At 42.0% G+C, this 72,089-nt stretch overlaps 1 protein-coding gene across 1 annotated transcript; it reads left to right on the top strand.

The window, feature by feature from the left end:
• The first annotated feature begins 31,490 nt into the window (after nt 1–31,490).
• Nucleotides 31,491–67,508, top strand: LOC142194617 (interleukin-5 receptor subunit alpha-like). The gene is made up of 11 exons (XM_075263867.1): nt 31,491–31,581; nt 40,596–40,704; nt 46,162–46,319; nt 50,730–50,871; nt 55,489–55,597; nt 55,684–55,862; nt 58,580–58,773; nt 60,753–60,891; nt 63,658–63,739; nt 64,670–64,766; nt 66,927–67,508. Exons 2-11 carry the CDS (start codon nt 40,611–40,613, stop codon nt 67,014–67,016), a joined length of 1,284 nt encoding a protein of 427 aa, XP_075119968.1. The 5' UTR covers nt 31,491–31,581; nt 40,596–40,610; the 3' UTR covers nt 67,017–67,508.
• The last annotated feature ends 4,581 nt before the right edge of the window (nt 67,509–72,089 follow it).

Here is a 72,089-nt window from a genome sequence, read left to right as displayed (position 1 = left end):
CCTGCCTTCCGGCGTGGGCACCTCTTCATACTCCAACACACGCAAGTTCAGGGGAGTTTACTTCTATGCTTAGAAAAATGCTTGAGGTAGCGGAAGGAAGAACCCAAGATTCTACGGCCTCACCCAGGGCGGCGACCCCCTCGCCGGCCAGGGACCTCGCAGCTAGTTGTTTAGTGAGGGATTCCATGTACTGTGGGGTAGCTCATGTTCCCACGGAGATCAGGGATAAGATCATGCGCGGGGACTATATAGACATTTGGTCCCTGCTTTCAGCTGAACAACTGACTGTGGATAAGGAGCGTTCCTTTGAGAGGGGCGCTGAGCGTAAATCTAAGGTGGCCAAGTCCTTCGGCAATTGGCTGCAGGCCTTCGCCATCTTTGCCCATATTATCTGTCAATCGTGTCCGGCTAAGGGCCCCGAGATCTTTGTTTATATGGACACCATTTTCAATGCTTACAAATTGCATGGGGGCTCGGCCTGGTGGAGGTACGATGAAGAATTTCGTTGCCGCCTGGCTCTTGACCCCTCTGTCGGTTGGGCAACTAAGGCCGCCGACGTATGGATTCAGTTGATTTTAGCTCAGCGCCCTTCTCTTCCTCGCCCCTTTCAAGCCAGCGCCGCTGGGTCGGGTGGCCAACCCGGCTCTGCGGCCCAGAAGCCTAGCGGTGCCTGCTGGCTTTATAATGAGGGGCATTGCCGATTCCATGCCACGTGTCGATTTCGACACAAGTGTTCCATATGTGGGGGAACGCACTCGGCCTTCCGGTGCTTCCGCCGTAATCGGTCTGGAGGCAAGCTGGGTGCGTCCGGCGCAGCGGAGAACGTCGGTGAACGGGCAGGTGCTGGGACAGTGGCTCGCACTGTACCCCAGGAGGCAGGAGGCAAGCCTTCTGCTTGATGGCTTCCTTCACTGATTCTACATCCCTCACGACCCCTCCTCTGTTTTGGTCCTCTCTCAGAATCTGAAGTCGGTAAGGGAGGATGAGGATTTGGCTTGGGAGAAGGTACTTAGGGAGGTCGTGTTGGGTCGCATGGCTGGGCCGTTTCCTGAGCCCCCTTTGTCTAACTTGCGGGTTTCCCCCTTGGGTCTTGTGCCCAAGAAGGAGGCCGGCAAATTCCGGCTCATCCACCACCTTTCTAACCCTCCCGGGTCATCCGTCAATGATGGTATTTCAAAGGAGGATGCGGCTGTGTCGTACACCTCCTTTGATCGTGCCGTCCTCCTAGTCCGTAGCGCGGGTCCAGGTGCACTGTTAGCTAAGTCTGATATAGAGTCTGCTTTTCGCTTGTTGCCTGTGCACCCGGATTGTTTTCATCTTCTGGGTTGTATGGTAAAGGAGCAGTATTTTGTAGACATGTGCCTGCCCATGGGATGTTCCATCTCTTGTTATTATTTCGAGCTCTTCAGCTCCTTTCTGGAGTGGTGTTTGCGATTTGAGACGGGCATCCCATCGGCGCTGCACTATTTGGACGACTTTCTTTTTGTCGGTCCTAGTGGTACTCACATTTGTGCATACCTGCTCTTTACCTTCCAATCGCTGATGAAACAGCTTGGGGTTCCCCTCTCCCAAGAGAAGACAGAGGGCCCGACGACTCGTCTGTCTTTCTTGGGTATCGAAATTGACTCTGTTGATTGTAGTCATTTGGTTTCCCTGGTTGATGAGTTTGTCGCGGCTAAAAAGGTTACACTTCATCAGATGCAGAGCCTCTTGGGTTTGTTGAATTTCGCTTGCAGGGTGTTGCCGATGGGCCGCGCCTTCTGTCGCCGTTTATCGCTGGCGACAAAGGGTGTTCAGAAGGCTCATCATTTCATACGCGTTACTCGCTCCCTTAAGGAGGATTTGCGTGTATGGAAGATTTTCCTATCTAGTTTTAATGGTAGGGCCGTCTGTCAACAGGAAGAGGTCTGCAATGCTGAATTGTCGCTGTTCACTGACGCGGCGGGGGGTGATGGGTTCGCAGCCATTTTTGCCAATGACTGGGTCAGGGGATCTTGGCCGAGGCATTGGTTTGATTCAGGTTTAGTCAGAAATATGGCTCTCTTGGAGCTATTCCCGATCGTGGCTGCGATCGAGCTATGGGGTAATAGGATGGCTAACAGTAGGATCTGTTTCTGGTGTGACAACATCGCGGTAGTGCAGGTTATTAACAGTCAATCTTCTTCCTCTCCTCCGGTCCTGGCGTTGCTGAGACGCTTAGTTCTGATGTGTTTAGTCCATAACATTTGGTTTCGGGCGCGCCATGTCCCTGGGGTGGAGAACAAGATTGCTGATGCCCTTTCTCGCTCGCATTTTCAGGTGTTCCACTCCCTCCATCCGTCCGCGCACCCGGTGGGCTGGAGCTGCCCGGATATATTGTGGAGCCTGGCAGAGAGCAATTGTTAGAGTTGATTCGGGCATCGGTGTCTGCTGCTACGTGGAAGAGTCATTCTGCTGCATGGGTCCTCTGGTTGTCTTCGTCGGGCGGTTTGGTACCCGCAGATAAAGACGGATTATTAGCTGTTTCTTTAGATTTTTTGGCGGCTATGCGCCGACAGGGTTTTTCTTATAGCATGGTAGTCAAAAGGTTAGCCGGGGTTGCTTTCATGCTGAAGCTATTCGGGAGGGTGGACATAACGAAACATTTTGCCGTCAGTCAGGTTCTGAAAGGTTGGAAGAAGGAGAAGGGTGGTGGTGATCATAGACGTCCAGTTTCAGTTAGTTTGTTGGGGCGCTTATTGGGGGTCTTGGCTATCGTTTGTGGGGATGATTATGAGGTGTTACTTTTCAGGGCCGCTTTTTCCTTAGCTTTCTTTGCGGCCCTGCGTATCGGGGAACTTGTTAGTCCTAGCAAATCTAAGCCGGGGGGTTTGTCGGCGGGCGACGTAGTTGTCTCCGATTCTGACGTTAAGCTGTGTGTGCGTCGGTCCAAAACCGATTGTTATGGTAGGGGTTTTTGGATTACGGTTGGGAGATCCGGTACTTCGCCTTGCCCTGTTGTACTTTTGCAGGAGTATGTGGCCAGGCGCCCGCAGGCGCCGGCCTTTTTGGTTCATGAGACAGGTTCCCCCCTTACCCATTTCCAGTTTTCTTCTGTTTTCAAAGCCTGTTTAGTGGAGTTGGGTCTGGAGCCTCGGGATTTCGGGACCCATTCTTTTCGGATTGGTGCAGCTACCACCGCAGATGCTTGCGGTCTGGGTGAGGAAGCTGTGAAACGTCTGGGTCGTTGGAAGTCCGACTGCTACAGATCCTACATAAGGCCAGACCTGATGACTCCCTGATGTCCGGCGTCCGTTGGGCATTTTGGGTATGCTGATTCGGCCTTGATTAACTGTTTTGTTGCTTTTCACCGTTTGTGTCTCATGTTTGTTTTTTTCTGTCTTTCCAGATGTCCGTCCTACGGTCTGGTTGATTGGTCACTCTTACCTGTACTGGGCCGAACGGAGAGCTGGGACTCGTCCTGGTGGCGTTACCTTTGGTGTCCCTGATGTTGATTTTTTCTGGCGTGGTTTCAGAGGACTTCGCTGGCGTCAGGTACTTCCGGAGATTGTTTCGGCTAGCAGGTCGACTAGTGGTCCAGCGGTGGTGTTGATTCATGCCGGAGGTAATGACATCGGTCAGGTTAAGCTGGCGGAACTCATTACGATGATCAAACAGGACTTGAGACGAGTCTATGACTTTTTTGATTCTGTAGTCTTAGTATGGTCCGAGGTTGTTCCCCGTAAAGCGTGGAGGGGTGCTAGGGACCTTGCTGCCCTGGAGCGGGCCAGGAAGGTCCTTAATATACGAGTGTCCAAATTTGTGCGCTCCATCGGGGGGCTGTCAATACGGCATTTGGATCTTGAGGGTGATAATGGTGGTCTTTTGCAAGGTGATGGGGTACACTTGAACCCCATTGGTAATGACATATTCTTGTGGGGCCTGCGTGATGGTGTTGAGAGGGCGTTAGTGCTTTTGCGTGGGGGGGCCAGCAGCCAGGTGTAGGGGGTACACTGTCTGCTGGGTGGCGGGTTACCATGCCCAGGAAGCTGACAGAAAGTACTACATGCCTGCTGTTAGAGCAGGGCATTCAGGTTAAAGTGATCCGGATTTGAAGATTGGGCATGGTTGGTCTAATTTTGGTTTATTTTGATTTGCAATGTTTACTAAACAAATAAAGCTGTGGCCTTCCCACACATACCACGTACTTGATGGTTTAGTGTATTTCTTTGAAAGGGTTAATATTATAGTCACCTAATTTATACGGGGTATATATATATACATGCGTCCAGCAAGTCTGGTATGCCCTGAACCGTATAGGGAAAGGGCTCTGGACTTGCTGGCTGGGTTTAGAAGCTGTTTATAAATATTTTGAAAAGTTGACGAATGAATGAAAGGTAGAGGAGGAGTTGTTTTAAGGGTCTATTTAAGAAGGGGCACGTAGGTGGGTGCTAACCTTCTGCTTAGCCTAGGCTGGTGAGAGGAACACCCACCCACCCACCCACCCTGCCCTTCTGGTTTGGTTTTTGACCCGTTTTTTGTTTGTCTTGGTTATTTTCCTTTCTAGGATTTTGTTGTCACAGCATGGCGGGTTATCATGCCCAGGAAGCTGACAGAAAGTACTACATGCCTGCTGTTAGAGCAGGGCATTCAGGTTAAAGTGATCCAGATTTGAAGATTGGGCATGGTTGGTCTAATTTTGGTTTATTTTGATTTGCAATGTTTACTAAACAAATAAAGCTGTGGCCTTCCCACACATACCACGTACTTGATGGTTTAGTGTATTTCTTTGAAAGGGTTAATATTATAGTCACCTAATTTATACGTCCAGCAAGTCTGAATAGTATAATGAACTGCAAGGTATTGCAACCTTTTATACTAGTATTTGGGCCTCTTTGTGTTCATGAGCCATACTGGAACTCCAAAGAAAAAAATGGAAATAAAATATCTAAAAACATTTTACAAAGTAAATTCTAAACCACAAAAATTCCAGTTTTGTATTAGTCCAGAAAAATAAACCTGAAAAGGTAATGATACAGGGTAAGGAGATGTGAGTCACCCCAAAAGTAAATGCCTATGAATACTGCCCAAAATGAATAGACAGTCCCAAAACAACATTTCATTATACATTAGGAATGGACAATAATATAGATAATAATAATAATATAGATGGATAGATAGTAAAGTATCAAAATGTCAATCTACAGACAACGTGCCCAAGTAATATACAGTAAAATTAGAAACTGCACGACCAAAATACAAAAGTTAATTCCTCTTTAAAGTCATAAATACGTAACAGAGCAAAGTATTGAACATGAAAACATACACATAATGTAATAAATATGTCCGCACCTCAATCAGTAAACCTGCCCAACGTGTGTTTCGGCCTCAGTGCCTTTGTCTAGTGCCTTTGTCTATGAAGCTATTAGAGTAGTATAATGTTGTTAAGAACCAAATACAGTATAGAACGGACGGATAGTTAGCAACCAGACTCCCTTGCACACTGAGGCAAAACAGCACTGAGCATCCAATGCCCTCAAACCGGAGCAGAACCAGGCCCCAGAGGTCTTTGCCAGAGCTTCTGATGCTGGAGATGGACTGCTAAATTCTGGGACCCAGAACCGCAGCCGTAAAGAGGGCGTCACACGCTCAGCACACCCCAAGTCACAGCAGGAACCAGAAACCCTGGAAACCCTGTTTTTTTTTCCTAATTACATCCTGGAAAACAGATTTGCATATTCCTCATAATCCCCCAGTGGAGAGAAAAGGGCTTAAGGAGTGTTATTATCCCCTGATCCTGTTCTATAGTCTCTCAACTCAGCCAAAACAGTTTTCCCTACGCTGTGCTGATGAGATCCAACCAGATTGAAACAGCGCTGTCCACAGCTGGGATTCTGTTCCTTTTGGAATGGACTTACAGGTTTGGCAATAACCCTGCATCATGGGGAGGCTTTTTTACTACGTGGATTCGTGCCAGAATCAGCGCCATTTTCCTCTGAGTGAATGAATCCTTAGATGTTTCCTTGTAAAATTCACTCCTGACTCTTGTTTCAAGAAATGCAGTAAAATCTGCAACAAAAAAATTTGCGTTTCCTCAACATTGCTGCATTTTTTGTGCCGTGTTTTTTGGCTGTGTTCCACAATGTGGGACCCTAGCCTAAAACTGGAAAATACAGACAAATTTTCCAGACAGACAGATGCTGATGTACACCAACAAATGTATTTCTGCTTTGTGACTAGAAGCATGCATTGTTATGTGGCTTTTAACGCATTGAGACATTCTTACTACTATTTTGCAATTACTTCTGAGAATAAATATGGAAGTTAAGAATATCAGGAAGTTCATTTCCCCTTTCACAAAACCCACAACAACTTGTACAGAAAACAGAAGGCTATAATAGTATAATAAATAGTCATTACCAATCACTTGCCACAGACCACTAATTCAAATGATGATTTTAGTTATTTATGAGTTTTTTTGGTCTTCTATTCTAAGGAATCTAACAATGAATTCTCGAATTCTACATTACAGTATATAACAATGAGAAGTACCATATATGTACTGTACTTTGCATTGTCAAACATGGGGCTTTTTAAGTTGTGCAGCATGCTGCATTGTGGAATTTGTTTGATGCCACTTGGTAGGTTTTGTACAGCAATGTGGTACAGTGGCTTGCAACAGTATTCATACCCCTTGAACTTTTTCACATTTTGTTACCTTACAGCCACAAATGTCAACGTGTTTTATTGAGCTTTTAAGTGATCGACCAACAAAAAGTAGCAGATAATTGTGAAGTGGAATGAAAGTGATACATGGTTTTCAAAATTTTCATCAAATAAAAATCTGAAAAATGTCCAGCTCTGTGTAATTTAGTCTCAGTATAAATACACATGTTCTGTGAAGGCCTCAATGGTTTGTTAGAGAACACTAGTGAACAACCAACATCATGAAGACCAAGGATCTCTCCAGACAGGTCAGAGATAAAGTTGTGGAGTAATTTAAAGCATAAAACATAGCCCTAGCTTTGAGTATCCTAAGGAACACTGTTCAATCCATCATCCAAAAATAGAAAAAGTATTCTACAGCTGCAAACCTACCAAGACATGGCCGTCCACCTAAACTGATAGGTCAAGCAATGAGAGCACTGGTCAGAGAAGCAGCCAAGAAGCCCATGGTCACTCTGGAGGAGTCGCAGACATCCACGGCTCAGGTGGGAGAATCTGTCCACAGGACAACTATAAGTTGTACACTCCATAAATCTGGCCTTTATGGAAGAGTAGTAAGAAGAAAACCATTGTTAAAAGAAAGGCATAAGAAGCGCCATTTGTAATTTGCCACAAGACATACAGATGGCATGGCAAACATGTGGAAGAAGCTGTTCTGGTTAGATAAGACCAAAACTTTTTGGCGTAAATGCAAAATGCTATGTGTGACATAAAGGTAACACTGCTCATCACCCTGAACACACCATCCCCACATGGTGGCGGCAACATCATGCTGGGGGGAGGCTTTTCTTCAGCAGGGACAGGGAAGCTATTCATCAGTTGATGGGAAGATAGATGGAGCTAAATACAGGGCAATCCTGGAAGAAAACCTGTTGGAAGCTGCAAAAGACTTGAGACTTGGAAGGAGATTCACCTCCAAGCAAGACAATGTCCCTAAACATACAGCCAGAGCTACAGTGGAATGGTTTATATCAAAGAATATTCATGTGTTAGAATGGCCCATTCAAAGTCCAGATTTAAATCCCATTGAGCATCTGAGGCAAGACGTGAAAATTGTTGTTCACAGATGTCTCCATCCAATCTGGCTGAACTTGAGCTATTTTGCAGAGAAGAATGGGCAAAAATCTCAGTCTGTACATGCCAAAGCTGGTAGAGACATATCCCAAAAGACTTGCAACTGTAATTACAGTAAGAGGTGACTCTACAAAGTATTGATATGGGGGGGAGGGGGGCTGAAGACTTTTGCACGTCACTCTTTTCAGATTTTTATTTGATTACAGTTTTGAAACCCATGGATTGTTCTCCTTCTACTTCAAAATTATCGGCTACTTTGTGTTGGTCTATCACTTAAAATCTCAATAAAATACATTTAAGTTTGTGGTTGTAAGGTGACAAAATGTGAAAAAGTTAAACTTTTGCAAGCCACTGTACATGTTTGAGTTTGCAGGGGAAGTATTTTGTACTATAATGTGATATCTTTTTCAGCTCTGATGGGTATTTTAAGTTACATCGGGTTATTTATTTGTCACCTTTAGAGATATATTTTACGTAGCATTCTAGTGTTCGGCGCCACAGAGGAGGTATTTGGCACCACGTTATAAATCAGTATTAATTTAACAGCCTGGTGCGGTGTATTTCATGGGCTAGTGTGGCATTAGCAGAAGGAGTAATATTTCACATGTTTGGCACCACATAGAAGGTTTCTTTGTGATGTTCTGTGGTATTTGGTACTGCTGGGGTGCAGCAGTTTTCTACTGCATTTTGGTACTTGTTGGTAGGGATTTTGGTTTGTAGTGTGGTATTTGTTGACGCCACTGGGAAAGCATTTTGTGCTACATTGTAGTAAATGTTTGTTGGTGCATGTCAGGGGCATACCTAGTGGAGGGGCACGTGGGCAGTGGCCCTCAGCCCATAACTGTGGGGCAACACAAGTTAAATATCAACTGCATCAGCGTTTGTATAAAATTAGTAGGTTTTTTTTTTTCAAAGTTTTTGATTTTTGCTAAGGTGCATATTGTTAGGCTATGTCATCAGTTCCTAATCAGATTGCCATCGATCCTCATAATTCAGTGCTGCTTAACCCTTTAAGGTTGCTGTGTCGTTTAGGCGTTAATGTTCAACAACTTTTTATATATGTTGCATCTCTGCTTTCCAAATTTCATAACTTCTTTATTTTTCTATCAACATAGCTGAGCACATACATGAGGGCTTATTCTTTGTGCAATGAGTTGTTCTTTCATTTGCCACCATTGTTCGGTACATAAAAAATTTTTATTAGGTTTTATTAACATTTTTTGGGGTATTAATTTGAAGAAAACCTACAATTCTATCGTTATTTTGCACATTTTGTTTTGACAGCGTTCACTCTGTATTAAAATTGACACAACTTTGTCCAGCGAGTTATTAGAATTATGGCAATACCATATTCATAATGGTTTTACTGCATTTACATAATAAAACACCATTTTATAAATAGAAAAATTTGCCTGGTTGTAACATCTTTGCCCGTTTGGGCTTTGGCGTCATCATCCGGCGCAGGAGATTTGTTCGGTTGTGATTTATTCCTTTGGGTTCTTCTTGCACTGTCTGATAACTGCCCTATTCTTTCACCTTGATAATTGATTTTCCACCACACACATCTCCTTCACCTTCAGTTTTCTCTGCTCCTCTAATGGTTAATCTGTCCTTGCCCTGTGATTGACAGCCTGCCTTCCTGTCAATTCCATTGGTGGGTTCTTCCTCCCTATTTAGCCTTGGATCTCATTCACACCAGTGCTTGCTATTGCCTTGTGCGTACTTGCTCCTTACTGTCACTATTTTTGCTTGTATTCTAATCCTTGACCTCTGGCTTTCCCTACTGACTATTCTTTGGACTCCGATTTGGCACTGCATCGCTCGACTGTTTACTGACCCTTGGCTAGCTGACCTCCCTTTGTTGTTGTCCGTCTTGTCTGCGTTTTGTGTCTCACATATCCAGGAAGGGACTGTCTTCGTGGTTGCCGCCTATTACGTAGGATAGGACCTGGCAATAGGAAGGGTCAGTTGGGGGCTTCAGCTTAGGGCTCACTGTCTCTTGTGTCCCATCCCAGAGTTCAACAGCTACCGGGGAATTGCTGTCCTAGCAATTCCCTAACACTGGTGTCGCCATATTCTGAGACCTGTAACATTTTTACTGTTTTTGCTGATGGAGATATGTGAGGGCTCTTTTTTTCAGGACAAGTTGTGTTTATTGGCACAATTTTTGGTATATACAATTTTTTGATCCCCACTTATTGCTATTTTTGGGGGAGGCAAGGTGACCAAAACACATTGATTTGCACATTGCTGTATTTTTATTTATTTTTTTACATTGAGGACTAGTAGACACAGGAAAACCTAATGTATACACCTAATTAACTCTCTATGTGCATTAGGGAAAGGCAGCCAAAAAGACATTGATTGGTCTCCTGAATGTCATGACAACCCGTAATCTTGGGGGATCCAAGGAACTGAAAAGAAATGTGATCTCGTCCTCTAACCACCAAGATGCTGTGATCACTATTGATTATGGCATCTGAGATATTAAACTGCTAGAGTCAGAGTAGTTTCCATCTTTGGCAGCCATTTTCTGAGACTCGGCTATGTCTGCTACATGACAGTGTCACACTAGTATAGGTTAACTATATGCTCATGTATATGCTGACGTAATAGTACAGACTGGACAGAAAGGGGTTAATCAGAGCGTTTCAAAATTCACAATGGTACATGTTGTTTTTTTGTTTGTTTGTTTTTAAGTACAGGGCCTTATTCCTCAAATTAGGGGACTTTTTCTTATGTGCACATTATTCTTGTTGGCTCTTGCTGTATAGATGATGAGTTATTATCTCATGTGTTTTTCTTGCTTCACATTGTTGACTACGTGATGTGGAAATTGTTAAACAGTTTTAATAAAAACGTGAATTGAAACGAAAAGAAAACAAATTTTCTAGGATTCTTCTGTGTTATCCTGAATGTGATTTAGAAAAACTTATACAAAACTATTTTTAGATAGTATCTTGGGTGAACTCTGATTGATTCCCTTTCTTCCTATTTTCTATTATTGATTCATATAATTGTGCATCGCAAGAGTCATGCTGCCACAGAATCACTGAAACATCTGAATGGGACACATTTGTTTGCTACTAACTAATAATTGTGAACATCTAGCTTGTGAACATCTAGCGTGGGTTCACACTACCATTGGATGTCCCTTTTGATAGTGGATGTTAACCCCCCCCCCCCCCCCCCCCAAAAAAAAAGGACACCTATCTTAATTGACTGATGCTAAAGTGTCCATTTTTTTTAACTGATCCATTTAATGGACACATTTGCATCAGAGTCAATTTTTAAATGTTCAAAAATAACGGATGCTTTACATAAACAGACACTAAAAGTCACAGACACAAGATAAATTCCCATTGAAATCAATGGAATTTTTAACGGATTTGTAACAGTTAAGCTAGTGTCCGTTTCTAAAATATTGGAACAAGCACTACAAATGGACACTACTGATGGCCACAAGTGGTAGTGTGACTCCTAAGACAATGCTGAATACATTTTGGACATTTTTGCATTAATAACTATTTGGGGGAGTGTGGCTTTATTCTATATGCTATATTCATTGAATAGTTCACTGTTACTGCAAGTGGAGCTACTACGTACTTGAATTCAATCCTACAATGTCCTCAGAGCTCATCAACTTGCCGCTAGCACATGTTTCCCTATAACTCCCCTTCAGAATAATATATTTTGTCTCCCTTCACTTTCTTTACTGTTGAAATAGGTAAAAAGAAAATTTACAAAAAAAAACCCACTGCATCTCCTTTTCTGATTTTTTTTTTCTGCATAGCCATGCTTCTGGATGCTCGCTATGCAGAATCTTATAGCAGATTATCATTAAACAGTGGAGCTCTGTTTAGTTTCCTAAACAATTGATGAACAGGAAAATTCTCTTAAAGATATTTGACTCTCTGTTTTATAGATCTACCTAAAGATGGTCAAAATCTACACATCGGAATAGTATCACATGTATCTGTTATACGCGACTGTATTAATACGTGTTTTTTAATCCCTAAACTTTTATACACATGGGAGGGAACTTATTGTGTGTGTATTTTTTGCCCTTTTCTTGTTAGTGTACCATGTGCCTAATTTACTAAATCTTCTGCATTTTCACTTGCTTGCAATCATATATATATATATAGTATATATATTGTTGGGGAGGTAGTCCGGTAGCAGCAGTGGTGTGGACCTAAAGTCAAAGACAGAAAATAGACAAAATATGCTGCAAACAAATTTATTTTGAAAAAAACAGGAAAATAAATAAACCTAAGAATAAAATATAAAATTATCACCCTCATCCACAAGGCTCTCCATAATGCCGCACCTCCCTACATTTCCTCCCTCATCTCTGTCTACTGCCCAACCCGTGCTCTGTGTTCACTCAATGACCTAACACTTACATCCTCTATTATCAGAACTTCCCACGCTCGTATACAAGACTTCTCCCGAGCTGCACCACTTCTCTGGAATGCTCTACCCCGGACAATCAGATTAATTCTACAGCTTCAAGCACAAACTAAAGACAATTCTTTTCAGACAGGCCAATCACAATTCCTAATGTAAACCCTTCCGTACCATAATTAGAATCCCTAAAATTAACCCTTCTCTGTTCCAGCTCCCACATTACCCCACATAATATGATGCCATTTCAGGATAACTTTATATGTCCAAGCACCATCCACATGTTAAAGGACACGACTGGTGACAACTCATAAAGTTTTATGTTTGTGTAATGACAGTAACCTCTCTTAACTGTCTGACCACTGTATAAGCAATGCCGCCCCGGCTACCTCTTATGTCACTCCTCTACCTCATAGATTGTAAGCTCTGGTGAGCAGGGCCCTCAGTCCCATTGTGTGAAGTCACTATTTCTTTGTAATGTATCTTTCTGTCTGTATTTGTACAGTGCTACGGAATATGTTGGCGCTATATAAATATTTTTTTTAATTATTATTATTATTAATAATTAGAGATGAGCGAACAGTGTTCTATCGAACACATGTTCGATCGGATATCAGGGTGTTCGCCATGTTCGAATCGAATCGAACACCACGTGGTAAAGTGCGCCAAAATTCGATTCCCCTCCCACCTTCCCTGGCGCCTTTTTTGCACCAATAACAGCGCAGGGGAGGTGGGACAGGAACTACGACACCGGGGGCATTGAAAAAAATTGGAAAAAGTCATTGGCTGCCGAAATCAGGTGACCTCCATTTTAGACGAATAGTGGATTTCAAATCCGGGTCATATGAGAATGTGAACTTTGTGACTATGAGACAGGGATAGCTGTACAGGCAGGGATAGCTAGGGATAACCTTTATTTAGGGGGGAATGTTATTAAAAATAACTTTTTGGGGCTCTATCGGGTGTGTAATTGTGATTTTTGTGAGATAAACTTTTTCCCATAGGGATGCATTGGCCAGCGCTGATTGGCCGAATTCCGTACTCTGGCCAATCAGTGCTGGCCAATGCATTCTATTAGCTTGATGAAGCAGAGTGTGCACAAGGGTTCAAGCGCACCCTCGGCTCTGATGTAGCAGAGCCGAGGCTGCACAAGGGTTCAAGCGCACCCTCGGCTCTGATGTAGGAGAGCCGAGGGTGCACTTGAACCCTTGTGCACCCTCAGCTCTGCTACATCAGAGCCGAGGGTGCGCTTGAACCCTTGTGCACACTCTGCTTCATCAAGCTAATAGAATGCATTGGCCAGCGCTGATTGGCCAGAGTACGGAACTCGACCAATCAGCGCTGGCTCTGCTGGAGGAGGCGGAGTCTAAGATCGCTCCACACCAGTCTCCATTCAGGTCCGACCTTAGACTCCGCCTCCTCCGGCAGAGCCAGCGCTGATTGGCCGAAGGCTGGCCAATGCATTCCTATGCGAATGCAGACTTAGCAGTGCTGAGTCAGTTTTGCTCAACTACACATCTGATGCACACTCGGCACTGCTACATCAGATGTAGCAATCTGATGTAGCAGAGCCGAGGGTGCACTAGAACCCCTGTGCAAACTCAGTTCACGCTAATAGAATGCATTGGCCAGCGCTGATTGGCCAATGCATTCTATTAGCCCGATGAAGTAGAGCTGAATGTGTGTGCTAAGCACACACATTCAGCACTGCTTCATCACGCCAATACAATGCATTAGCCAGTGCTGATTGGCCAGAGTACGGAATTCGGCCAATCAGTGCTGGCTCTGCTGGAGGAGGCGGAGTCTAATGTCGGACCTGAATGGAGACTGGTGTGGAGCGATCTTAGACTCCGCCTCCTCCAGCAGAGCCAGCGCTGATTGGTCGAGTTCCGTACTCTGGCCAATCAGCGCTGGCCAATGCATTCTATTAGCCCGATGAAGTAGAGCTGAATGTGTGTGCTTAGCACACACATTCAGCTCTACTTCATCAGACTAATAGAATACATTGGCCAATCAGCGCTGGCCAATGCATTCTATTAGCTTGATGAAGCAGAGTGTGCACAAGGGTTCAAGCGCACCCTCGGCTCTGATGTAGCAGAGCTGAGGGTGCACAAGGGTTCAAGTGCACCCTCGGCTCTCCTACATCAGAGCCGAGGGTGCGCTTGAACCCTTGTGCAGCCTCAGCTCTGCTACATCAGAGCCGAGGGTGCGCTTGAACCCTTGTGCACACTCTGCTTCATCAAGCTAATAGAATGCATTGGCCAGCGCTGATTGGCCAGAGTACGGAATTCGGCCAATCAGCGCTGGCTCTGCTGGAGGAGGCGGAGTCTAAGATCGCTCCACACCAGTCTCCATTCAGGTCCGACCTTAGACTCCGCCTCCTCCAGCAGAGCCAGCGCTGATTGGCCGAATTCCGTACTCTGGCCAATCAGCACTGGCTAATGCATTGTATTGGCGTGATGAAGCAGTGCTGAATGTGTGTGCTTAGCACACACATTCAGCTCTACTTCATCGGGCTAATAGAATGCATTGGCCAATCAGCGCTGGCCAATGCATTCTATTAGCGTGAACTGAGTTTGCACAGGGGTTCTAGTGCACCCTCGGCTCTGCTACATCAGATTGCTACATCTGATGTAGCAGTGCCGAGTGTGCATCAGATGTGTAGTTGAGCAAAACTGACTCAGCACTGCTAAGTCTGCATTCGCATAGGAATGCATTGGCCAGCCTTCGGCCAATCAGCGCTGGCTCTGCCGGAGGAGGCGGAGTCTAAGGTCGGACCTGAATGGAGACTGGTGTGGAGCGATCTTAGACTCCGCCTCCTCCAGCAGAGCCAGCGCTGATTGGCCGAATTCCGTACTCTGGCCAATCAGCACTGGCTAATGCATTGTATTGGCGTGATGAAGCAGTGCTGAATGAGTGTGCTTAGCACACACATTCAGCTCTACTTCATCGGGCTAATAGAATGCATTGGCCAATCAGCGCTGGCCATTGCATTCTATTAGCGTGAACTGAGTTTGCACAGGGGTTCTAGTGCACCCTCGGCTCTGCTACATCAGATTGCTACATCTGATGTAGCAGTGCCGAGTGTGCATCAGATGTGTAGTTGAGCAAAACTGACTCAGCACTGCTAAGTCTGCATTCGCATAGGAATGCATTGGCCAGCCTTCGGCCAATCAGCGCTGGCTCTGCCGGAGGAGGCGGAGTCTAAGGTCGGACCTGAATGGAGACTGGTGTGGAGCTATCTTAGACTCCGCCTCCTCCAGCAGAGCCAGCGCTGATTGGTCGAGTTCCGTACTCTGGCCAATCAGCACTGGCCAATGCATTTCTATGGGGAAAAGTTAGCTTGCGAAAATCGCAAACTGACAGGGATTTCCATGAAATAAAGTGACTTTTATGCCCCCAGACATGCTTCCCCTGCTGTCCCAGTGTCATTCCAGGGTGTTGGTATCATTTCCTGGGGTGTCATAGTGGACTTGGTGACCCTCCAGACACGAATTTGGGTTTCCCCCTTAACGAGTTTATGTTCCCCATAGACTATAATGGGGTTCGAAACCCATTCGAACACTCGAACAGTGAGCGGCTGTTCGAATCGAATTTCGAACCTCGAACATTTTAGTGTTCGCTCATCTCTATTAATAATACCAGCCACATGAACAAAACAAGCACAATATTGTCTCACCGGACTCAGGGTTACAGGACAGACCCAGCCACCTCCTCTCACTCCCTAGATCTGCATTGGAGTACTGGATCTGCAGCCTTTTCCAGCCCAGTAATGAGCCAAGGATCTACACCTGGAGATGAGGCCTACTCCAGATCCGCCCTGGACCACACATATACGTTAAATACCTTTATATACACCTATATATACCTTATATTTATGTTGCCCTTGGAGAGCAGTGGCCCCTTTTTTTGTGCCGTTTTAACAACAAATGTTATTACATAATAACAATATCATAAATGCAATATCAAATGGCGAACAGCATCGGTGACATTGACATATCTATCTTGTATCAATCATAGGGCATATTGAAATGGTGCTGACTGAAAAGGACAAGTCTAGAGAATACACATTTACCATTTTATGGCGAGAATCTCACAACAAAACAAGATGAAAAACAAGAAATGAGAAATGTGACATGGCTGTGAAATCACAACATTTCTTCCCATTTAGTAGTGGAAAGGTTGAGACATCAACAACACTGATGTTTCTATCCTCAACTTCTACCTTTTGTTCTAGATAAGATGCTAATGCCACAATTATCTATAGAATCAAGTCACTTCCATTAATGTGTTTGAAAAGTAAAGTGAGGTGAATGTGAACCCAATGTGGTATCATGCAACTGAATAAAGTGTTAGGTTCAACCAAGGGATGGGAATGTCCTGGAAAGACGGAGCCTTTGCCTTCTCTTGAGATTAAACCTTTTAAACCCAGAACTGAACTAGATAATCCAAATGGGGCCGCACCAAAGATTCATAAAGTGGTAATATTACATCCCTGTCCTGCAAATCCATACCCCTATTTACTGTATGTATGAGAATATCCTACCTTTCGATGACCTACAAGTATATCCAGGTCTTTCTCCACCAATTCTACTCTACTGATTGGGCTGGATCAAACTCTCCTAAAACTAGTGGTGTATAATCTCCATAGTGGAATGCTTTCTACAAGGGAGAATATATACTGCAGAGCTCTATACATATACAGTGCACAAACACAATATAAATGCAAACAGTGCAAAATATTATAAGCTGTGTCCCCTGGGTTGCTTTCAGAAGCCATGAATCCCCTGCTCCACCCCAGAACCACAGCAGAAAGGGAATCCAGTAGTGCAACAACCTCCCACCCTCCAGGTATGTTTAGGTATGGCCTTTTGGTGGCATACCTAAGCACAAGGAGGTTAAGGATGTTGAGTAGATTATGTAGTGCAAGGAATGGTTTGTGGGCATCACAGGGGGCTTACAATCAAATCAGCAGGCTCCTCCTAACGTTCCTCACGTTCGGTATGTAATCTGTACTAGATAAGATGCTGATGTATATTTCTGCAGCAGCTCTAGAGCTTCAGCATACAAATTACAGACTGCCCAAGTGGAAATGGGTTGCCTTTGCCATCCAACTCCAACTTCTGCTGTACAAGCCTATCTGGATTCTTTATGACCAAATACTCTAGATGGCCAGTCTGGATCTGGCACATTACACATAGGTGCTGTAAATAGATGTAAGATAAAGGGTATGACTATCAGAAATCACAGGCAGCTAGTATTATATATTAACCCTATCTAAAGTTGTATGATTGTTACAGTATATATTTCATTTTCTTGCTGTTTAATACTAACGTTGACACCTTGAGCTATTCATAGTTATGCATCTGTATGCATCATAAAATGTTGGCACCTGTTTAATGTAATAGGTATTACAGGGAGTCTGTCACCAGGGTGAAGCATATTAAACCAACAACCCAGTTAGATAGGCCAGGGTCAATTGAATTTAACACCTTTCCCCATGATATGTTGTGCCTTATTTTCCAAGGTAATCCTTTATTTCAGTGGATGCAAATTATAAGTCTGGAACCCTGATGGTGGCTTCCGTGCTCCAAACTGTTATGCCATTACTGCTCTGATATGCTGGCATGACCAGGGCCAAGCGAGACTTCAGCATAGCTCCCTAGCCCTGTCATTTAAAGAAGGGAACGATGGAGTATTAGAGAAAAAGTCACATATAGTAGTTTGAAGCAGTGCCGCCAACTTCGTTGCTCCAGACGGCTCATTTACCTAATATGAAATAAATGAATATCTAAGCAATGGGGGCATGCATTTTCATGGGGAAAAGGGCATTACATTCCTGTCATCCCAGCCTATCCAATTGTGTTGCTGATTTAATAATCTTCACTCTGATGACATCTCAAAAACAAAATAGAACAGCGGACACCGAGCAAACCATAGTGCAGTATTTTCAATAGGACAAAATATTTAACAAAGGAGTGACGCTCACCTTGGAGAGTTGTGAACCTAAGTCGCAACTCTGTAATTGCGATGACTATATAGTCGGATGGAGCAGCAATGTTCTTAACACCTCGCAGGCGTACATATATGAAGTGGAAGGACCAGCTACCCAGATTCGGTGATAAATCTGGTAATAAGGAATTGCGCTCCCCTCAAAGATTGGTACACACGAATTTATTGGTAAAGACAAACTCACACAACGCGTTTCGGGCGCCAGACCACGCCCTTCCTCAGGTGCAATAGTTTCTGTACCGTTGAGCTGATTGTTTCCAATCATATACTGTACCTGGACTAGAATCTGAGCTAGCACTTTTGAAATAGAATCATGATGTTAAATCCCTATTAAAAGGTCTACAACCAATTGTTCTATTTGGTGGTCATGAGGACTACTGCCTGAGTGATGAAATGATATTGTGAAATGTAGCGATTAAGACACACAAAGTCACAGCATAATACTGCCTTCCCAAATAACTATTAAGGCATCAATGGAAGATTTGTTAATATAAAAAAATATGTATAGCACAATAATATCAGAGCATTAGGTTGGGAGGAAAGGAGAACAAACTGAACTAAACATGAAGCAACATAAAAAGGAGAACATTAAAATATAGTCATGTTATAGGGAGACTAGTTATGTAGCATTTACATACACAGCTAATGAATAGGAAGAACCTAATTCAGAATGAAAAAGGAGGCAAGGGCCTGGTCCATAAGGGTGCATATTTTGCGGCCATAGCAATCCCTTACATTTTCTAAAATTGCATTGTAAATGCAGAATAAGGTGAGGATCATTGAAAGGAAAACAATTTTGTGCTTTCTGAATTTGGTGCACATTTATAACAGAGAACACAACCACAAACTAAGAACAGATGAGATTCACTACATACTCTTGAACTATTGCTGTCAGGGTATGTTCATATGGACAGTGGCGGATCCAGGGTTTGCGGGGCCCTGGGCAATTGACTTTGGCGGGGCCCTACTTACTGGGAGTCTCGCACTTCTAACCTGTACTTCCCAACTGTTGAAGACTAGAAAGAGGGAACAAAACGACCGGCGCGCGCAGCGCGCCACAGCAAATTAGGCCCCGCCCACTTTTATGTTGACTCCACCCATTCTCATTCAATTTTCATGTGATTCCACACAGTATAATCCTCCTACAGTCACCCGTAAATTATATCTCCCCCCCATTTTCATATACACCCTTCATCTACCCCTAGTTTCATGTCCCCCCCCTCTATCTCTGTCCCCAGTTTCATGCCATTCTCCCCCATTATCTGCCCACAGTTTCATTTCCCCCCGTCTCTGCCCCAGTGTCATGCCGTTCTCCCCCCTTCATCTGCCCCAGTGTCATGCCGTTCTCCCCCCTTCATCTGCCCCAATGTCATGCCATTCCCCCCTTCATCTGCCCCAGTGTCATGCCGTTCTCCCCTTCCATCTGCCCCAGTGTCATGCCGTTCTCTCCCCCTCCATCTGCCCCAGTGTCATGCCGTTCTCCCCCCTCCATCTGCCCCAGTGTCATGCCGTTCTCCCCCTCCATCTGCCCCAGTGTCATGCTGTTCTCCCCCCCTTCATCTGCCCCAGTGTCATGCTGTTCTCCCCCCTCCATCTACCCCAGTGTCATGCCATTCTCCCCCTCCATCTGCCCCAGTGTCATGCTGTTCTCTCCCCCTCTATCTGCCCCAGTGTCATGCCATTCTCCCCCCTCCATCTGCCCCAGTGTCATGCCATTCTCCCCCCTCCATCTGCCCCAGTGTCATGCCATTCTCCCCAGGGCCGGCTCCAGGTTTTTATGGGCCCTTGGGCGACAGAGCCTCAGTGGGCCCCCTTGTAAAGGAGGCGGGGGAGTCGAGACACTGTGCATTGCAGATGAAGCGAGTGACGTCATGCAGGAGTGTGGCGTCACCAACGCCATACCTCCCAATTTTTAAAGAGAAGAAAGAGGAGCAAAATGTGCGGCGCGCTCTGCGCGCCGTGGCAAATTTGGCTCCAACCACTTTTGTTGATTCCACCCATTCTCATTCATTTATCATGTGCTCCCACACAGTATAATCCTCCTACAGTCAACTGTAAATTATATCTCCCCCCCATTTTCATATACACCCTTCATCTACCCCCAGTTTCATGTCCCCCCCCTCTATCTCTGTCCCCAGTTTCATGCCATTCTCCCCCATTATCTGCCCACAGTTTCATTTCCCCCCGTCTCTGCCCCAGTGTCATGCCGTTCTCCCCCCTTCATCTGCCCCAGTGTCATGCCATTCTCCCCCCTTCATCTGCCCCAATGTCATGCCATTCCCCCCTTCATCTGCCCCAGTGTCATGCCGTTCTCCCCCTCCATCTGCCCCAGTGTCATGCTGTTCTCTCCCCCTCCATCTGCCCCAGTGTCATGCGTTCTCCCCCCTCCATCTGCCCCAGTGTCATGCCGTTCTCCCCCTCCATCTGCCCCAGTGTCATGCTGTTCTCCCCCCCTTCATCTGCCCCAGTGTCATGCTGTTCTCCCCCCCCTCCATCTACCCCAGTGTCATGTCATTCTCCCCCTCCATCTGCCCCAGTGTCATGCTGTTCTCTCCCCCTCTATCTGCCCCAGTGTCATGCCATTCTCCCCCCTCCATCTGCCCCAGTGTCATGCCATTCTCCCCCCTCCATCTGCCCCAGTGTCATGTCATTCTCCCCAGGGCCGGCTCCAGGTTTTTATGGGCCCTTGGGCGACAGAGCCTCAGTGGGCCCCCTTGTAAAGGAGGCGGGGGAGTCGAGACACTGTGCATCGCAGATGAAGCGAGTGACGTCATGCAGGAGTGTGGCGTCACCAACGCCATACCTCCCAATTTTTAAAGAGAAGAAAGAGGAGCAAAATGTGCGGCGCGCTCTGCGCGCCGTGGCAAATTTGCCTCCAACCACTTTTGTTGATTCCACCCATTCTCATTCATTTATCATGTGCTCCCACACAGTATAATCCTCCTACAGTCACCTGTAAATTATATGCCCCCCCTCCATCTCTCCCCCAGTTTCATATACACCCTTCCTTTGCCCCCAGTTTCATGTCCCCCCTCCATCTCTGTCCCCAGTTTCATCACGTTCTCCCCCTTCATCTGCCCCAGTGTCATGCTGTTCCCCCCTCCCCTTCATTTGCCCCCCAGTTTCATTGGGCCCCCTCCATCTTTGTCCCCAGTTTCATGCCGTTCTCTCCCCACAACCTTCATGTTCTCCAGTGTCATGCCGTCCCCCCCCCTCCCCTTCATTTGCCCCCCAGTTTCATGGGCCCCCTTCATTATGTTCCACCTTTATATTTAATACAAAACAAACAAACTCACCTTCTATCACTCACCTTCCATCGATCCCCCGACGCTCCTCTCTCCAGTCACATACGCGATTAAAGCAGGAGCTGTGAGTTCAGCTCCTGCTTAGCTACGGCCCGGCTTGCGTGTGTAGGCGTGATGACGTCATCGCGGGCGGACGGACGCCGATGAGCTGAAATCGTGACAGGCAAGTGCCGGGGGGCCCCCAGAGGCTCTGTGGGCCCCGGCACTTGCCCGACTATACCGTGCGCTGACGCCGGCCCTGATTCTCCCCCTCCATCTGCCCCAGTGTCATGCTGTTCTTCCCCCTTCATCTGCCCCAGTGCCATGCCATTCTCCCCCCTCCATCTGCCCTAGTGTCATGCCATTCTCCCCCTCTTCATCTGCCCCAGGGTCATGCCATTCTCCCCCCTCCATCTGCCCTAGTGTCATGCTGTTCTCCCCCTCTTCATCTGCCCCAGTGTCATGCCATTCTCCCCCCTCCATCTGCCCTAGTGTCATGCCGTTCTCCCCCTCCATCTGCCCCAGTGTCATGCTGTTTTCCCCCCCTTCATCTGCCCCAGTGTCATGCTGTTCCCCCCTCCATCTGCCCCAGTGTCATGCTGTTCTCCCCCCCTCCATCTGCCCCAGTGTCATGCCGTTCTCCCCCTCCATCTACCCCAGTGTCATGCCGTTCTCCCCCCTCCATCTGCCCCAGTGTCATGCCGTTCTCCCCCCTCCATCTGCCCCAGTGTCATGCTGTTCTCTCCCCCTCTATCTGCCCCAGTGTCATGCCATTCTCCCCCCTCCATCTGCCCCAGTGTCATGCCATTCTCCCCCCTCCATCTGCCCCAGTGTCATGCCATTCTCCCCCCTCCATCTGCCCCAGTGTCATGCTGTTCTTCCCCCCTTCATCTGCCCCAGTGCCATGCCATTCTCCCCCCTCCATCTGCCCTAGTGTCATGCCATTCTCCCCCCTCCATCTGCCCTAGTGTCTGTTCTCCCCCTCTTCATCTGCCCCAGTGTCATGCCATTCTCCCCCCTCCATCTGCCCCAGTGTCATGCTGTTCTTCCCCCCTTCATCTGCCCCAGTGCCATGCCATTCTCCCCCCTCCATCTGCCCTAGTGTCATGCCATTCTCCCCCCTCCATCTGCCCTAGTGTCTGTTCTCCCCCTCTTCATCTGACCCAGTGTCATGCCGTTCTCCCCCCTCCATCTGCCCTAGTGTTATGCCATTCTCCCCCCTCCATCTGCCCTAGTGTCATGCCGTTCTCCCCCTCTTCATCTGCCCCAGTGTCATGCCATTCTCCCCCCTCCATCTGCCCTAGTGTCATGCTGTTCTCCCCCTTCATCTGCCCCAGTGTCATGCCGTTCTCCCCCTCCATCTGCCCCAGTGCCATGCCGTTCTCCCTCCTCCATCTGCCCCAGTGCCATGCCATTCTCCCCCTTCATCTGCCCCAGTGTCATGCCGTTCTCCCTCCTCCATCTGCCCCAGTGCCATGCCGTTCTCCCCCTTCATCTGCCCCAGTGTCATGCCGTTCTCCCTCCTCCATCTGCCCCAGTGCCATGCCGTTCTCCCTCCTCCATCTGCCCCAGTGTCATGCCGTCCTCACTCACACACACTCACACACACACTCACCATTCCTCGTTCCCCCGCAGCTCTCTCCCTCATACACATATTGTAGCCGCGATGTGATGACGTCATCACATCGCGGCTACAAATGCCGGAGGCCCGGAGCTCAGCGTTAAAGCAGGAGCTGAGCTGTGACAGCTCCGGCTTTAAACGCCTATGCATTCAGCTTATCGGCGTCCTACCGCCGATGAGCTGATATACATAGGCGTTTAAAGCAGGAGCTGTCAGCTCCTGCTTTAACGCTGAGCTCAGTTGGAGTCGGGACATGCCGACCGGGACCATTTTGTTAGGTCCCGGCCGCGCCGTGGGGCCCCGCCAAGCGCGGGGCACCGGGCGGTTGCCCGGCTCGCCCGGCCCTGGATCCGCCCCTGCATATGGAGTTTCTTGCAGACTGAAATCATCTGCTTCAGGAATTAGGAAACATTTCTTTCTGCTTTTTTTTTTTACATGATTCAGTTCTTAAAGGGGTATTCCCACGTCTTCGCTGCTGTAAATTCTTCTGTCTTCCGGCTTTGTTGCGTCATTGGTGGGCGGGGTTACACATGCAAAGCCAGCGGCGAGAAGTCGTTGCTTCTATGCCGCTGGCCCTGCATGTGCGCTCCCGATGCAGCTAGGCATCGGACGTACAGCCTTCACAATGTCATACAAACCGCTGTAATAGAGAGGCGGATGCCGGGGAGTGTAGACGCCGACACAGGTGCCTGCAACATTGCTAAGCAGGAACGATGCTGCTATTCTGCTCCTCCACCCCTCCTTCCCTCCGGAATATCAGCATCGCTCCTGCTGCTGCTGGCTTCATGCAGGGAGGAGCGTAGCGATGTTGCAGGCACCTGTGCCGGCGTCTACGCTCCCCGGCATCCGCCTCTCTATTACAACGGATGCCCCCCCCCTCCAGGCTCGATCCCGTGCACTTAGCCCCTCCCCCCCTGAGAGCAGCAGATACATCACTTGACTTATGACCAGATAAGTCAAGGGATGTGTCAACAGAGAAATGAATAAAGTAAGATAGTGGACAAACAAAGTAGTTTTGCTGAAGCAATGTATTTAGGAAAAGTCTTACATCCACATTAACAAGCAGTATAGATAGGATCCTTGTGATGGGACAACCCCTTTAACTTGTTTTGTCGCATTTTTTTTACACTTTTTTAGCTCCAGCACACTGTATGGACCTGCGAATTTCACTTAGAAAAAACACTAGCAGTTTTTGGAATCTGCCTGAGGAGAGGTCGTCTCTCGATGTCAGAATCCTGGGGCTGATATATCTGGAATCCAGCACTCTGCCTGTCACCTTCTCACACTGAAAAAAACTACTAGTGAAAAAGTCTTCTACTGACTACAATTGAAATGAATGGGAGATGTTTTTTTGCGGCAGATTTTGAGGCAGATTCCGCCTCAAAATCCTACTGCAAATATATTTGAGTGAACTTTATTTAAGCAGGTTAAAGGGTTATCCACCTTAGACTGTCCACGATTGGTTGCTGTCTCATTAAGGATAGTGTGTCTATAGTTTTTTGAACATTCTACTGTTGTTTTCCCCAAAAGGACTATCCATTTACTGTGTTGTGTCTTCTTGCAAGTTTCTTGTGTGAATGCGGAACTTTGTGCCAAGGTCTTGTGCCTCAGGAGGAGTCCTAGAGGAACATCCTGGGGCACAACCCACACCACACCACAAAACTGCCAGTACTGATTAGAAAGGATTGGCTAAGGCATGGTGGTTGGGATATCCATGCTCTACAGGGATAACCCCACATTGCCTCAAGGTAGTAAAGATGGACAGAGGTCACTTTTTACATACTCAGTGGTTGATTTATAGCAACTACTGGCATATCATTGATCCTAAACCATACCTTCATTTCGTAGCATATCACATGAAATGTTAAATGTCTGAAAAAAACTTTTATTAGATTTAGGACATCCTTTACATAACAGACACATATACGGGCAGTGGTGTAACTACCGCCATAGCAGCAGAGGCAGCTGCCACAGGGCCCGGAACATTAGGGGCCCGGTGACAGCTGCTACCATTATACTCAGGGGTCTTTTCGGACCCCCGAGTATAATGATTGGCGGACCGGGAGAGGTAAGAAACATAAAAAACACTGTTACTTACCTCTCCACGATCCTGCCAGGCCTCCTTCCTAGTTGACTGACGTCTCTGACGGCACATGAACCCGGCCTGCGTCCCGGGTCATGTGACATCCGACGTCATTGACGAGGGATGGCAGCAGAGAAGACAGCGTAGGAGCCAGGGACAGGTAAGAAACAGTAGTTTTTTTATGTTTTTATTCCCCAGGGTCTCCGATTATTATACTCTGGGGTCTGATAAGACCCCAGAGTATAATAATTGTTTATGGGTGTCCACAGTGGGACATAATACTGTGTTCAGGGGCCACTATGGGGGATAATACTGTGTGCAGGGGCCATTATTAGGGATAATACTATGTGCAGGGGCCACTATTGGGGATAATACTGTGTGCAGGGGCCACTATTGGGGATAATACTGTGTGCAGGGGCCACTATTGGGGATCATACTGTGTGCAGGGGCCACTATTGGGGATAATACTGTGTGCAGGGGCCACTATTGGGGATAATACTGTGTGAAGGGGCCACTATTGGGGATAATACTGTGTGCAGGGGCCATTATGGGGGATAACACTGTGTGCAGGGGTCACTATGGGGGATAATACTGTGTTAAGGGGCCACTATGGGGCATAATAGAACGTGCAGGAATGCGTAGGAGGGGGTCGGTCGAGGTCTTCGGCGTCGGTGTCGGTCGGGGGGGGGGTCCATGTCAAAAGTTTGCCACGGGGCCCCGCCATTCCTAGTTACACCACTGTATACGGGTTGTGTTCCCATTGAATATTCCTAGATCTCTTTGGCATAAAAGCCTTCAGACAGTCAATTGTAATGCATCAGTCTACAATCCTAGCCTTGTCACATAATATATGCATTAACTTAAGAATATTCCCAGTCACCTTGATACATTTGACCTCTAATATTGTTCGATAATACAGTATTCTTAATAGGTCTGTTCATTTAGTGCTACAATGTGGATATTAGCAAATTAAATATGGCAGCATTGTAAAACTGACACTGTTCAAGGCTCTTACCTATCCTTGAAAGTCTGATTTACAGTTCTTGTTTTAATAGACTGACTAAAACCCATAAAAGATAATACAATAGGAGCTTTTAGGAGCTTTTACAACATGAACAATATGGATTTATTTACATGTGGAATCTTTATTAGAACAAATAATTAGAAGAGAAATAATATTTCCATTTATTCCTTCAGATGTCCTGACCTTCATTACAAGAACCGTTCTTTTATCCAGTAAAATGTCGGATTAATATTGGCTCAGTAATACTAATTCAGGTTTTTATTTTATCCTCCAAGTTCACAAGTATCGCATACATTAACCTTCTTTATCCATTAGGAAAGAATAAAATAGCTGTGACGATGGTGTTACTAGAGCAGCGTTCACAATGTCTGACATACCTTATAGGTAGAACATGATGTTCCTATGGGGGCCTTGGAGAGGGAGGAGGACAATTGGCAACCTTCAATGGATGAAGACCAAACAGTTACTTATGGAACCTAGAATCAAAATACTATTGTAAAGTCACACTATAACAATCACTATATAAAAATTGCATAGGAAATTTTAAAATTTTTTAATCATATAAAATAATATAGATAAACGTTGTTACATCTTACGTTAAAAAAATGCATTATTGGGCATTAAAAAATTAAACAAAAATGCATATGGCGTATTAAAATTTATGATGGTCAGATTACCAGCTATCAAAGGACATCAGGAAGGAGATCAAAAAAGTTTATCTATCCCTAGTGTGGTGAAGGTAACCTTTGGGCCCCCTTGGTTTCTGAGGCCAGTTGCACCTGTGACCCATATAGTTACATCAGTGATCTAAATGCAGTTTAGGCCAACACATGGATTTCTGAAAACTGCATTCAGACAAATGGAAATAATTTTTTTAACATAATGTTGCAGAACATTGGCATTCCATCTTGGTTTTCCACCACTGACTAGGCCCAGATGAATGGACCAGCGGTAGGACATCTACTCATCACATTACCCCCTGACATATAATATATGCACCACTCTATTTTTGCAGCTATTTCAGTCCTACAGACACTCTAACACAAAACCCTTATATGCTGCTAAGGGAGTTTTAAACAGGTGCATATAGCACACATAATCGGGAGCCTATGATCCCTTGAGGCTGCTGATGTTGAGGCTAGGTAGGCTAGGAGTATGGACATATTATAAACCCCTAGACACATTCCCATATAGGGATATTAGTGTAGATAATTCCTGCCCCACAGACTAACATTCTCTTCTACGCATTTCCCTAGTCCTGTATCGGATTCGTTCATCAGGAGGAGTTACTGAACTCATGATAGTAGCATATACCAATAAAGTATCCTGTCCTACCATTTGGGGCAGGGGAACTGCGGTTTTGACTGCAAATTTCTTGCTACTATCATGAGTTTAGTAACTCCTCGTTATGAACGAATCCGATGCAGGACTAGGGAAACGCGTAGAGGAGAATGTTAGTCTGTGGGGCAGAAATTATCTACACTAATATCCCTATATGGGAATGTGTCTAGGGGTTTATAATATGTCCATACTCCTAGCCTACCTAGCCTCAACATCGGCAGCCTGAAGGGATCATATTCTCCCGAACCGTGATCATAGGCTCCCGATTAGGTGTGCTATATACAACTGTTTAAAACTCCCTTAGCAGCACATAAGGGTTTTGTGTTAGAGTGTCTGTAGGACTGAAATAACTGCAAAAATAGAATGGTGAATATATTATACCACAGGCATATCAGTAATTGTTCTGTCCTCTTACACCTTGTTTTTTTTTTTGGACTACTCATTTTTATGAATCAATTTTAAACGGACTTAATAAAATATATTAATGGGATCATAATTGGGACTAGTCAGTAAAGTTATGGCCATTTCTGACTCCAAAAAGAAACTATGAAGCAAGTATTGGAAATTCCAGAGTCACTGCATGTCTAGCACTAGACTAGTACTGTCAGACAGGAGAAGATCACATCCCTTTATGTAGGGACTTCCCTGAAATCACAAGACACAGATTTAGGAAATAAACATTTAACTGTCTTGGCTGACCCAAAACTCACCGTCTCTTCAAGGTGAAGGGTAAGGAAACTAAATTTTTATATAGAACCACTGAATAACCTAACCAGAGTCCAGTAAATGATTATAAAATATTGCATAAGGATTGATCTATATAGTGTATTATAAATAAATAGTACATTAAGTCTGTCCATAATAATTGGTATAACCATACAGTAGTGCAAACAGTGATTCTGCACTGGGCCCTTTGGTAATGGCCCTTTGGTAATGACCCAGGTTGTACAGTCCCACACTTTGGGTGCTATCCCACCATTCCCGATGGCATGTAGCAATTTCAACTCTGTCCTTTAGGGTGCAGATAAACGTGAATACAATAGTGAAGCATGGAGCTCTCAGTTCTGTGCTCCACTATTCAGGCTTCTGCTAACAATGTCAAGGAGGGTCATTGAGGTGGTAGGACACTATTTGAGGGGACACCACATTGTGTGGAACACGTAATGGGACATTCAATTATGTGGGGAGACCACTTACAGTATGGAACCTTTAAATGGAATCCACAAATGTTTTAAAACAGCCTTGAATATACGGACAGTTTTGCTACGTTTAGTACAGACATAAGTTTCTTTAAGTGAACCATATTATTAGAAAATAATAGCCTATTAGAATTTTGTTTAAACTTTTGGTATTGTTTTATTTTTTATGTGGTTATCCAAATAAAATAGAATCTTGAAATCTTATCTTAAAAAAACGTCTGTACTACATTACATCCCTAATACACTAAAATGGTCAATGATCAATACAGTGTCATATATATATATACAGTATATATAAATATACATATATATATATATATATATATATATATATATATATATATATACACACACACATACATACATACATTTGTGCCACTGGAGGTACAGAAAAAATGTATATTTCAACCTTGGAAAGCCGGCTGGAAGAGAAACATTTCTAGACAGTTGGGTGATTCATGTGGTTTGCAGACGAGTGGTTTGTTAATAAAGTTAATTAGCGGCAGATGGAAGGCCCTAAAAGTAAAGTGCCAACCCTTCCCATAATGCTCCAGTCTTGGGAAGACGGGCTATGCCAAGGCCTGTGGGAGACAGTGCCATGAGACTAAAATGAAATTTTTATTTATTGTTAACCCCTTCCAACATGAGGACTTATAGGTGTGGATGTTAAGTATTTGAATATGGTGGCTGCCATTGTGTGCTATTTTGCCTGGGATTACCAGCAGCCGGAGCAAGCTCTGAGGCCAGCGTACCGTTACTTAGACAGCTGGAGCCTTTTGAAGGCTCCCAGGCCTGTCATTATTTTGCAATACATTGCATTAGTGATTAGACCCCTGGGGTTTAAGATCAGGCCATCTAATAAATGCAAAAAAAAAGTAAAAAAAGAAAGAAAAATATTAAAAATTCAAATCACCTCCCCTTTCCCTAGAACACATATAAAAGTACTTAAAAACCATGAAACACATACACATTAGATATACCTGTGTCTGAAAATGCCTGGTCTACAAATATATCAAAATATTTATTTCCGTACAGTAAATACCGTAGCGGGAAAATAAAAATTAAAGTGCCAAACTACAGTTTTTTCACTGTTTCACCTCTGATAAAAATCTGAATAAAAAGTGATTAAAGCAATAAACATTCCCCAAAATAGTATACCGGTAACTAAAAAGTACACCAGTCTCCGCAAAAAAAGATGCCTTAGGGGCCACATGGTGGCTCAGTGGTTAGCACTGCAGCCTTGCAGCGCTGGAGTCCTGGTGTTCAAATCCCGCCAAGGGCAAAAAACCATCTGCAAGGAGTTTGTATGTTCTCCCCGTGTTTGCATGGATTTCCATCCCATATTCCAAAGACATACTGATAGGGAAAAAATGTACATTGTGAGCTCTATATGGGGCTCACAATCTACATTAAAAAAAAAAAAAAAAAAAGATGCCTTGTGCATCACTATGCACAAAAGTATAAAAAAAAAGTAACAGGTGTCAGAATATGGTGACTTTTGGCAAACATTTTTTTCAATTTTAGATCTTTGTTAAGGTATTAAAATGTAAATAAAACCACATAAATTTGGTATCCCCAGAATTTTACCGAAACATAGAATACAAATGACATGTAATTTTGGCTGAAGAGTGAACGTCGTAAAAACGAAGCCCGTAAGAAAGTCGCACAAATAAATTTTTTCTTCAATTCCACCCCATACTAAATTTTTTTTACAGATTCCCAGTACATTGTACAGAATAATGGATGGTCCAGTTATGAACAACAATTTGTCCCACAAACATTAAGACCTCATATGGCTCTGAGAGTGGAAAAATAAAAAAAAGTTATGGGGTTTAAAAAGGGGGGGGGGGAGTCAAAAACGAAAATCAAAAAAATGACTCTAGTGTTAAGGGGTTAAACTTATATCTAATTAATAAAACTAAAGTAAACTGCACAATCCCTTTAATGAAGATGCCATTTTAATTTCATGTGAAAATTTCCTGCTTAGAGATGCAATGAATATTCTATTCCTTAAGACTTACGTTTCCTTACTAAACAATATGGCTTCACAGAGCTGTATAGATTTCCATGTCTATGAGGTAAAACATTGATCGCAGTTCTCCAAAATAATATTCATCGAAGAGCTTGGTAAAAGCTATCAACGTGCCAGGATTAGACATCATGAGCTTTCAGTGAGCATTGAACAGAACGCACGTATTTAATGGCCTCCACAGACTCCATTCTGTAATATCTGTAACAAAGAAAAAAATAAAAAAAATGGTGACAATGAAGGTTTCAAGGCGACTCACCAGCCTACAACAAATGTGGGTAGCTGAGGTAAATTACAGGAAATATTGAATGATTCAAGTGCAAACTCCAAGTACAAGGCTTCTATCCATCGACTCTGCAAACATGACTTTTTTTGTTTTATTAAAATTATATATAAAAAAAAATTTTTTGTACTTTTTGTGACTTTTACTCTTCTTAAACATCGTTTATCTACACGCAATTGTAAACGCATTAAAGAAAAAAACCTCAATATATAAGACATCAGATAAATCTATATGTGTACTCTGACCGCCACATAACAATCTCATCCTAGTGTGTACGTTCCTATGTGACACATTTCCTTTCTGCTTACTTCCTCGTCTGTGTGGGATTTCAGTTCGGGTTGCACAAGTCTCTGTTAAGGAACTAGTCCTTTGTATGTAACCATTATACATAGCATAAAGCTTTGGATAGTCCATATACACTACGTCAACCAAGCCCATCCTCATAACACAACGGAATATGCCGGAGGTTCGGTGCGGCTGGTTGGAGTTAACTCAACTTTTCGAGATGGGATGTTTGGCAGACTATGAATGAAACAGATGGTAAGCACAGCTTGTATATGTCTCATACAGTATAGAGAAGTAATATGCTACTGTGATACTTAAAAAGTTCTCAATATTTCACAATACATAAGAAATGAGATTTCTCCATTTTGTAAATGTAAAGATTTTTGCAAGAAGATTGGATTTGATCGACGATGGGATCTGATAGATATGAATAAATGGAATATTTCATCTGCGATTTAGTTAATCATTTTAGGCAGAAAGCTTACAAAATAGTTGCTACAAACTGTTGTTTTGGCTGAATTTGTAGAAAATACACAGATGTAACCAAGTTTGAAATGAATTCTAACACATTAAGCCAATGCTTTCGCTCGGTTTTGTTGTGAGTTATCATAGTGCAGCAAGACATCACATTCAAGTTGAACATATCTGTGTGTGTATATATACTCATCAATTTGCATTGTAACTACCAGGGTAGCAGTGGTAGCGGCTGCCACAGTGCCCAGGACATTATTGGGCCCGGTGGGACTCTGATGATTTTTTTTTTATAAGCCGTTTCCTGCTGGAGTAACCCCAGCAAGTAACAGGTCCTATTTACTTATCATTCCCCCTCCTGATCACAGCTGCCTGTAAAGCAGAGTCAGCCGTGAGCAGGAGCGAGGATCGGTAAGTGATGATGTGGGCCTGTGATCCCCAACAAACACTGCTATTATTTACTCCAGGCTCTTTTCAGACCCGGGAGTATAATGATTGGAGACCCAGGGAATGTGACAAACATAAAAAACAGTGTTATTCACCTCTCCTGTGCTCTGACAGTCTACAGGGCTATTTGGTGATGTCCCAGATGTCATGTGAGCAGGGCCAGTGTCATTATGTGTAGCATCATTGGCCTGGCTTATGTGATGTCTGTACCAACATCCAAGAGGGCCGAAAGCAGTAGGGAATGCAAAGGAACCAGTGTGAGGTAAGTAACAGTGTTTTTTATGTTTGTCACCTCCCCTGGGTCTCCGATCATTATACTCTGGGGTCCAACAAGACCCCAGAGTATAATAATTGTTCATGGGTGGTCCACTATGGGGCATAATACTGTGTGCAGGCAAGTGTGTGTAAATGTGGTTCTATACTGTGTGAGGAACAGGAAACCGGGGTAGCAGTGGTAGCGACTGCCACAGTGCTATGCCGTGGGGGCTCCCAAGTGAAAAATTTGATGGTATAATTGACATGCTGCAATGTTTTGAAATTGCAGCATGTCAGCTGCGAATACTGTAATACGCCAAGGTTTTTGATGTGGCAAAAATGCAATGTTTACAGTACGTGGGGCTCTGGCCTATATAGGTTTTCAGCAAAGGGTCAAGATAGCTGTTGACTGAACAATTCTTTGGCTATTAGTTATTTTTTATTAAGTGTATGGCTGGTTTTATAATGCTGCCACCTGATTGACCAAATTATAGCTGTGGGTCCAGTTGCTCTAGGCCCTGGAGATCATCAACTGGAGGAAAGCTTTGTGCAATGCTCATTTTATGCTATGTATGGGCAACCATGTAATGTATTATACAGTCCTATGAAAAAGTTTGGGCACCCCTATTAATCTTAATCATTTTTAGTTCTAAATATTTTGGTGTTTGCAACAGCCATTTCAGTTTGATCTATCTAATAACTGATGGACACAGTAATATTTCAGGATTGAAATGAGGTTTATTGTACTAACAGAAAATGTGCAATATGCATTAAACCAAAATTTGACCGGTGCAAAAATATGGGCACCTCAACAGAAAAGTGACATTAATATTTAGTACATCCTCCTTTTGCAAAGATAACAGCCTCTAGTCGCTTCCTGTAGCTTTTAATCAGTTCCTGGATCCTGGATGAAGGTATTTTGGACCATTTCTTTCTACAAAACAATTCAAGTTCAGTTAAGTTTGATGGTCGCCGAACATGGACAGCCCGCTCTCAAATGATCTGAAAACAAAGATTGTTCAACATAGTTGTTCAGGGGAAGGATACAAAACGTTGTCTCAGAGATTTAACCTGTCAGTTTCCAGTGTGAGGAACATAGTAAGGAAATGGAAGACCACAGGGACAGTTCTTGTTAAGCCCAGAAGTGGCAGGCCAAGAAAAATATCAGAAAGGCAGAGAAGAAGAATGGTGAGAACAGTCAAGGACAATCCACAGACCACCTCCAAAGAGCTGCAGCATCATCTTGCTGCAGATGGTGTCACTGTGCATCGGTCAACTATACAGCGCACTTTGCACAAGGAGAAGCTGTATGGGAGAGTGATGAGAAAGAAGCCGTTTCTGCACGTACGCCACAAATAGAGTTGCCTGAGGTATGAAAAAGCACATTTGGACAAGGCAGCTTCATTTTGGAAACAAAAATTGAGTTGTTTGGTTATAAAAAAAGGCGTTATGCATGGCGTCCAAAAAGAAACAGCATTCCAAGAAAAACACATGCTACCCACTGTAAAATTTGGTGGAGGTTCCATCATGCTTTGGGGCTGTGTGGCCAATGCCGGCATCGGGAATCTTGTTAAAGTTGAGAGTCGCATGGATTCCACTCAGTATCAGCAGATTCTTGAGAATAATGTTCAAGAATCAGTGACGAAGTTGAAGTTACGCCGGGGATGGATATTTCAGCAAGACAATGATCCAAAACACCGCTCCAAATCCTCAGGCATTCATGCAGAGGAACAATTACAATGTTCTGGAATGGCCATCTCAGTCCCCAGACCTGAATATCATTGAACATCTGTGGGATGATTTGAAGCGGGCTGTCCATGCTCGGCGACCATCTAACTTAACTGAACTTGAATTGTTTGTCCAAAATACCTTTATCCAGGATCCAGGAACTGATTAAAAGCTACAGGAAGCGACTAGAGGCTGTTATCTTTGCAAAAGGAGGATCTACTAAATATTAATGTCACTTTTCTGTTGAGGTGCCCATACTTTTGCACCGGTCAAATTTTGGTTTAATGCATATTGCACATTTTCTGTTAGTACAATAAACCTCATTTCAATCCTGAAATATTACTGTGTCCATCAGTTATTAGATGTATCAAACTGAATTGGCTGTTGCAAATACCAAAATATTTAGAACTAAAAATGATTAAGATTAATAGGGGTGCCCAAACTTTTTCATAGGACTGTAGATAAATAACAGTCCAAAACAGGGGAATCGCCTTTATGATAGCCATGTGTCCTAATGGTTCCATTAGGATATCCTTCCATATGACCTATCACTTTAAATAGAGTCAAATAGCAAGAAAGTTTAGTAAGTAAATAAATAAGAAAGTTTATTACACATCAGTATGTAATAATATTGCATAACAAGATATGTTTGCAGTTGCAATTTTTTTTAATATAAGATACAGGTACAGATGTAGCCTTAGATTTAAAACTAACACATTTTTAATTAAGTGATCAACTCATTATACGTTCTCAAGAATGGTATAAATAAAAACTGCAACTTGTCCTGCAAAAAAGGAGTCAGTTCATGGCTACATACACGGAAATTAGTTACGGATGCCTCAATATGTGGACAAAACAAAATATCTATGCTTTTCAGAGATTTTCCCTTTTTTTTCCCTAAAGGTACTAAGCCATTAAAAAATGTATATAAATTTTCTGTGACTTTGCTCATACTAATCTGAGAATGTAGTGACTTTCGCAAAAATTAAACCCTTAAGAAGATGGCACAATTGTACTTTTTTTTTCTAATTTCACCCCTATTCTTATTTTTATATATTGCATGATTGCATTGTATCATTAGGATTAATAATTTATCCTGCAAAAAAATAAGTCCTCATACAGCTCTGTGAACTTAAAAAAAAAAACAAAAAAAAACCCTTTTGGTATTGCTGATAATAAAAAACTGGAAACGCAACACTGAAAAAATGGCTGTGATGGGAATTGGCAAAAAAAAAAATAAATCAGATTTTGGATTCACTTATCACTTAGACGATTTTATTTTATTAACTTTGAGACTACAAGAAAAATCATACTAAAATAAGAAGATGACCAAAATGGAAAGAAGTTGACTTGTGTCAACTATAGTGTACTGAACTAAAGGTTTACATTAAGTACAGTGAATTCTCTCCAAACGAGACTCCCTAAAGACAGTTTTTTTTTTTTTTTGCCTGATTTTTCTCCCATTATACTGTATGGAGGTGGCTCTCTATAAGGAGACCACCACCTTAACAAACCAAGGACCACTTTTCTGAGGAAATTTTTCAATGGGAACCCCTTTTAAGATTACAGATTGGACTTAAATACACTGTGAGACTAATATGAACCCAGTTCTGTAATGCGCTGGACAACTGGAGAGCAAACAAGCAAGAAAAGTGGCCAGCACCACACAGGAGTAGATAACTCATGTAATTAGGGATAAATGAACCAATTCTGGTCAAAATGGATTTGACCTGGTGTTTACTAAAAGTTTCGAGTTGACCCGAACCTGAAATCTTTGGAATTCACCACCTATGATACTTTACTTTACTCTGAGGTCTCCTCCGACTCCACATTGTAGTAAGTGACGGCCCTGGCGAGATGAGTAAAAATAACAAACAGCTATACTCACTTTGCCTCACCTGCCTTGTGCATCTGGCGATCCCCAGGCATCTTCTTCAGGCCTCTTCTAGCCTCTGGCTGATTCCATGCTCCACAGGGTCACCATTGAGGCCTGTAATTGGGCCTCAGTGGTCATGTGGAATTGCCATAATAAGTGCTGTGATAGAGCATCGGGAAAGAATTGTACAAAACCAATCTCTACTTACCATACAAACTCAATTGTACATAGTCAATGCGATCTGCCACTGAATTGGAAAGCATGCATACCAACAGTCTCAGTTTTGCCAGGACAATCTCAGGAAATGGGCCACAAAGGGTGCAGGTTTATATAAACACTACAACAAAATTGGCATTCTTGGGGTATTTGGAATTCAGGTTTGGGGTCTAGGAATGAGAGGGAAGCCAAATTAGGAACCATTAATGAGAAGAATATGCTGAGGCTCAGGAGGGTCCCTATACTGAGGACCAAGATTGAAATGGGGAGTGAAGAAATAATATGATAAATAAATACTGCCACATGTACTATTGAAGACGCTCCAACACAATAGCCTGGTCCAACACAATGACTTCTCTCATGAAGTTTCATCCTACAAACGGTAATGGATGTGTTTTGGCCTTGCATGTGATAATTGTTTTAGAAAAATTTGCATAAAAGTCACACATCACATTACTTACTATACATGTCATAGCTAATAGACGGTTGTATAACAAGTGTTTGTCCAGATTAACATATAGTATTTAATCTGTTCAGTTGGCATACTAAAACCATAACTTTCCACAAAGAATAGAAAGGATTGATTGTCATGGAAACAGCCTTAATGTCATTACAATTCATATGGTAATGTTATACTTCAAACACAGTAACATGAGGACAATACACTCTAAGATATTCTTACTTTAGTTCTATAATGTGCAGTATCGAAGTTATTTGATACTACACTATCAATGGGGTATCTATGGTATAAGCCATATGTAATAGATTGGTTGTGTTTCCTCTCCCGGTGATCAGATTATCTTATTTTACATTGTTTACCAGGCACAGCTCTGTAAAAAAAAGTCTGATTCTACTAATCTATTTTTTTTGCAAAACTTTTGTATGGAGACTAAGCTACTTTAGGCCATGTTCACACAGTGATATTTGCTGCTGATTTTGGGAAAGATTCTTTCCAAAATAAGTGGCAGACTCCAATGATTCTGTTTCCAAATGTTTTTTAGGCTAAGGACCCACGTTGCGGAAATGCAGCTTTTTTTTGTTGCAGATTTTGTTGCGTTTTTTTTGAGGCAAAGTCAAGAATGGCTACAAAGGGAATGGGTACTCTAAAACTCAACAAAATCTGCAACAAAAAAGCTGTGTTTCTGCAATGTGAGGCCCCAGCCTTAATATGGGGCAGAAATCACAGCAGGATGCTAAAAAAAACCAAACAAGCACCCTGCTTGGTTATGCAGCTGGTCATGGCTGAGGCTAGGTTCACACCTGTGCTGGGTTCTCAGTCGTTCAGGTCCGCTGTGCAAAGCCTGTATGGTGAAATGCACATTGGGCAGCGTTCATCCTGCTTGGTCAGTAGTATGCTTTATTTACTTATATTTTCATGCACTAATTACTGGATTAGTTGCTCTGATATGCTTTGACTGTTCTGTTATATATGTATAGATATACCGTATTTTTTGGACTCACCTAAGTTTCAGACTCACCTAAGACTCACCTAAATTATGGAAGAGGAAAATAGGGAAAAAAAATTTAAAGCAAAAAATGTGGTAAAATATTTAATATGTGGGATTTGTAGTTTTGCAACAGCTGTAGGGCCACATCGACAGGTGACCCTGCAGGTATACGGGGATGCATAGGGAATCTTTTTGTGCAGGGTGAGATGTACTTTTTAGTTATACGATTTTGGGGAATGTCTATTGCTTTGATTACTTTTCATTAAATCAGAGGCATAACAGTGAAAAAAAATGGCAGTTTGGCTCTTTTGATTCTTTTTCCTGCTACAGCGTTTACACTAAGGCTCAGTTCACACAGAGTTTTTTGGTCAGGAATCCGCCTCAAAATCAGCATCCCAATAGAACTCTATTGGGAGGCTTTTTTTGGAGGCTGATTTTGAGGGTAAGTTCAGACTGAGTTTTTTGGTCCAGAACCTGAGGCTGCCTCAGGTTCCAAACCAAAAGCCGGGTAGCCGCGACTGAAAGCTGGTGCACTGCACTGGCATTCAGCCGCACACTCCACTCTGGATTAGGCCCAATGAATCGGCCTAGTGCGGAGGAGGGTGTGTCTTCAGACCGAATTACGAGGCGAAACAGCCTGAAAAATGAGCATCTCGCTTCTTTTTTCCGTTTCTTCCGGCTCCCATTGATTTCAATGGGATCCATCTTTTTGGTCAGGATTTTGAAGCGGATACGACTTCAAAATCCTGACCAAAAATCTCTGTGTGAACTTACCCTAAGGCAGATTCCTGATCAAATTCCTGATCAAAAAACGCTATGTGAACTCAGCCTTAGGGCCCCTTCACACGGCGTAAGCACTCGGCTCATTCTGAGCCGTACACGCGAGCACTTCTAAACACTTCCCATTCACTTCAATGGGAGCGCTTGTAAGGCCTCATTCCGAGCCGTACACGCAAGCGCTTCTAAACACTTCCCATTCACTTCAAATGGGGGCGCTCGTAAAGTTGGCTTTACGAGCGCTCCCATTGAAGTGAATGGGAAGTGTTTAGAAGCGCTCACGTGTACGGCTCGGAATGAGACGAGCGCTTACGCCATTTGAAGGGGCCCTTAGGGTGAAATATTTGTAGACTGGGCATTTTTTGACGCAGGAATACCTAATGTGTATGTGTTTCACATAAATTTTCTACTTTTATATGCATTCTAGGGAAAGGGGGTGATTTAGAACATATGGTTTATTTCTATTCAATTAAAAAAACAAACATTTTTGAACAATTTTAGTAGCTTGGACTTGCAGTCATTTGATTGCAAGTCCCATAGGCTGCAATACAACTGTTTTGCAGCCCATGGGATAGTCTGTAAATTATTATTGAGGCTTACTATGACAGGCCTGGGAGCCTTCATTAGGCTTCATTAGGTTGTAATGCCCGCTATCAAAGTGGACTCTGATCACAAACATTGCAGTGGAGACCCAGAAACTATGACGACCACTCTGTAGCAGAGCGGGCACCATCATCTTTACAGATCCGGCATCCACTGTTATAGCACGGTGCATGCCGGGAAGGGTTTGTGCTGCTGGGTCATGCCAAGGGCCCGCAGCATCACCCCACTCCTGCCACTGCTGGAAGCCCCGCTGCTGCTTATAGTCACCATACTCTGACACATGAACCCACATTTTTATATTTCTGGGTATGGAGATGCATAGGGCATCTTTTTTGTGGGGCAGATCTATTTTTCAGTTATACCATTTTGGGAAATGTCTATTGCTTTGATCACTTTTAATTACATTTTGTAAAAGAGCGAAAAAATGTTGGTTCAGCACTTTTGATATTTTTTTCCCCGCTATGCTGCTCACTGTATAGTGTTATAAGTTTGTAGACCAGGTGTTTTTGAACACAGGGTTATCTAATGGGCATGTTTCATATTTCATATTTTTTAAACTTTTTATTTTCTTTCATATTGTATTGATTAAACTTCCTAGGGGTGTTGACCCCCAGGGGGTCTGATCACTAATTGCAATGCTTTGCAAAACTAATGAATTGTAATGCATTGAAAAAAACAGACTCTTCTATTATAGGCTGTATTGAGCCCATAAAAGTATATGGCAGACAAGCCTGGGAGCCTTCAATAGCCCCCCTGGCTGTCATGGCAAGGGATCATTGGCCCCTGGATCTCATTCTGGGCACCAGTGATCCTGCCCAAAATGGTGGCTTTGACCAAGGCGCCGAGGGCCTTAATGCCCACGATCAGTGGCCCCATTAGCGCCGGCCTTTGCTGTATAATACTTGTAGTACGTAATACGTACGGTGGATGTCAGTATGGGGTTAAAGTGAGTTCAAGCATACTACTGTGGCCACAAACCAATGCAATGTTTCATCTTTTTATGAGTATACAATTCAGCGGCCTTAAAGTGCATGAAGGAGGGGCCTGATTGTTTTAAGTTTACCTACAGGAAGCTGCAAGTGCTGCTGCTCTCCCCTGAAATAGCCACCCAGTAATGTCCCTTTAACCATAATTAAAATCTGATTTTCATATTTATAAAAGGATGATTATCTCTTTATTATGTCATTGATTTGCGGCCACAGTGGTATGTTTCTACTCCTATGAAAGACCCCTACACTGTACTATTGGTTTGGGAAGCATTTTCGACCTAGCAGACTCCCTTTAAGATCTTAAAACCTTGGTAATGTTTATCATTGATTGCAAAAAATAAATTAAGCTTAAATTTTATCATTGTTTCAGTAATAGCCAGGGGCAAAAATGCTATGTGTAAATGACTATACTTCATAATACGTCAATGCTAAAGATGACTTCAATCTCCATATTTTAAGGGATTGCACTGAATCATGGATTTTCAAGGAAATGAATATGTTTGGATACTACTCCTGGACTTTATATTAGTTTGCAACCAAATGTACTTAACAGATGGCAGCATACATTGTAAGTATATGACATGAATGTTTTTAATAGCTTTCGTATTTTTCAAGCAGGACTTCTGTCTCCGCATTTTTCTGACCTTTTGCGGAGGAAACCCGGTGGACCAAATTATAGTCTATGGGGGTCCGTGGGTTTCTGAGGGTAACCGCTTTTTTCAGCAGTTAGATTTCCATTCGGGGCTCCCCAAGTGGATCCCCAAACGGAAACCTGAATGTAGGTGGGAAGCAAGCGTAAGCTTACATCCACAGAAGATCATCATTAACATTTCTATTTTTGAAAGCATGATATTTAAACAGTACTGTGTGTGTGTGGGGGGGTCTATCTATCTATCTATCTATCTATCTATCTATCTATCTATCTATATCTTCTGTAGTGTTAAATATGTTATATTTTGTCTTTTGAGTTTTCTCTGTAGCAAAAAGATCATTGCAACTGTAAAAGATTTATGCCACAGATTAAGGAACGGATGAAATGTACAGTACATGAGGCACATGGTAATACACAAAAGCCTTGGTATTGGTTGAAATCAGCAAATTAGAAGTTGCTTAATAACAATGATACATTTACTATACTGTCAACCCGATGGATCAGTACTATGTATCCCAAGTATCGTAATGTGAATAGGCCACAGTCAGAAGACATTGTTTACTATGTCTGCAGCAAACTTTTCAGATGTTAGGATCATAGAGTCTCATCACTATGCTCCACTAAAATTTGCGCTTCGAGACATTTTCAATAGATCAGAAACAAAAAGGCATCTATCAGGTGTATATCTTCCTTTGTTTGAAATAAAGTAGTTCTTGCTGCAGCATTTGTAAGGCTTGTTCCTTTGCAATTGTTCTAGAATTGTTCAGTATGTGAGTCTTCTTATAGGGTGCCAATAAAACCCTAATCTGTATGGCACTGTACACAACGGGGCAGATATTGTGACTGTTCAGACAAAATTACAGACAAATTTAGCCTTAATCTTAGTTATTGTAGAAAAAATCATCAGGGTGGAGCAAAATACGAAATTAACTCTTAGAATTCTTTATAAAATGTATTATTTTATCATTTTAAATTTTTTTTTATTTTAATTCTATTTTAAAATGTTATATTTATTATGAGACAATTTGTGATTAAAAGATATGCAAACCTTGGAAAACAATTCCAATTTATGTGACTTTGCGATTGAATTTGATTTTAAATTACCCATCAATTTTTATTTTTTTTTGGCAGACTTGCTGCAACCTCTTATCTGTCCCCTAAATCCCCTGATGAATGTAATAGTTTTATTGTCAGATCAGACTACATAAAGTGTTCTTTTTTTATTTGCAAAGACATATATAGCCTTTACACTCTCAAACAAACCCCACATAAAATCATAGACCAATGCCATAGTCCCTATTCCAGAAACCCTATTATGTACGGTATGTGCTGCCTTGTTCCTGCCATCACTGAGCAGTTGTTCTGGCAGATCGATCCCATACAGTGATAGGGAACTGAGATAATTGTTCCCAATCCCTACCATTAGAAGTCAATGTCAATAGTGCTGAAATTGAGCTGCTGCCTAAATTCTATTGCTTCTGCCTTGCAAATGAACCCCATAATTTTTGTCACACACAAAGAAGATGTGATCTGAGTCTTTTTTGCATTCCTGATCACTGATAACGGTGATCTAATGGGCTGTTACCATTTGAGCTCTGTCTTCATCTATAAATAGGACAGTCATAGATAAAAAAAAATCCCCAAAAATAAAATATGAAAATAAAACTGAAAAAACATATAACCCGTATTCCCCTTGCAAGAAGTGAAAAGGTCTTCAAACCCACATCCAGTAATACTAAGCATGATGCAAACACAATTTCCTTGGACATCCAGTACCCTAGCCCTATCTGATTTTTCTGTACTTTGGTGATTATCAGCCTTCAGAGGCTTCATAAAAACTCAAAGGAGTGAGATGTGTAGAAATTTAAGATAGAATTTTTGCTTTTGCATAGTGATGTTATATGATGTACATTACACACCTTTGACATTGCTATTAACAGGGGAATTAGAGAGTTAATTTTTTGGTGTTATTTAATAATCAAACTACTTTTGTAAGGGAAGTGCCAGACAGCAGTTCCCCGATGCTGTAGATGAACCCTGGAGGAAGGGGCAGAAGAGGCAGTGAGCCCTGGTCTGAAACCCCCCCACTGTCCCTTCCTGCTTGTTGGTCCTATCCTAGGTAATAGGCGACAACTGGAAAACAAAACCCTTCCTAAATACGTGACACACAAAATGCAGACAAGACAAATAACAACATGGGAGGTCAGCTAGCCAGGGGTCAGTAACAGTCGAGCAATGCAGTGTCAAAATCGATATCCAAAAGAGTAGTCAATAGGGAAAGCCAGAGGTCAAGAATCAGAATACAAGAATAAACAGCGAGAGAAAGGCCAACACGCACAAGGCAATAGCAAGCACCAATGTGAATGAGAGCCAAGAATAAATAGGGAGGAAGAACCCACCCTGGAGTTGATAGGCGGAAAGGCTGTCAATCACAGGGCAAAGCTAAAATTAACCACTTCATGAACAGAGGCAACAAGGGTAGAAGACGGGTGTGGTGGAAATTCAATTACAAAACTTAGAGCTGTGTTCACACAGTGCAACCAAAAACTCTAAGCAAGGAATTAAACTGCACATGCCCCCTGCACCGCAGCATGCGAGCAGAGGGTGGTACACTGACCCGAACAGGCAGAGACATTACAACTTTGAAGAAGAATATTTCTGAAATTGAGATCCAGTCAAATTCAAAGGGGTACTTGAGTGCTCATAAAAAGTTTAACTATATGCAAGGTTTGCTGGACAATCTGTTCTATGACTGTATAAGCCTTCATACATGGTCTTATCAGTTTTTCTGCTGATAATGTCCACATTTTGGCTGAACACATTTTGAATTTTGCATTTAGTTGTGGGTTTGTACAATAAGGAGCAGTTCCCCTCTCCATTATACCTAGTTTCTTTTGTTTACCTGTAATTTTGCCAGAAGTGACTGTACAAGAACACAAAAATGATGGAGAAAAGGCCAAGTGACATATAGGAAATACAGGAACACTGAACTAAAAATATAGAGAAGATATATGCAGATATGCACTATCATGTAGACATGACACAGGAAAAGAGCACTCTATGAGCACAGCCAGTAAAGCTGCTTGCTGTCTGAACTATATCCCATCTGTAACTACACGAGCAGCCAGAAGTGCATGCTAGTACATAGAAGACTTTTTTTTAATACATTGTAAACTGTAAGATTTGCAAAATCTTCACTCTTTGTAGTTTGCACTTGTGTGACTGAGTACAATCCTTCCCATCTGCATTCACTGAGTGAGAACCCTCCTTCCTCATCTCACTGTCTTTCCCTCTTGCAGCTAGGGACATACTTCATTGGTAACAAAGAACTCAACTGTAAATTAGCTAGAAGGAAAACACATAGTACCAAGAACATTAGAGAGGTTTTTCAGGCATAAAACAGCAACATTTATAATTAAAGTAAATTACATGTCGGTCCAGAATTATAACCTCTATGAAATGAGACTAAAGTTGTCTGAAACAATAATAACTCCCTAGGTGTCCTGCAGTAAAAGAAACAAAAATCGAGGTTGTGCAAGATCTAAAAAGATTACATTTGCAATGCAGCGCTTGAAATAATAAAGTTTTTATCTGGGAGTTAAAGAGATGTTTTCTAGCCTTATGATATCTAAAAGCTATACCTAGAATAGATTATCAATATCAGACTAATGAGGGCCTGACACTCAGTAACCCCACCAAATATTTGTACCGTAAGCACTACATAGTACACAGAGTCAGAAGCAGATGGTTCTATACACTGTGTTTTGCCTTAGGCTGCATTCACACTGAGTAACGCTGGTGTTTTTTGTGCTTATTTTTGCACATAGCGCCATGTTAACGCCGCGTAGCGTATACGTGGCATATACGTGGCGTTAACGCGGCGCTACGCGGCGTTAACGCGGCGCTATGTGCAAAAATAAGCACAAAAAAGGGGGCCACACGGTGGCTCAGTGGTTAGCACTGTAGCCTTGCAGCACTGGAGTCCTGGTGTTCAAATCCCACCAAGGGCAAAAAACCATCTGCAAGGAGTTTGTATGTTCTCCCCGTGTTTGCATGGATTTCCGTCCCATATTCCAAAGACATACTGATAGGGAAAAATGTACATTGTGAGCTCTATGTGGGGCTCACAATCTACATTTATAAAAAAAAAAAAAAATAAGCACAAAAAACGCCAGCGTTACTCAGTGTGAATGCAGCCATATTGTGCTATTGCAGCCTAGCTCCCATTCACTTGAATGGGAGCCGAGTTGCAGTAAGTGGCTTTTGCATCATGTTTGTTACATCCCTTCAGCAGATCTGAAGATCCCAATGGCTCAGTGGTTAGCACTGCAGACTTGCAGCGCTGGGTCCTGGTGTTCAAATCCCACCAAGGTCAAAAAAACATCTGCAAGGAGTTTGTATGTTCTCTCCATGTTTGCATGGATTTCCATCCCATGTTCCAAAAAAGACATACTGATAGGGAAAAATGTACATAGTACAAAAAAAGGAAATAAGATAGTATATTTTACTTTTGTGTCCTTTACAAAAAAAAGGACAGAAACAGTTTTTTTTTCTTTTTTTTTTTTTTACATGGCCAACTGTTTGCATCTGTTTGTCAAATGGATCTTTTAAAATGGATGTAAAAAAAATCATGATATGAATGCATCATATCCTAGGTGTCAGACCTACATCCATCTCATATTGATAACCTATCCTAAGGAAAGGTCATTAATATCAAGAAGCTGGAAAACTCCTTTTAGGATAAGTGCATACAGTGCATTGGCACCCAGTCACGGCATTCTGCTCCAGATTAGGCACAAATAAATGGGCCTAGCCCGGAGGGAGTGTCGCGTCGGGGTCTCCCGTGGCTAATTCAGCTGTGGAGGATAGGGCATGTCACTTCTTTTTTCCGTGAGCAGAAAAAAAACACTTGTGGAAAAAGGAAATGACTGGCTCTGATTGAATTCAATGGGAGGCATTTTTTTGGTCAGGATTTTGACGCGGATTCAAAATCCTGACCAGAAAACTCCGTGTGAACTTACCCTAAGACTAAGGCCCCACATTGTGGAAGGAATGGGGAATTTAGGACATATTCTAATTCTCCCTTCTGTATAATCCACTCCTGTTTTGGTTCAAAAAAACCACAACAAAATCTGCAACAAAAAAAGCGGAATTTTTGCAATGTGGGGACGTAACCTTTGGCCATCATGAAAGGATTAAAGTGGTCATATTTGTTACTCTTTGTAATAACCAAGCAAATTCCCTGAATAATTAGCGATTGAAAGTGGGTTAGGTTACTCCTCATATTATTAATTCCATTATTGGTATCATTATGAATGTCATCGGAATATTATTATCCTTAACACTGTCATAGAAATAATAACCTGTTTGTAGTTTTTCTTAAGCAGCCCAATGTTACGGTATCACATGTTGGCCGCAATTCTGTCCTTATTTCCTGGGAAGCAGAAGAAATAGCTGAAACAGAAAATTTTAGTGTTTGCTATCTTCTTTCCTATCAATTTTCAGATAAAGCAAAGGAACCGCCACGCAAGGTAATTAATATTTTATTCTTATCTCTATTCATTTCAACATTTTTTCTTAGAATTTCTTAACAATGTCTGTAGACTCCATGTACTATATTTACTGTTGCAAAGGGCAAAGCAGTTATACAATTGTACCTATTATAAATGGCCTCCAGATAGGAACTACATGAATTTTTCTGCAGCTCATTCATAATATAGAATTAGCAGGTAAGGCCATGTCACTTGTGTGTTACCTCCACTTCACAAGGAACATACAGTACAACTTGACAACGCAATAGCTTCTGTAGGTTCTCTAAGAAATACAATACAATTACCTGGCAGTTTGGGGTCCATATAAATATATAGCTCTTAGAAATACTTATTAGAGAAATAAAGAACCGGTGTCTACATGGAAAAACCTATACTGGAATTGTCTGGTACAGATTTACGATCTCCACTCTATAGCAAAACGCATTAACCACATTATACGATATTGGTTGCATTTCCTATGTCGCTATGTTCTTTAAGCCCGGGGCCTCACAGGATGAAAACACCATGATTTGCAGAAACGCTGCAGGAAAAATCTCTAAGTGAATCCCATGCCCACTTTGCAGTAAAAACCACCGTGCAGACACGCCACAATTTTCAAAACCATGTCAATTATACCTACGGAAATGCCGGCGGTTTCCCTATAGGTATAATTGCAACAGAAAGTCTGTGGAGGAAAACTTTGCAAACTTTCTGTTTAAAAAGCTGCGTGAAGAACTGTTATTTGTTCCCGCCACTGTTTTTCCTGCAGTGCTTTATTGCTGCAGGATGTCCCATGAGGCCTTAGCCTAAAGCTAGTTTTAGGCCAAGACCCCACTTAGCGAAATGCAGCTAATAAATGCTGCAAAATAAATTGCAGTAAAAATGTGTTTTTTAACTTTTTGCTGTTTTTCTCTGCCTTTATTCCTCACCCCTATTAAAACTATAGGGACAATGCCTTACAGGTTTTCACAGAAATTACATGGGATGGCCTTACTACAGTCTTCCAGCCCCATAAGATGGGTAGTTACCTGTGACAACATAACAGGAGGCTGCATAGAGCATGTCCTGGGCGCTAGATGCTGTTTGTGGTGAGGGAAACCCATCTAAAAACTTCCAAGGGAGGGAAGCAAAAAAGAAAAACCCCTAGAGAACTCCTTTAGGCCAGGGCCCCATGTGTCGTAAATGCCACGGTTCACCCACGGCGGAAACACTGTAGAAAAAAAGCAGCATTTTACAGTCATTGTCTGGTCTAGCGAATCCCATGCTCCCTTTGCGGGCAGTGGACACACTGTGATTTCCAAAACCGTTGCGGACATATCAATTATGCCTACGTAAATGCTGGTGGTTTCCCTATAGGTATGATTGAAGAAGAAAGTCAGCAGAGGCAACCTCTGTGAACTTTATGTGAAAAGCGGTGCAGGAAAAAAACACGATGCGTTGCTGCCACGGTTATTCCTGCAGCGCTTTTTTTTTTTTTCCTGCGGCACGCTACAAGGGGCCTTAGATAGAATATTGTGAATTCTATCACAAAGTAAACTTAGGTAGCCACACAGATAGGATATAGTATATCACTTTGTGATACAATGTCGTAAAATACTTTTGTCTTGAAAAGTTACTAATGCCGTGATTTTCTTTCTAAAAAATAAATGGAAAGAGTTTCGTCAATGATGGTAGATGCATATAGAAAGTCTTCTGTTTGCAATCTTTACTAGAAACTCTAAACTTTGGTAATCTTTAACCCTTGCTGACATCCACTGTAATAGTATGTCATGACTTTAAACACAGCAGGGACTGGGTGGTATGCCCATGATCAGAGTACTCTCTGATTGTTGACATTAACCCTTGACATACCTCTATCAAATATGACTGAGACATCTGACGACTTTTGGTGTGGGAGCCTATTGAAGGCTATAGGCAGCCTATGATAGAAGTGAATGTGCAGTAGCAATGCCTGAGCTATAAACATATAAAAATATTTCATCCATACGGGGAACTCAATAGTAGAAAAAAAATTAAAATGGCTAAACCATCTCTTTCTTTTTTGCCATTTCGCTTACCAAAAAACATTGAAAAATTGGTCAAAATGTCAAAAAATCTACAATTATGTAAATAACCTTCAAGGCACTAGCCCAATCGGGTGAGGAGGACCTTGGGCGAAGCGTGTACAAATTCCACAAATGTTCCACAAATTCTTCAACACCTTTTATTATGTAAATACACAACGTGTTTCAGGCTTTCTGCCCTTTTTCAAGTGCAAACAATGAACTGGCTGTCAGTCACTGGCGTGAGTTGCCCTACAATGGTAAAATCTAAAATGGTATCAATAACAATTACAACTTATTTTACAACTTATTCCACACAAAAAAGAAGGAATCCTTCCACAATTCTGTACACGGAAATATAAAAAAGTGATATGAGTGATATGACAACGCAAGGCATTTTTTTATTTTTCAAAGATTTGGATTTTTGTAAAGGTGTTTAAATATATCCAAAACTATATACATTTGGTGTTGATATGATTGAATCAGCCCAGAGAATATAGGTAACATGTCATTTTACAACAAGTCTCAAGTGTGTAGGGAAATCAAGAGGATTAAAGCAGACAAGGCCGGAGGACCTCATGGGATAAGCGCAAGAGTTCTTAAAATGTGCAGAGCTGTGCGGTGTTATTACACACATGTACAATATGAGTCTAAAGCTGGGAGTGGTACCTCAACAGTGGAAAACATCTTGTGTGGTACCAGTACCAAAGAAACCCAACCCGATGGACTACAATGACTACCGACCTGTAGCACTGACATCCCACCTGATGAAGGTCCTAGAGAAACTGGTCCTGACACACTTACGCCCTCTAGTGAACTCCGCTCTGGACCTCCTCCAGTTTGCCTATCAACCGGGCATTGGGGTAGATGACGCCATCATGCACGTTCTTCACAGAGCTCTCTCTCACCTGGAGAAACCCGGAAACACTGCGAGAATAATGTTCTTTGATTTCTCCAGTGCATTCAACACCATTCAGCCAGGGCTATTGAGGGAGAAGCTGAACCTTGGTGGGGTGGACCAGCACCTAACTGGATCCTAGACTACCTGACAACCCGCCCTCACTATGTGAGAGCCCAGGACTGTATGTCTGACACTGTGATCTGTAGTACAGGGGCACCACAAGGTACAGTTCTTGACCCATTTCTCTTCACACTGTACACTGCTGACTTTAGGCACAACTCATCCAGCTGTTACTTACAGAAGTACTCCAATGACTCTGCTATAGTAGGCCTCATCACTGATGGTGATGATAGGGAATACAGAGACTTAAACCGGGACTTTGTTGAATGGTGCCAGCAGAACCACCTCAGGATTAATGCTGGGAAGACCAAGGAGATGGTGGTGGACTTTAGTAAACAGAGAAGTGCTCCAACCCCGGTGGAGATCCAAGGGACATGAATTGAGATAGTCATGACCTATAAGTATCTGGGTGTGCTCCTCAATAATAAACTAGACTGGGCTGATCACCTGGAGGTGCTGCACAGAAAGGGTCACAGCAGGCTCTACCTGCTCAGGAAGCTGAGGGCCTTCAGAGTCCAGGGGCCACTTCTTAGGGCCTTTTTCAACTCTCTGGTTGCTTCAGCCATCTTTTTCAGTGTGGCCTGCTGGGGGAGCAGTGTATCAACCACGGACAGAAATAGACTTGACAGGCTGATCAGGAGGGCCAGCTCTGTCCCGGGGAGCCCCCTGGACCCAGTACAGGTGGTGGGTGAGAGAAGGATACTGTCCGTGGTGAGCTCCATGCAGGAGAATACTGTAAATCCCACCCCATGTATGAGACCTTGATGGCACTTAGCAGCACTGTAAGTGACTGTCTGCTTCACCCCAAGTGTGAGAAGGAGCGCTATCGCTATGAAGTCTTCCTTCTTTCTTCTTCTGTTCCTTAGCTGCTATGGACTCCTAGTATATCTTCTCTTCTCAGCTTATGTGTGTCTACTTCTGTAATATATTACTGTGTATTATCCTGTATCTGTATTACTATGCTGCTGTAACATACTGAAATTTCCTCACTGTGAGACTATTAAAAGGATTAGCTTATATTAGCTTATCTTATTTTGGCTTCAAAGTGAATGCTGTAAATATAAAACAAAAATGTTGAAAAAACAATTTGTCCTGCAAAAAAGGAAGGGTTTTTAATGCCCATTGTTCTGATCCAAGTTTTTACCCTATGCATAGAGATTACCCTCTCTCATTTCTCTTTCACTATGTCTCTACAGTATTAGTCTTCATTCAATTCACATCTTTTAGGAACTGCGTTGTTAATATCTAAGGAAACCAAATGTATTTTCCGTCCTATAGCAAGTATAAGCAATATATTTTACTGTGTTTGCTGATAGACATTTTACAGCTTTCTTTCTTTTTCTTTAGTTTCTATTAGAAACAACTAATCACAAAATTAGACTACATATGCATCCGGGACTGGTGGGGTCGGTATCAAATGCATTTTGTGAGTCTCAAAAAATACAGTTTCACAGTATCCCTGCAGAATTTACTTACAATGCTCCACCAGGTGAGTCATATATTATACACATGACCTTTACATATACAATAAAAGTGTTAAAGTATATTTAACAGTCTGCGCTGTTCTGGTTTGGTCTTTGCAACAATTGATACTCATCTGACAATATCGATAAGTGGGAAAAATGGAACAGAACAGATGCAAAATGACCATCATCAATGAACATTGATGGCGATTAGATTCGTGAAAAATGTCACTGTTGTGTACATAAGGGCTAAGGAGGCGTTCACACTACCACAGTGTCCATGCCGGGGTTTCAGTCCTAAACTTTGGGAAAACTGGACAGGGGACGGCTTTCCGGCGGTGAACTTTAAAACCCATTAGTTCAAATAGGTTTTTATAGGTAACCGCCGGTGTCTGTATGCTGCCTCACCGCCTAAAATCCGTTTTATTTGCATGGACACAAAGTCCTGCAAGTGCGACTTTGAGTCTGTGCAAAAAACCCAAAAAAAACAGTTTCCCCGTGGAGAGGCGGTATACAGACACCAGCGATTACCTTTAAAAAACCATTCAAGGATGGAAACCCTGCGGCATACAGACCGAGCTTCATAGTCACCACAGGATAGTATGTTGCTGGGAGACATTATAGATAACTAGAATGCTAGGATTCCATTTCCCAGTATGATATTCGGGCTGGTAAATCTGGCATGCACATAGGCTGAGGAAAAGTCTATAAACTGACAACTTAAAACCACACAAGCCGATCCTATATCCAGTTTGGTTAAAGACTCCAATTTCTCATAAAACAAATCTGACACTATTGTCATATTGTCAATATGTTAGAAAAACCCTTGAAAAACTGCAATTGACTACATAACTACTAGGGGTAGGGGAATACATAGGCACACTTAGGAGAGAGAGACCATATCAGAGAGGACACATCCCTATACCTCCAAAAATACATAACACACACACACACACATATATATATATATATATATATATATATATATATATAGTTATTACAAATATAGTGGTCAATACCAAATACCTGGTCAGAGTTGATGGGAACATGGATGGAGCTAAAAACAGGGCAATCCTGGAAGAAAACCTGTTGGAAGCTGCAAAAGACTTGAGACTTGGAAGGAGATTCACCTTCCAGCAAGACAATGACCCTAAACATACAGTCAGAGTTACAGTGGAATGATTTATATCAAAGAACATTCATGTGTTAACTGGCCAAGTCACAGGCCAGACCTAAATCCCATTGAGCATCTGGAGAAAGACATGAATATGGAGGATTATGTAGATAATCTGTTTTCCCTTTGTCCAAACAGCAGCATAACACATGGGGTATTCCTGCCCCTGTGTGCTGTCAGGATAGGTGGAACTTTTAATTAATCAACATTCCCCTTTAAGAGGTCAGGGAAACCTCCCCCTCCCTGTGTTAGTTATAAAGTAAAGTAACACATTCCGAAAAAATATTAAGAACATATTGCAATAGGGCTTAAGGGAGGGTAGCTTGTGCTGCTGTTTGGACTAAGGGAAAACAGATTATCTACATAATCCTCCATTCCCCTTACGTCCAACAGCAGCACAGCACAGGGGGATGTAGCAAGTAACCCCCTTAGGGAGGGACCCCTTGGCATGCTGTTGACAAGACCGAATGTCCGAAGGCAGTTGCCTCCGAACTACGCCAATCCAACCTATCATGTCTAAAAAGATTAAATGAGCTTTCCAGGTAGCAACAGCGCAAATCTGTTCTAGTGAAACTGAACATCTTTATGCCCAAGAGGCAGAAACCATTCTGGTGGAGTGGGCTCACTCTCATTCTGGGACAGAGAGCCCTTGAGAACGGAAGGAAGCAATGCTTCCTTTAGCCATCTGGAAAAAGAGGGAGAAAACCAGGAAAGAATCTCAGCTGCACCCCGTCGGGAAAAAAAGAAAAAGAAAAAAAGATAGATAGATAGATAGATAGATAGATAGATAGATAAGGTTAGTGTAGTGGAGCTTGAAGCTCACCAACTCGTATGGCAGAAGTGACCACCTAGAGGAAGGTCATCTTGTAAGACAAGAGTTTAAGGTCTACCTCCTCCAGAGGCTCAACAGAGGTCCGCAGAGCCCCTGAAGGACCGCCTACAGATCCCACTAAGGTACAGAGGACTAGGCTGCTCTGGAGAAATTATAAGATAGATTCTGTGGTGGAGAGAGACACTTGTTTCTCAGAACACCAAATCTTGAAAAAAATCTAACAATCCTTTGGTAGCTCATGGTAGTAGAAGCTGCTCTGGAGCAGACTAAGGTCTTCCGGACGGTGTTATAGTCCTCTAAGTTAGCATAAGAACTGGCCAATTTCCAAACCATAGAGGAGGCCACAGAGCCTCATCCACCTGTCCAGTCATACAGGACAGAAAAAACACAGGGAAGGGGAGGTTTCCCTGACCTCTTAAAGGGGAAGGTTGATTAATTAAAAGTTCCACCTGTCCTGACAGCGCACAGGGGCAGGACTACACCATGTGTTGTGCTGCTGTTGGATGTAAGGGGAATGACTGTTCACAGCCGCTCTCCATCCAATCTGGCTGAACTTGAGCTATTTTGCAAAGAAGTATGGGGACAAAAATCTTAGTCTCTAGATGTGAAAAACTGGTAGACTCGTACCCCAAAACTTGACTTGTGGCTGTAACTTCTGCGGAAAGTGGCTCTACAAAGTATTGATATGGGGGCTGAATACTTTGCACATCACACTTTTCAGATTTTTATTTGATTCAAATTTTTAAAACCATGTATCATTTTCCTTTCCACTTTACAATTATCTGCTACTTTGTGTTGGTCTAGCACTTACAATCTCAATAACAAACATTTAAATTTGTGGTTGTAAGGTGATAAAATGTGAAAAAGTTCAAAGGGTGTGAATACTTGTGCAAAGTACTGTATTCATCTGAACTCTACACTCACCTACTGTTTTTAACCCTCTTTCTTCATAGCTTGTAAGCCCTTGCAGGCAGGGCCCTCTATCCCACTGTGCCAATCGGTCATTGTTAGTATTATATCTGCTGCAGGGTTCAGCGCACACTCAGCTTTGCTGCATCTCTGATGCAGTAAAGCTGAGTGTGCAGAAGGGTTCGGCGCATCTCTAATGCAGCAGAGGTGAGTGTGCAGCAGGGTTCAGTGCATCTCTGATAAAGCAGAGCTGAGTGTGGAGCAGGGTTCAGCGGTTCTCCGGTGTAGCAGCGGTTCTCCGGTGTAGCAGTGCTGGCCGTGCGCTCAGCTCGGCTGCATCTCCGGAGTAGACAAGCTGAGCGCACTGCTACATCTCGGCATAGGAATGCATTGACCAGCGTTGCTTGGCCGAATGCCATATAGAGTACAGCATTTGGCCAATCAACGCTGGTTCTGCCAGAGGAGGCGGAGTCTAAGATCGGCCCACAGCAGTCTCCATTCTGGTCCGATCTTAGACTCCGCCTCCTCACAGACAAGCTTCCGGGAGAACCAGCGTTGATTGGCTGAATGCTGTACTCTATATGGCATTCGGCCAATCAACGCTGGTCTATGCATTCCTATGGGAAAAAGTCAGCTCCCGCATATCGCAAGCTGACAGGGATCCCGACAAGATAGAGCCCCAAAGAGCTGGGTGAGTGACATTCCCACCTTAATAAAGGTAATCTCACAGTCACATAGTTCACAGTCTCAAATTAACTGAATGTTAAATCCACCATTCGTATAAAGCGGAGGTCACCTGATTTAGCCAGCCAATTACTTTTTCCGATTTTTTTTGATGCGCCCGTTGTCGTAGTTCCTGTCCCACCTCCCCTGCGCAGTTATTGGTGCAAAAAAAGCGCCAGGGAAGGTGGGAGGGGATATGAATTTTTAGTGCGTTTGCCTCATGGTATTCGATTGGAATAAAATACCTCGAACGGCCTGATATTCGATCGAATATCTATTCGATCGAACAGTGTTCGCTCAGCTCTAATAATAATAATAATAATAGTGAAAAATTATCTAGTGTATATAAGTCATAGCTAATATATTTTATGTTAGAACAAACTATATCCAAATATATCATAAAGAGCAGTATACTCACAAACCCACCAGTGGCAAATTACAAAATACTCTGGGCATTATTCCTTGGCCCTGAACATGACTGAAGATATAGAGAATCTAGCTGCAATTGAGATTCTCAATACATGTTTTCATAGCAAAGTGCCTGCTGAGAATGTTACGTCCAGGAGATTGAAAAATTATAACCAATATGGCTGAAAATCCTGTTAAAATGTTTGCAAAAATATCAACTGCACAACTGTTGTTTGCCACTTCCTATCTATTTCCCTATAAACCCCAGATCTTTATATATATATATATATATATATATATATATATATATATATATATATATTATATAGGAAATTACTTGAATAATTTATTTCCCTGTATTTACTGAATATGTAGGAATGACCTTGTAATGCAAAGTGATGAGTAGTATGATGGAGTGATGGAGATACTTAACAATTATGAACAATTATAATTTTTACTTTCCTATAGCAATTGCAATTTTTTATATAAAACATTTTTCTGATAGTTAGTATTAGGTATTATATGAGGATGTTTTAGAGCTGATCATAAAATACATTTCTTCCTGTTTACTCAAAAAGATATGTTATTTTCTTTCAGTTTACATCAACAATGTATCATGTGTATTGTTCAACATAACCAATCTAAATTGTTCCTGGAACTTTGCAACAGATACCCCTGAGGACTTGGACTATTCATTTGCATTGAGGTATAGCATTATATCGTATTATCCTGTCTCTTAATGTTGGATAAAACTGAAAAAGCATTAACCCTGTATGGTTTTCTTCTACATAGGTTAAACTCTAAATGGTTGTCATGTAGACACTATTTTAAGAGGCACAAAAAGAATACCGGCTGTTATATGCAAGATGTTTTTTCAGACTATAACGATGACACACCTCTGAAACGGATAAAGATTGGATTCTTCAGTGATTTCCACAGTGTCACAAAAATATTTAGTCCAGAAGCTGTAGGTGAGACATATCTATCTATCTATCTATCTATCTATCTATCTATCTATCTATTTATCTATCATCTATCTATCTATATCTCTATTAGTATCTATCTATCTCCTATCTATCTCCTATCTATCTCCTATCTATCTCTTTATCTATCTATCTATCTATCTATCTATCTATCATCTATATCTCTATTAGTATCTATCTCTCTATCTATCTCCTATCTATCTATCTATCTATCTATCTATCTATCTATCTATCTATCATCTATATCTCTATTAGTATCTATCTATCATCTATATCTCTATTAGTATCTATCTATCTATCTATCTATCTATCTATCTATCTATCATCTATCTATCTATCTATATCTCTATTAGTATCTATCTATCTCCTATCTATCTCCTATCTATCTCTTTATCTATCTATCTATCTATCTATCTATCTATCTATCTATCATCTATATCTCTATTAGTATCTATCTATCATCTATATCTCTATTAGTATCTATCTATCTATCTATCTATCTATCTATCTATCTATCTATCTATCTATATCTCTATTAGTATCTATCTATCATCTATATCTCTATTAGTATCTATCTATCTCTCTATCTATCTCTCTATCTATCTCCTATCTATATATCTATTTATCTATCTATATCTCTATTAGTATCTATCTATCATCTATATCTCTATTAGTATCTATCTATTATCTCTCTCTCTCTCTATCTCTCTATCTATCTCCTATCTATCTATCTATCTATCTATCTATCTATCTATCTATCTATCATCTATATCTCTATTAGTATCTATCTATCATCTATATCTCTATTGGTATCTACCTCTCTATCTATCTCCTATCTATCTATCTATCTATCTATCTATCTATCTATCTATCTATCTATCATCTATATCTCTATTAGTATCTATCTATCTATCTATCTATCTCCTATCTATCTATCTATCTCCTATCTATCTCCTATCTATCTATCTATCTATCTATCTATCTAACTATCTATCTGGCAATAGAAAGTTCACAGGAGCACCATGATACCATGTGTGATTGCTGTGTCACAGATCTTTGACCAAAAAGATCCACCAAGGAGATACAAAAAAAGACAGCACTCAAAAAATGTGAAAAAAAAACACACTGAGGTCAGAGCCTCACGTGTAAATGCATCAGTTTTGCTGTGGCATAAATGCCACAGAAAAAAAACACATTGTTTTACAGTCTCTAGCGTACCCCATCCACACATTGCGAAAAAAATATACGCAGCAGATATACTGGTGTAGATATATGGTGTAACTTGATGCTATGTACTTCCTGTGTACCTTCCACACTACCTCCCTGTCATTGACCCCTTCTCTCTCACTCCATTACAACCCCCTCCCTATCTCCATAGCTAAGCTACTACTAGCCACTACTACTAGCCACTACTAGCCCTTCCCAACTAACTCAGCCCCCCACCCCCACCGCAGCATACTTGCCTATCTTCCTCTCTGGGGGACAGCTCCTCCATTTCACTGTGAGCAGGCCAAAGTTGCTTTTATTCCACTGTCCTGGCGCATGCACAGACCAGAAGTACCTGTGATGCTTATGCAGTAGAGATGGAGTGCCATCTCTACTGCATGTGTGTCACAGGCACCTTCAGACTGTGCAAGCACTTACAGAGAGGAAGAGAGGAGGAGCTGTTCCTGAACAGGTAGGCTTGGTCAGTATTGATGGTACAGGTGACTTTCCATTTTGGAAGCAGTGATATAGAACATCACTGGATTATCAGAAATCGTCCCTGGGGTGGTCATGTTGCCGCCCCAGGGATATGGATAATTATAGAAGTTTTTTTTTATTTTTTTATGTAAGTAAATTAGAAGTTAGGCAGGATGAGAGGGTTTAGTTTATGGGTTAATTCTTATTTTATCCCGGACAACCCCTTTAACTTACAGGGAAATCTCACTGCCAGATTATATCATTTTATCTCTGTAAGTAAAAACAGTTAAAGTCATTTTGCGTGATTTGACTTATTTTCCTTAATATCTGTGATAGGGTAAGTGTTGGAATCCCACTATACACATTGAATGACTGGCCCGTCCCATTGAAATTGGTGGGTCTAGCTGATACGCATCTAATGTGTATGACCAGCATAAAAGAGTTACACAGCCTAATGGGCCAAACGTCTTGTACGTCAAATCAGTAGTGTAGTAGTAGTAATACTGGTTGATTCCATTGGACATGTCAGCTGATAAGTACATTGTCTGCTAAAGCCTTCTGATAGAGTGGTATCTGTCCTAGCACAGCTCTTAAAGGTGACCCCCACTGTTGGGACAAGGATGTAAGGTTTTTACCAATTTCCAAAAATATATTATCCTGTAGGATGCCATCTGTTTTTATGATTTTGTATAGAATGGGGAGAAGCTTTTATCTGTTAAGTGTGACTCTGGCATCATTTATGAACTTTATCTGACCATTATACTCCAAGGTGTTTAGAAGCATGTTGCAATATTGTCTGGAATTGTTAACATTTAGACAGTAATAGTAGATCTGCCCCAATGTATTTAGATTCTATAGATAAAACAGTGGTTAAAGGATATCTTCCACCCCAATATTACCTTGATATAAACTTCTCTAAATTTCCTTTGAAAGAATGTGAGGTTACTTAAAAATGAAACTACTAAAAATATCAAATTACAAAACAGATCCTGTATTCATTGTGATGTATATGTGTATCATAGAAATACTTACTCCTCCAAGAAATATTCAAGTGCTATTGGAAGACAGGAATGTTATAATAAAATGGTTTCCACCACCAAGTATTGTTTTTGATGTCCTTCAAGATGGAATGACATCTACATATGATCCTGAAGAAGAGGGGAATTTTGTATATGAGATAAGAGTTATAGAGAATAAATCAAAAAAGATATTCAGGGTAAGTACATAGAGATCACTATTTTCCTACATAATGTTAGGTACTATGGGAAAAATAAAAGTGCACAAACAAATTAACGCTTTACTTCTTTTTTTTAATTACTTTTCCTTAAAAGGAATCTTACATTAAAGCAGTTCTTCATGATGAGCCCGCCTAATTAAAATTGTAGGGCATGTTCCCCATTTGCAGATCAAAAAATTCCCATATATGGCTCCCATATGGTATACAACCACTTTTTTTTTGCCTCACACTCAGTATATGACCCTCTTTATTTGGCCGCTCCCCAGTATATGACCACAATTACCTCCCCAACAATATATAACCCCCCTTTAAAAACTCCCCACAGTATATGGCCCCTCTTTTTGCCTCCCCACAATAAATGGCACCCAATTTTTGGCCACCCCCAAAGCATATGCTGGGGGGGGGGCATTTTCTTGTTTAATTGGCTGCTACTTATGGTCCTATTGCCTACAGGGTGCACTGTAGTTGATGCTAAAGAACACCAGGAGGCCAGAGGCGTCATCCTGGCCTCCTTCAGCATCATGCCGTATATGCAGTGCTGCCTAGAAGCAGCAGCAGGGGCTGGCACAGGAACATGAACGGATAGGTGAGTAAAAAGTATTGGCCAGTATTTATTGCAATACAATGATACGTAGTGGCTGATTAGTATAAGAAATACCTCCCCCAGTTTATTCCATGAGGTGTCACCTGAGGCCACGTTACATAGTAAATGAGGTTGGATGAAGACATCAGTCTATTAAGTCCAACCTAAAACCCTACAGTCCCCTACAGTGTTGATCCAGAGGAAGGCAAAAAAAACCCCAAAACACGAGGCTTATGCCAATTGTCCCATTTCAGGGGGAAAAAATTCCTTCCCAACCCCAATCTGGCAGTCAGTATAAAACCCTGGATCAACATGTCCTTAAAATCTAGAGTCCATAACCCGTAATATTGTTTCCCCTTGAGAAAAGCATCCATGCCCTCTTTGAACTTGTTTAATGAATCCGCCATCACCACTTCCTGGGGCAGAGAGTTCCAGAGCCTCGTTGATCTTACTGTGAAGAATCCCCTTCTATGTTTCTGGTGAAACCTTCTCTCCTCCAGATGTAGAGGATGTCCTCTTGTCACCATCACTGGCCTAGGAGTAAAAAGATCCCTAGAAAGTTCTTTGTATTGTCCCTTCATGTATTTGTACATTGTTATTAGATCTCCCCGTAGACATCTTTTCTCTAAACTGAATAACCCGAAGTTTGTTAATCTATCATTGTACTCCAGTCCACCCATTCCCCTAATCATTTTGGTTGCCTGTCTTTGCACTTTTTCAAGTTCACTTATGTCTTTCTTGTATACTGGGGTCCAAAATTGCGCACAATATTCTAAGTGTAGCCCTACCAGTTATTTGTATAGAGGCATAACTATGTTCTTGTCATGAGAATCTAGACCTCTGTTGATACAGTGTCCAGCTCAATTTTGGCACGGATACCACAGCTTATTCAGCGGCAGAGCCTATGGTGGGAGCCCCTTTGATGTTTAGGCTCATTCATCCCACTGCAGGATGTCTACCAATTCCTCTTCCATTTCTGCCTTGTAAACATTTCCTTAGCCTACATTCACACCATAGAAGAGCAAAAAAGTCGGGAAAAATATCCATTTTTCATGGCTGTTTTGCAAGCCAAGGAGAGGACATTTTCACATATTCCTCACACATTACAATGTATGGAGGGATCTTTGAAAATGGACAGAAATAGATCATGACCTATATTTTTAAGGTTCATGACCGTCATGTAAATGGCTCTGTACACAAACACTTGTTTTTCACTGTCGTATGAATGTAGGCTATGGGTTAACTTGATGGTCGATCAATAAACCTTTACAGCTGACACGCTACTACAGGGGAAATAGTTTTTACAGCAAGAGATGTTGTACATGGAGGAGTAAATTGCTAAAAAAAATGTTTTGTTTTTTTTTTTCATTTGCAGCAACCAAATTATATTGAAAAAGAAGAGCAAATATTTACAGATCTGGCAAAGGACAAAAAATATTGTTTACAAATAAGAGCGCGGCACAATCATAGCAAGTTCTGGGGAGAATGGAGCGAGCCTGTATTTATAAACAAAGGTATCATCTGCTGCATGCAAACACTTCACCCTTGTCTATGTACATTATTCTGAATGTCCAAGTAAAGGACACATCAACTTCCTGTATTGTCCTTGTGAATACATTACTTGACTTTCACATACAATGTGCGATTTGTGGAAACCACTGATCTGTACATGACTGCTGAATGTAAATTCTAGACATGTCGCGAGATATGGAAATGTCCTTAAAAAAAAAAAAAAATAAAGCATTGAATAATAATAATAATAATAATAATAATAATAATAATAATAATAATTTAGGTAATTCAGATGCTATGAATATTATTATAGATGATTATGATTATGACTATTTGCTCAGAGTAGTGTCATTATGAAAACTTCAGCACTATTTAGAACAGTAATGGCCAATTCTATATAGAATACAGACTTTTTATTGATCAACCAGAGCAACTTGTAAACTGGTCAGCAGATGATACCAGGAGTAACAACAGGGGCAAGCAATGTGGACCAGATTTTAGTCTTACCTTAATATTGTCCTCAAGAGGATTCTGTCAACAGAACCCAGCATATCAACCCACAGGTAGATGGCTTAGGGCCATTTGAATCAAATGCTGTTTTCCTCTTGTGAATCAGTGCCTCCTAAAGTATCTTAGCCATAGATTCAGAAGAGTAAAAGACCATTTGATTCAGGTAAACCTATGCTATCTATAAGTTAAAATATATCTTTCTACCGTATTAGCCAGTGGAAATGAAATATAAAAATTGAGAGTCTTCAGTAGTTTATACCTTTTTAATGGCTAACAAAAATGATGAGAGATTGCAAGCTTTTGAAACTACTCAGGTTTCTTCATCAGGCATGGTATAAGACAAATTCTGATTTGTGTTATAATTTCACAATTTGCGTTATACCATGCCTGATGAAGTGACCTGAGTAGTCTCGAAAGCTTGCAATCTGTCATCACTTTTGTTAGCCATTAAAAAGGTATAAACTACTGAAAATTCTCAAATTTTATATTTCATATGCTATCAGCAAGGATAGGTGACAGACTCTCTCTAATATTCTTGACAACGAATCATCGAGATTCCCTTTGCCATAGATGCCTCCCTTTAATGGCAACACCAGCCCCCTTACAGCCTACACAAGCCACAAGTCCCCCCTCATAGCCTGTGCCAGTAAAATGTCTGTTGTAGCAAACAACAGATTCCCCTATAACAGATAGCTACATACTCCATACAGTAGGGGCACCCAAATATGACTCTGTTCTCTCTTTCTTATGAGAAAATCACTTTACAAGACTTTATTCTTATAAATAATATTTTATTTGTGACAGCCTTTAGAGGACTTAATAATCTGAAAGGAATTAAACCAATAAACACATTTATATACTTAATGATTAGAATTGGATTAAGAGAAGTTCTGGTCAAAGTAAGGAGTCAGATAGTGAAGTTGGATAAATGTAGCAGATATTTTGGCCTGCTTACTGATACTGAAGCATTTTGTGTTCCACAGTTCCTATTTCTACTGTAAATGGGGACAGAGAATTGCAACCATCATTAGCCATCTATAACATGTATTGTATAAAGAAGTACTTTGGTAATCTCTCTCATATGCTCACATGCTGGCTATTCACAATGGGATGACACTATTATACTAAGGTAGGGATACCCACATAACAGCCCTGGGAACTAGTAATGCAATCTCTTCCTTTTTGCTCCACCTTTCTAGTTACCATTTATTTCAGTAACTGTATGTGGTATGTAGACCCCATCTCTACTCACATGGGGCACTTACAGACCACTAGAGATGAGCGAGTACTGTTCGGATCAGCCGATCCGAACAGCACGCTCCATAGAAATGAATGGATGCACCTGGTACTTCCGCTTTGACGCTGGCCGGCCGCTTAACCCCCCGCGTGCCGGCTACGTCCATTCATTTCTATGCGAGCGTGCTGTTCGGATCGGCTGATCCAAACAGTACTCGTTCATCTCTACAGACCACTAGTTTCCTGATCAGCCCTATCAGTTGGACACCCAACGACCAGACATATGTCCTTACCAAGTTCACTTAAAGGGATTCTACCATTAAAAAACTTTTTTTTCTAGGTAACACGTCAGAATAGCCTTTAGAAAGGCTATTTGTCTCCTACCTTTGGAAGTGATCTCCGCCGCGCCGTTCGTTCAAAATACCGGTTTGTTCCGGTATGCTAATTAGTTCTCTCGCAGCAATGGGGGCGTTCCCCAGCGCAGGAGATGCGATGGGGTCGTCCCCATTGCTGCTCGAAAACCGACTCCAGGGCCGCCTCTATCTTCTGCTGCATCCTCTCCTTCCTTCTTCGGCTTGACGTCGGACACCTGCGCAGTACGCTCTGTTCGGCAAACTTGCGGTGTCGGCACTATGGCCGTGGGCATGCATAGTACGTTTGGTGAAGTTCGCCGAACAGAGCGTACTGCGCAGGCATCCGACGTCAAGCCGAAGAAGGAAGGGGAGGATGCATAAGAAGATAGAGGCGGCGCTGGAGTCGGTTTGCAAGCAGCAATGGGGACACCCCCATCGCTGCGAGAGAACTAATTAGCATACTGGTACAAACCGGTATTTTGAACGAACGGCGCGGCGGAGATCACTTCCAAAAGTAGGAGACGAATAGCCTATCTAAAGGCTATTCTGATGTGTTACCTAGAAAAAAATGTTTTTTAATGGTAGAATCTCTTTAAGAACAATTTAGTCAACAATTCTATTCAACCTCTCAATAGCATTTTATATACTGTGTCTCCATGTATTTGTTAGACAAGAACGTCTTTCCAGAATGGATTCTGATTGTGATTGGACCAGCCTTGTTTGCCGCCCTGGTTTTCTACTTATGCAAAAGGTACAGTAAACCATTTTTATTCACTTGACCTAAAATAAGCCGATGTAGTGCGACTTCTCACATTGCAGCATATTTAACAGCATATTTTAAGGGAGCCTGTCACCAGGAAGCTCGATATTAAACCAGCCACAGTGCAGTGTAGGGACAATTATGCTGAGCACTATCATAACTTCAGACAGGCCTATAGATGCACCATTACCTTAAAAAATAAAGAAATATGTAAAATAAATAAATAAATATGCAAATAAGGCTCAAATGCAAGAGTCATGCCATATGACGCACCTCATTGCGCTTGAGCCTTGTTTACATGTTTATAAAATATTTTACATTCGCTGTGTAGTTGAAGGGATTCTAGCGAATCCCATCCCCACAGTACGGGAAAATACGAACTGTGGACATGCTGTGATATCCAAAACCATTGCGTCTTTAGAAATCACAGCACATCAGTTATACCTACAGTAACGCTGGTGGTTTAATTGAAGTAGAAAGTTCTTTCTGTAAAATATGCTGTGGGAAAAACTGTGATGCTTTACTACCGTGGTTTTTCGTGCAGTACTTTTTTACTGCCGGATGTTAAGTGGGGCCTTAGCCTAAAAGTCTATTGGTTTAGTTGTACTTTAAGATGTATAATTGGTATAGTGCTCCTTTTTATAAGGCATGTTGCCTATTTGTGTATTACACCCATTTTACACCAATTTATTGCTATGCTTTAGTTAAAAAAAAAACACACACAAAGAGAGGAATCCCACTGTTTCTTATGGGTTAAACTCATGTCAGTGTATAATGTTGTTAGCAATATATTGTAATTCATTAGTATTTTTATTGTTACATTTTTCCTTACTTCTAGTTGCATCAAAATCAGATGATCTGGTAAATATTGTATGCTGTGCATGGCTTAAGCAATGATACATTTTTAAAAATATTTTGCAGATATATGAAAATAATGCTTCTTACACCAATACCACATCCATCTCAAAATATAAAAAACTGGTTATATACGAATGGATCAAATGATCTTAGAATGCAGGTAAGTTTATACTGAAATGAGAAGAATGCCTGAATTATTGTTTTTTCAGTATCTATGGGGCATACATTTTTAGTTGTTTAGCTATTTATTAAAGGAGTTTTCCAGGATAAACCAATATTCCTAACCTAATGCACACTCCCCCCCCCCCATATCTATAGTCATTTTCGTTAGGCAGTGGTGGCTGAACAAGCTGGGGAAACAGGGAGGGGGTGTGAGTGAGAAAGGGGGAGTGAGTGAGAGAGGGAGGGGAAGAGAGTCAGCTCTGAGTAAAGCGCAAGGCATCATAGTAGTTGTAGGAAAACAGAACAGGAAGCTACCCTCGTAAACAAATGCAGAAGATGCCAAGAGCTCATAGAGAGCCTAGAAATCACTCAAAACACTGATAAATGAATTTAGTTGAACTTATTAACCTATTAATAGCAACCAACTTTTGAAAAAAAAAAAAAAACATTTAAAATTGAGACATATTCTCAAACAGCACGCTCACAGCACACTCCCATAGAAATTAATGGAAGCGGCCGGCACGCGGGGGGTTAAGCGGCCGGCTGCCGGCAAAGTCTGCGTGGCAGGTGCTTCCATTCATTTCTATGGGAGCGTGCTGTTTGGATCGGCTGATCCGAACAGTGTTCGCTCATCTCTAATTCTGACCAAACCTATTCCAAAAGACAGCCTTTTGGCCATTTGTTGGGTTTTAAAACTCACCGTGCACAGTGCTCAATGAAATGTGATCCACTGGGGCTGGGAAGTGTATGAGATGATGCACAATGTATATATATATATATATATATATATATATATATATATATATATATATATATATATATAATACAAAAAACAAAGCAAAAAAGTAAATGAAAAGAAAACAACAATAACCAGAAAACACCACTGGTGACACAACAATATGTTTTGACTGTATAAACATTACTGTAATGGTGAGAAAAGTAAAATCTTTGAGAACTTGTGGTATAAACCCCCCCCCCCCCCCCCGACATTTGCCCTCCTCTTCTGTTTAAGTTTTCCTGGATATTAAAATAAAGAAAAAACGTAAAAATAAAATTGTCATAAATATATATCACTGAAAAAATTACTAAAAATTATTCAGAAAAAAATATTATAGCCCTCAAAACCACAAGTATGGAAAAACCTGAAACCGTATCAGTACCTTAATTAGGGAACACAGCCGGGTCCTGAAGTGACACACTAAGGGCTAGTTCTCACGGGGGCAATGAGGAAGATTTTGACAGTGGACTTCGCCTCAAAATCTGCCTCCATACAATGGTGGTCTATGGAGACGGCTAGCTTTCATTTTTCTGCTAGCAGTTTTTTGCTTCTAGCAGAAAAAAGAAGCGACATGACTAGAGATGAGCGAGTAGTATTCGATCGAGTAGAATACTACGGTATTCGAAATACTCGTACTCGTTCAAATACTACTCCTATTCGCAGTAAACATTTGATTCAGAACCATACACTGTATAGCATTCGGCAAATCAATGCTGGTTCTGCAGCAGGCTCGTCCTTGCTAGTCGGGAGAGCTGGCAGCTTGCGGTTATGCGGGAGCTGACTTTTTCTCATAGCAATGCATTGACCAGCATTGATTGGCCGAATGCTATACAGTGTACAGCATTCGGCCAATCAACGCTGGTTCTGCCAGAGGCTTGTCTGTGAGGAGGCGAAGTCTAAGATCGGACCGAGCAGTCTCCATTGTGGTCCAATCTTAGACTCTGCCTCATCACAGACGAGCCTCCGGCAGAACCAGCGTTGATTGGCCGAATGCTTTACACTGTATAGCATTCGGTCAATCAACGCTGGTCAATGCATTCCTATGAGAAAAAGTCAGCTTCCGCATAACCGCAAGCTGCCAGCTCTCCCGACTAGCAAAGACGAGCCTGCTGCAGAACCAGCGTTGATTTACCGAATGCTATACATATCTAGGATTCCATATCCAACTTGTTTTGGCTTCCTATTCCTCCTCCTTCCTACCGACACACTGAAGAAGGTCTTTATTTGGACCGAAACGTCTGTATATTTGTTGGAATAAAATGACGTTTCAGAAGCATACTCATGGATTGCTGGAAATGTCTGTCATTGTCATTCCTGATGTATACAAACTAAGAGAATTTAATTATTTATTTGTTTTTTGTTTGTTTCTCACTTTTCCAGGCAAATATTGCTGGACAAAATGAACAGTCGGTTCCACTTACTGAATTAGAGATTGTTACGACGACTAGACACTGTGATAAGAAACTTTAAAGAAGCCAAACATTTTGTCTGCTGAAATTACCAGTTTTGAGTATTCAGCCGTCGATTGTTCAATTGTTACTTAATTGTAACAGTGACCAATGCACACTTACAAAAGGCATTGTTGGTTCGCATCATTCCCTTATGAAAAATTTGCATTTTTGAGCTTCTTGGATGATTGTCTCTAACATCTTTGTTTCTTTGCTTGGGATAATGAACTGTATGAACTCTAGAAAGAATGGAGATGATTTTCTATTGCAGTTCTAACTTGGCTTGTGGCGCATCTAGTTTGAGATATTTTTTTAACTTACTAGTCACTTATCAGAAAAAGGCGTTAAGATGAGACAAAATGCAATGAAATGTTGGCATAAAGTTTTGACTCAAAGTAAGCCAACTAAGGCCGGGGGTCCACGGGCCAGAAACTCCGCCATTTGCCTGTGGCGTTTTACAGTACAGGCATAGTGGAAGCGAATCCCATGCCCACTTTGCGGTGAAAACCATAGTGTGGAGATGCTGCGATTTCCAAAACTGGCGTGGCTTTGGAAATTGCAGCATGTCAATCATATCTACAAAAACGCCAGTGGTTTCCCCATAGATATAATTGTAACAGAAAGTGATTTTAAATAATAATTAGAGATGAGCGAACACTGTTCGGAACAGCCGTTCCGAACAGCACGCTCACAGCACGCTCCCATAGAAATGAAAGGAAGCGGCCGGCACGCGGTAGGGTTAAGCGGCCGGCCGCCGGCAAAGTCTGCGTGCCAGGTGCTTCCATTCATTTCTATGGGAGCGTGCTGATCCGAACAGTGTTCGCTCATCTCTAATAATAATATATACTCAGATAAATTGCAGAAAGTACGGGGTGCACGATGTTCCTCTACCTTTACACTACCCCCTTTTTATTCTTCTTTGTTGGATATTCCAATGATGGCGGCTGTTTGCATTCATCATCTGTATTCCAAATATACTGTACATATGATTTGATTTTTTTATTACTATTTATTACATATACATAGTGCTGAATGTTGTACCCTTTCGCTATACACCATATTTATGTATGCCAATTTCAATAATAAAAAAACCCAAAACCTTTTGATGTTGTTTTTTGGTCACAATATATATTCTAACAAATTTAGAGCTCAGCAAATCTTCAGTTATTATATACTGCAGGTATATTAATAAATTAATTAGAGCAGAAATTCGTTCTTCAAGGATGTTCATTCACTAAATACTATAAATTGAGCACTTGTGCGACACCCACCAAGTTGTATTGGGCATCGAACACAGCTGCATGTGAATAGTGTCCAAATAGATAAAAAGCACTGATGCAAATGCAATAATAAAACATAACGTTTACTGATATACGTAAAAAATAACCGTAAGATTCATCATAGTGAAAACTTGTATAAATCTGAAAAAAATAGAAGCAACAGGAAGAGCAACCAGGAAGAGAGAAAATGGTCCCTAAACTCACCCTCACAACCCCCCCATCTTCCATGTAATAACTCCCACCCTGACAAGGACAGTATCAAACTGTAGCTCAAATGTAAGTCCCTAAGCGTTTCTTGGCACGTTAGATGCCAGTCATCAGGAGATCTTAACTCACTTACTATCAATAGGATACTGATACTTGGTACACAGAAAAAGAAAACAAAAATCAAAAGAAAGATCAAAACAGCCAGCCTACAGTGGTGGGACAGGTTCTCACTGTCCTCAGTGGAGGATAAGCTACCTAACTAACTCCTCACATAATGACAGGGGCCAAATTATGCCCAAAGAGTGGCAGATTAAATAATACATCGACTCCTCCCTCGTGATAAACTTTAAACCGTCAGAGCTGTACTACCTTCCACCATGAGGGGGGATCCATGTGTACTACTTCAGAACGCAGCAAAATGCGCCCACTAGTGACGCAGATGACGTCACTTCCGGCCATATGCGTCCAGGTTTCCGTTTGGGGAGTCTGCTTGGGGAAAACCTATCCGTATTAAAAAGTGGTTATCTAAGGAAACCCCCAGTCCCCATAGACTATAATGGAGTCCATGTGGTTTCTGCTTGGTTTCTGAACAAAAAATGTGGAGAGAAAAGTGTTGCTTGAAGGACTTTTCTCTCTGCAAAATATTTCTCATGTGGATAGGTGAACAGAATGGCCAGAACGCAGATGGGAAATGGGCCTATGAGGTGGCGTGTTCCAGCATATAAAGCACAGCAGCAGGAAGCCATACCCATGAAACATAACACAGGCAATCACCTCCCTTTGGATGGGGTTTGACCAAATCAATGCCCGTAAACCACAAAAAGTTCATCTCACCCTCATGACAACCATTAATATGTCTTGCCACTGGGGTGTCATTGTTCATTGCATATATCAATCCTCCTCCTAAATTCTCTATTGGTCTTCCTACTGTATTCCAACTTACATTAACATGTGGTTTTATAAATAAATCGCCTTGAATGACACAATATAAAAAGTCTACAATACTTCTAAATTGCACTGAATTGTATTGTTCAGCCTAAGGCTGACAGCAGAACTTAATTGATTAATTCAGAAGGATACCATGTTGGCCATAAAATGGCATGACAAACTGCGATCTTGTTGCATTGATTCTGATGGGAGGGGATCAAGGCACACAGACCCCTTAGATGTCGCAGTTATTGGTCATCTAAGGGGTTAATCCTCTGTGTTTTCACTACAGCAGGTTATCTGCATTCATGCCGTATAATTACGCCAATTTACATTAACCACTTTGTTCCTCTGACACAACAGTACTTCGTATGGTCAGAAGTGGTTGGTGAACTGTCTCCTTGCAATTAAGACCTGTTTCTATACGTTATACATTATAGAAATGATATTTATAACAGTGTTACAATAATATTTGCAGCACGATTTCTCTCTTCTTCAGTATCCACCTTCATATCTGTAACAATATAAACAGTAAATAATTAGTACTGGAGATTCAGAGCCTATATTTTCCAGTCAATGACATCCTCAAGGTCTCTTCTTGCCTACTGTTTGACCTTGGTTTTAAAAGCATAAAAAGAAAGAAGATACAACCTTGTAACTAGAAATCAGTCCATCAAGAATAATTCCGACTATCTAATGCAGAATGAGAAAATACACACTTGTCTCCTAAGTCTGTCCTTTAAACAGTTCTTAGAATCAGAACAATAAAGTGAGCTTTATTCATCATTTTAAATATATGCAGCCAATTAATTATCCCTATGTTTGATACAGTTGCTAATTGTGACAGTAAAGTGTATTGAATATATATTTTAGATATGTATAATAGTTGTGATACCCTTGTAGGTTAGATGATTCTTTTATCCTATATAGTAGGTGGGAATACAACTCTGGGCCCCGATCAGTTGGTTGAAAGAGCAACGGTCCTTAGGGGGCATTTACACAGAATAAAGTGGCGCTGATTCTGCCACAACAACTCGTGGCAGAATCAGTGCTGATGAAAGACTCCCATTGACTTCAATGGGTTCCGTCTTCTTCGGTACACATTGAAGTCAATAGGAGTCTTTTTTTATCAGTGCTGATTCTGCCGCGAGTTATCGTGGCAGAATCAGTGCCACTTTACTCCATGGAATGCCCCCTTAGAGTGTAGGCTTTTTTACCAAGCCCAGCACCAAATATTTTATAGTGGCTATGATGCAAGTGAATGAGACTGAGCTGCAGTATCTGGCACAGAAAATGTACTGTACACCACCTTGTAAAATGGAGGCTCCAAAGTCAATACACGAGGAACAGTGGTGACCACAAATAGGAAAAATTACCACCGGCAAATTGGGGTCTCTCCATTAAAGGGGCTACTACCTCCCCTAAGCATATTCAACTGCTAACACCGTATAACAGAGCATATTACAGTAAAAAACATGTCATGCATGTACAACATTTGTATAAACAGAACATTGAAGTCTTAGGCAAATGAGGCATTTTGTGCCTTCAGCCCTAAGAAAATTGGTTTTGGTGCTGAGATAGGATTGGTGATGTCATAGCAGTGGGAGGATCTCGCCGCATGGGATGGCACAGGCTTCACATATTAGGGTATGGTCACATAGTGGAAAATGAAGAGAAATTCCACTTCATTTTCTGCCACCGGCACTTTTGACGCGGTCTAGCAGTACATCACCATTCCACTGCGACATCCCGCTCCTGATTAGACCCGGAGGAATGGGCCTAATCATTAGGGAGTCTTGAGCCACGGAATCTGCGGCAAGATCAATTTAATGTAGATGTGAGACAGCCATTAAAAAATTGTCCATCATCATTGGTTCTTTGAATCGGGTTTAAAGGAGTATTCCCATCTCAAGGATCCGATCAGTGCCCGTCACATTGCTGTTGGGTCTTTGCTGTATATTTCAGCAGAGTCCTAGTGGCTGTGGCAACGTCTCAGTTCCATTGTGCCTACCATATTTAAATTATCTACATCAGCCATAATAATACGGCTGGTGAGAAAGGATTAATGATAATGGAAGCAGCATCTTATTTTATTTACCAAAATTTGGAGCAGATATAAATTGGTCTAAAACCAGCTTTCATTTTTGGGAGCAGAATACAAAATAAAAGCTATGCTATTATTGGTTGCTTCAGGGTAACCGAGACTGTTTTTGCTTGTAGACCGTTTTTAATAAATCCTGTCTCATTATGATTTGTGCCTGAAAAATACACTAGAGATGAGTGAGTACTGTTCGGATCAGCCGATCCGAACAGCACGCTCCATAGAAATGAATGGATGCACCTGGTACTTCCGCTTTGATGTTGGCCAGCCGCTTAACCCCCCGCGTGCCGGCTACGTCCATTCATTTCTATGCGAGCGTGCTGTTCGGATCGGCTGATCCGAACAGAACTCGCTCATCTCTAAAATACACCAGTAGTGAAATTATTGAATCAACTATGCATTACATTTATAGGAGCCTTTTGATATCCTATTGTAAATCTATAGGCGTTAACACTAGAGATGAGTGAACTGTAAAATGTTCGAGGTTCGAAATTCGTTTCGAGTAGCCCCTCAATATTCGACTACTCGAATCGAATATCGATCCCTATTATAGTCTATGGGGGGAAAATGCTCGTTTCAG

Source organism: Leptodactylus fuscus, chromosome 2 (genome assembly GCF_031893055.1).
Source record: "Leptodactylus fuscus isolate aLepFus1 chromosome 2, aLepFus1.hap2, whole genome shotgun sequence".
Lineage (NCBI taxonomy): Eukaryota > Metazoa > Chordata > Amphibia > Anura > Leptodactylidae > Leptodactylus > Leptodactylus fuscus.
The sequence above is the reverse complement of the archived record's forward strand: the minus strand, read 5'-3'. Positions and strand labels throughout refer to the sequence as shown.

Excerpts from the sequence above, each read along its gene's own strand:
- LOC142194617 (XM_075263867.1), top strand. The coding sequence starts at position 40,611 with ATGGATTTTCAAGGAAATGAATATGTTTGGATACTACTCCTGGACTTT. Across the intron at positions 60,892-63,657 it reads GCCTGTATTTATAAACAAAG|ACAAGAACGTCTTTCCAGAA; the intron begins GTATCATCTGCT and ends TGTATTTGTTAG. Across the intron at positions 63,740-64,669 it reads GTTTTCTACTTATGCAAAAG|ATATATGAAAATAATGCTTC; the intron begins GTACAGTAAACC and ends AATATTTTGCAG.